General features: G+C 38.4%; 2 protein-coding genes and 1 long non-coding RNA gene across 4 annotated transcripts; all 3 read right to left on the reverse strand.

Moving 5' to 3' along the window:
- Window positions 1-15314: 15314 nt before the first annotated feature.
- On the reverse strand, window positions 15315-16809 carry LOC112568400 (tigger transposable element-derived protein 1-like). Its single transcript, XM_025245701.1, has 2 exons — window positions 16764-16809; window positions 15315-15964 (listed from the first exon to the last, which is right to left on the reverse strand). Exons 1-2 carry the CDS (start codon window positions 16807-16809, stop codon window positions 15315-15317), a joined length of 696 nt encoding a protein of 231 aa, XP_025101486.1.
- Window positions 16810-18581: 1772 nt separating this feature from the next.
- Window positions 18582-41727, reverse strand: LOC112567804 (deleted in malignant brain tumors 1 protein-like). Of its 2 annotated transcripts, XM_025244651.1 has the most exons (12): window positions 41579-41727; window positions 37704-37851; window positions 36830-37002; window positions 33891-34038; window positions 32348-32517; window positions 29913-30060; window positions 27975-28147; window positions 25224-25371; window positions 22364-22533; window positions 21108-21249; window positions 20602-20774; window positions 18582-19420 (listed from the first exon to the last, which is right to left on the reverse strand). In XM_025244651.1, exons 1-12 carry the CDS (start codon window positions 41634-41636, stop codon window positions 19113-19115), a joined length of 1959 nt encoding a protein of 652 aa, XP_025100436.1. In that variant the 5' UTR covers window positions 41637-41727; the 3' UTR covers window positions 18582-19112. The 2 variants fall into 2 exon arrangements, with proteins under 2 accessions (XP_025100436.1, XP_025100437.1); XM_025244652.1 differs by lacking the exons at window positions 36830-37002; window positions 37704-37851.
- Window positions 41728-55398: 13671 nt separating this feature from the next.
- Window positions 55399-57430, reverse strand: LOC112567808. The gene is made up of 3 exons (XR_003099886.1): window positions 57279-57430; window positions 56756-56994; window positions 55399-55447 (listed from the first exon to the last, which is right to left on the reverse strand). It is a non-coding gene; the product is annotated as an uncharacterized LOC112567808 (long non-coding RNA).
- Window positions 57431-58761: the final 1331 nt, after the last annotated feature.

The raw sequence follows: 58761 nt of genomic DNA on the forward strand, positions 1-58761 counted from the left end.
GGTGAAATAACAGCCAAATAAGAAACCCATGTACGCGACCCCACACAGACAGTATATTTATGTCAACATTTTGTCTACATTTACTCATGTCTGTGTTTAGCGTTGTAGCTGCATTCTCAATGGTGTTTTTATGTTAAGGTTCAAAGTCCATCAATAAAGATTTAATTAATAACCGTTTGTCCTTTTATATGTGTTCTACATTTTTTTACGTTTTGTTCAAGATGGTATTTCATTAAAGCTTTTTAACAACTAAAACAACCAGACAATATGTGAATTGTTGACGTCCTTGTTTTTACGAGGTCTTTTAAACACTGTAGCTTGATTGTGTTGTTGGAAAGGTTTGATTTAGAGATGAGATGGTTTGCCCAGAATATTCTCAGTAAACACAACATTATAGAAACTTTTAAGCACATGGCAGTGCACACTTACACACGCTAATGCTCACGCACGTGTACATACACACAATAAGAAAGTCGCCCTGAGATCGGAAGAGATTGCGGGACAAAGATAAAGCTCGAACACATTTAACATCCATGATGAAAAAGAAGAAGAAGAAGTGATTTTACCAGACACCAACCATCGCAGGTTTCTCTAAAAATTACATGGAGGGATTCTCTGTACAGAGATCTCTCTTGTTATTCACTGTCATTGTTCGTATTGCACCGAGCTGCTTGAACCATTTTAATTTAGGCTTTAAAAAATGTTTAAAGGCAAGTCCTGTGTGGTTAACGAAAAACAAAACAAACAACCACTGTCCGTTTATAAATCTGTTACATCTAATGTCAACATAAGCAGACGGGATGGTTAAGCCAATCAGTATTTTTTTATTTTTATTGATTGATTGATTGATTTTTTGTTAAAATCGAGGGGCAATAACCGGAAGATGATTTTTCTTGACTGTGATGTCTACAGAACTTCTTCGACGGCAAAGGCTAAGACAGCAGACAGACAAGAAAACTGATCAGTGAAAAAGCATTTGTACAATTAGACGATGAAATGATAAAGGTATCTCTCAACAGCAAGCAATTTTCAACCATTATGACGATAATAAGGAAGATGATGATGATGATGACGACGATGTTGGTGGTGGTGGTAATGAGAGACTTTCATCTACTCTCATGTTTGATAATTAATGTCGACACTCTTGTACAGTCGGAAGTAAGGGACACACCCATATGAGTGATGGAAGACTGATTGCTCGATTTGAAGTTTAACTTTTGTTGGACATCTTTGAGCCGGATCTCACAAACTTCAGTAACACTGAGACTTAATAATGGATTGTTTCCTCTCAGGACGCATTAGTCTTATCTCAACTGTTATTTGGCTGTTTTCTCTTTTGTGTTTCACAGAAATGCTTACTTTGTTAGTGCTTTTTTTAAATTGTATTTCATGTACGAACCCCAGGATGCTGTTTTACACCAGCTTGTGGAGTCATCAGCATCCATCTATCCATCCACACTCGAACTCAATTCAAATATTTTTTTTTACTAAAGGCCATTTCAGCTGTTGTCACTTTTACAGGGTAATCATTAAAAAAACATTCTTCTCACTCATCCATTCAACTATCCAATCGCTTCTCATCTCACAATAATGACGAGCATTACTTTAATTCATTACCTTCTTGTGAAGAGATATGAGAGAGACAATCGAGGAGAGGGATGCATACTCGTAAATGTATATACGTAGAGAATGAATGGACATGATAGAATCGACCGATGTACATAAAATGATTGGGAGTGGTAGAGAAAGAAAGAATTAAATGAAGGAAGAGATGCGGAGACACAGAGCAGGATATGGTAATAGGGGATACCTAACAGAAAATGGAGGGAAATAAGATTTATCAACAGTGACGCTCCAACCCTTAAAAATATTTTAAATGAATTGCTCACTATAGATACTAACGCGATCAACAAAATTATAGAAAATATAAAGGTGGCCTTTCTATCATTTTCAGCAATAAAGGGTCGCAAGCACGCATAGAGAGAGAAAGCGCCTGTGGTATTTAAACCTTGCTCTTAGCGGTTTGGTTGTGCGATCAGTTACAACACCATATTTAATACCCTATTATACCGAGGTTAAAGCTAAGAGACAAAATACCGGCATGAAGACCACAAGGTGTGGACCACCAAGCCATTGTCTTGATTGGATTTATTGCTGCTCAGTAAAAGCAAAATGCCTCTTAAAAATTGTCTCAGAAAAGTAAATTTAAGTCTTTAAATTATCAACGGCTCTACAGTCATGATATTATTTTATAAAATACGTAAGACAGACGGCATTTAATAGCCAGAGGAAGGCAAGAATATCTGGCGGTGGCGCTGTCGTCATGTGAACGTCGTGTAGGACATGCCTATCGCCCACGTGACCAGCGAATGTAACGCGGTGGACAAGAAAATTCATTTAACATTGTACATTGTACTTCACTCAAACGGTTCTTACAATGCCCACAGTCTATCACTGATATTTATTATTAATCCGTGATTATGTCTGGGTGTGACTGAGTTTGTGAGATCCGGCACGAAGGTTTACAACAAAGTTTTACTACGAATTTCACTATCAACATCCCATCACGAGCAAGTGAGTGGCTCTTACTTCCGACTACAAGAGAGCAGGATGAGTGTCGACATCAGCCATCAAGCATGAGTGTAGTTGCAACATTTTATCATTTATCATCATCGTCGTCGTCGTCGTCGTTGTCGTCGTCGCTGTATTTATGAATACATAATATTGAAATAAACTATATATATGGGAAGTATACGGTATAAGTTTTTGTCTTCTGCATTTACATTTGAGATTGGTAATGTGGTCTTTGTCTTAGGATGTAATCAGTTAAACTAAATAACAGGGATGCATGTCGGACAGACACACACAGAAACAACCACTGAGATAAAAAAGTTGACTGAAGCCAGTGACAGCAGACTGCATGTAAAGACAGAAGTGAACAGAGCTTGTAACATGATTTAGTTAATAACTGTTTATATTGTTGACATGATAGAATTTCACGAAGTCTTTGTATTCAAGACAACCTGCGGAATGGTTTAATTTACAGATGAGATGGTTTTCCCAGACTAATTTCAGTAAACAGAACTTTACAGAAACTCCACAGGAACACGTGATTTGGTTACTCTACCGTCCCCCTTTTCTTCTCTCCTTTCTCTTTTATCCGAACACAAACAAATATTTACAAACACTAAAGTACTTATATATATATATAGATAGATATAAAGAAGGCGCCAGGCAGTGCAAGTGTACACACACACGTTTATACACAAGCACTCGTACTGCGCACGCACGTATACATACACACAGACTGACAACAGCCTCTACAGACCGGAAGAGATGGAGATGAAGCTTGAGGAGATTTAACATCCATAAAGAGGAAGTGACCTTAGCAGGCACCAGCCACCATGTTACATGGGGAATTGTTAAAGCAACTTGTATTGTTGGTATTGCACTGAGTTTATTGAACCAGCCATGTACACCACAGACTACAACTTCCGACTGTAGTCGTTCAGTTTTCACAGTCTACATCTGTGAATTTTTTTTCTTTTCAAAGATATTCTTTTAACTCAAGTCTTCTGTAATTAGCCCCCCCCCCCACAAATGAAACCCCGAAACAACAACGACAACAACAACAAAAACAAAAGCCTGTGTCCTTTTATAAATCTGTCACCTTAAATGTCAACATAAGGAGACGGGTTTCTTCTAACTGATAAGTTTTCTGTAAAAGATAAAACTCAGAAATCAACGGGTGATTACTCTCTTCTAGACTGTGGTGTCCAGAGAATTTCTTCTGCCACAGGGCCCAGGACAGCAGACTGGGAAGAAAACTGAGCACTGGGAATGAAATTTGTACAATTAGACTATGAAAAGATAAACGTATTAACAACATGCAGAAATGTACTCTGTGTGACACGTGTATATTTGTGTGTGTGTGTGGGGAGGTCACATTATTCCTTGTGCTGTTAGAGCCAACTACTCCGAACATGGACAACACACACAACTATTGACAGAGACTAATGTCTAATTTGGAAGAGTTATTATTATTTCGAAGTTTCTAAGCTGATTAGGTTCTCGCTAAATCAAGGCAGTGGACTGTCAGGGTTTGTCACATTCAGTCTGTGGTGTCCAAAGGGTCCCACGTGACTGGCTAAAAAAAAACCTTTTCATTGCAAAATATGTTTGTAAATTGTAAGAGATACTTGTAAATATCTTAAAGTTATTCGTAAAAGGTTGTGATAGAAATTTTGAATATTGTTAAAGATAATTGTAAGGATCGTGAAGGTTGTCATGTGCTAGGAGCCAACTCAGTTGTTGTATGTCCATATCATTCTTATAAATATACAAAACATATAACAGCTGGTTCATTTTGCCTATCTGTAGGTACAGTCCAGAGAGAGCTGTGGTCATCATCATGGCATGTATAGTATTGCACAACATGGCTGTGTATTACAAACTCCCAGACCCTGAGGATGATGAGCTTGATGATAATCCTGATGCAGAGCTTTATGGAGGTCAACCGGTGCTAGAGCAGAGCGAGATTCCCTTGTTCACAGATCCTTCTGTTAGAGCTTACATATTTGATGGCAAAGTAAAATATACTTTTATGCAGAATTTCAAAGTTATGATTAACACAAAGTTGTTAGAGATTAGACAGATGTGGGAAGATAATGATCCCCGAGTACTATCCCAGTAGTGTTCAAACAAAACAATATTTCTGCACTTTGAGACTCGTGGAACAAATATGAACAGATGTTGTGTGAGCACTAGCACTTAATGCAGTGAACACTTCGACAAAGCAAGAATAGGATCAGTGTTTTTTTTTAAATTACATCAACAACGATCTAGCTATGTAATTTAGCTCGGTACCAAATATTCATATAATTTCAAACTAAAAGCATTAACTGTAGGTTTGTCACAACTATTATAGTTATTTGATCAGTCATTAGCTAATAAGGGTGAAGATTATATTCATGATCATGGTAAAAATATTCATGTTTCTTTTATATCCAATCAAGCAAAGCTGTTAAAACTCATGTCCAACACAAATCCTCCTTGTGGTTTAAGATGAACACTGGAAAAAGAACAGCCTTCAACATACAGTGTTTGTCATATACCTGTTGTAGACCAGCCAGCCTTGTTAGTAGTTAAAAAAAAACTGTGCACTGTTAACAATGGAAGCTTTAAACTAAGCATGACACAGTTATTTTACCCAAGTACAGGTTCACATTTCCTTACAGGAAAATCCTATTGTGATTTAGTTGTATGGTCTCTGACTTATTACTATCAATAAAGTGTTTGCTGACCCTGAATTCAAGATGTTGCATCCCAGAAGGCCTCTTACTTCTACAAGCATTGCACTATGGACCAATGGATGGAAACCGATTCTTTGGGAAAGTGGACTGTCCCTATCAGCAGTTCCACACTGCTTGCTCTAAGATGAAGAGAGTACAAACTGGGAAACTGATGTGTGTGTGTGATGAAAATCAGCTTTGATAAAGTGATTTCGAAGTTGGATAATTCAAACATTTTTTTCTATTATTATTTTTACAGTAAAAAGAACATTTTTTTGAAGAGAGCAATAGTTTTGTCTTAGTTTAAAATAGCAGTGTTGCTCAGCAAGTATATACTGTAGTTTTAGGTGTGCACACTTATATACTGTAGGGTTACAGGGGTTGGGTAAGGGACTAACAAGTTATTCCTATAAAAAAGAAACAAAAAGCCCCAAAAATGGTGGGAAACGGATAAGTTGTCACATGTACTTGAAATATCAAAAGAACGAGAAAGTTCAAGAAATACACATTCCTTCATCGTTTATATTATCCTACGTGCACAGTGAGAACAACTGCTGGAAATTCATGACATAAAAGTATAAAATAAAAAGCAAATGAACATATATTTTGTGATCTTAAGCTAATGTGTGCAGTATTGTTGGCACCATCTGTTTTAGCCACATCATATATTGTCATCGCCTCTCGTTGCACTAACAAACATAATACAAGTTAATTTTCATGTGATACGAGCTCTCAACACTGGTGTCTTCGTCTTTTTTACTACTGCAAATATTTTGGATGCTGCCGCACTCAGAACATAATGTGAAACTGATCAGGGAAGAGTATATTTTTATATAGCAAATGATCTTTTTAATTTTCTTTCTAATTTATATACATACCATCTGTATGATTTTCTTCTCAAATTCAATAGAAATATTGATAAAGTCACATGACCGAAAGTAAAATTTGTAGTAAGTATATATATTCGTTATCACAGACTGAAGATTAGAAATATACGAAAGACTAGAAAAAGATAAATAATTAATGCAACGAATTTGTTGGTGTGTTTTATGTTTCTAGAGCGAACGATGTCATCCTCTTTGTTAGGAGGGGAACGTCTGAAGCTATAGGTTTGAACAGTAAATGGAACGAAGTGGAAAGATGGACTTTTAGCATATTCTTTGGTGTTTTTTATTTGTCTAGGTGTCGATTGGGAGATTATAATTCGTACATCGGACATACAAGACGCAGGAACAGACTCCGATATCTATTTTACTCACGCAGAAATTAGTTTAGACAATGCAGGCAACAACTTTGAGAGAAATATGATGGCCAAATTCTCTGTTACATTGGATAACATTGGTGATTTGTGCTCAGTGAAAATCAGGTCTGCCATTAATCACGCAGCTGCTGCCTAACATCTGTACTGGCCGCTGTATTGTTTCCATCCTGGCTTGAGGCTAGCTCTCAGTGGCCAAGATGGCCAGTACCTACAAGCGCTGGAACCACACTGGTCCAACATTTTGTGTTGTCTGGGATGTTTGTATCGCAACGTGTGGATCACATAATTATGAAATTAATTATCATTTATATCTTGGTGTCTTATTGACAAACGCATCGTAAATAAAAGTCACTAAGTTTAGAAAGAAAGCACTACAGTTCTATTTTACCGTATTGAGATGCCATTCGGGTTGATAACCCTGACCGTCAGACCTGATGTTAACTAAGCACACTTCACCAATGTCGTCCGTTGTAACATTGAAGGTATCAAAACTATTTCTCTCAAAGTTGTTGGCATCATTGTCTATTTTCATTTCTGCGGAAGATCCGTAACTTCCATGGAGAGTAATAAAGATACCGGAGTCAGTTCTCTCGTTATCCATGTCCGATGTATAAGTTGTAATCGTCCAATGGACCCCTAGAGAAATAAAACACACAACGAATATGTTAAAATTCGATTCTTCCACATCGTTCCATTTACTGTTCAAGTGTATAGCTTCAGACGTTCCCCTCCTAACATAGAGGATGACATAGACATTGGAGTGTGTAGCCGCATCAGGTATCTTCAATGTGTACACAATAAATTTCTACCAAAAAACAAAATCAATTAAAAATGAGTCTCACATTCATTATCTATCTTTTCTGTTTTTCCCTCACCCCTCACCCTCCCAATTGCTCTCCTGAAAGAAATATTTCTGCTTGGATTATTCTAATCTTCTGTTTTATTCTGACAAAGATATTTCTGTCTGTGTACTGTAAGTGTTTTTGTGTATTCGTAATGCACATTACAATCACTGTTACCTTGAACACCAAAACCTTGAATGAAGCAGAGCAGAAAGACGAGAGGCGACATCATGTTGCTCCCACTCGACGCCAGCGGCTCCACTTGTGGAAACTTTCTAAAGACAGTCTGTGATAACGAATATATATACTTACTACACATTTTACTTTCGGTCATGTGACTTCATCAATATTTCTATTGCATTGGAGCACAAAATCGCACAGAGGGTTTGTGTATAAAGTAAAAGAAAAATTTAAAAGATTATTTGTCATATAAAATAATACTCTTCATTTATCATTTTCACATTATTTTGTCAGTGCTGCGGCATCGAAAATAATTGCAGTAGTAAAAAAGACGATGGTATCAGTGCCCAGAGCTCGTATCACATGAAAATTAACTTGCATTATATTTGTTAGTGCAACGAGAGACGATGACTGTATGATGTGGCTAAAACAGATGGTGCCAACAATATTGCACACGTCAGCTTAAGATCTCAAAATATGTTCCTTTTCATTTTATTCTTTTTTATTCTATACCTTTATGTTTTTGAAGAATGTTTTGATGTCTTAACTTTTCAATTATTTTAAAAAAGTCTAAAATATAAGCCTTGAAGGAATATAAATCTACAATCATATACAAGAAGTACATCATATTATTTTTGAAGGATTTGCCAAAATGTTTGTTGTAACAGCTTTTATACAATACAATACAATACAATACAATACAATACAACTTTATTAATCCGCAAGGGTTACTACAGGTATGATGACACGCCAGCACACTAGTGGAAGATTATATGTAGGTGTTTAAAGGGAATAGATTCTGGCGACACACACACACATGTGCACACACACCCACTCATATAGCAACACAGCAACAGGAGGTTCAGTGTGCACCCCGCACATGGTCACCTCAGGCTGACACATCATCACAGCTAGTGGAATTGAAGAAGTGGATGGCTCGTGGTTCATGTCAGTGTTCACATCCCATTTAAGTTTATCATCAAAGATAATACCTAAATACTTATAAGTGTTGACTATCTCAATGGCATCACCATGGATAGTGCTATTAACCACAACAGGTCTGTTCAGCCTAAAGTCAAAGATCATTCCCTTTGTCTTTGAGACATTCAAGTCAAGAAAATGTTCATCACACCAGCGTACAAAAGCAGGAAGAGCGCCACTGTGAACGTGTTCATGCTCATACAAGAGAGACAACAAGGCAGTGTCATCAGCAAATTTTATAAGAAAGCTTCTATCAACAGTAGCTCTACAGCTATTAGTATATAGTATGAACAATAGTGGGGACAAGCAGCAGCCTTGAGGGGAGCCTGTACAGGTACCAGTAATGTCGGAGAGAGTACCATTAACGAAAACTCTTTGCTGCCTGTTGGTTAAGAAGTCCAGGATCGAGAGAGTTAATTGATGGGACAAATGGAAGTCTGAGACTAGGCTCTCTGCTAATAAGTGAGGTTGCACGGTGTTAAAAGCAGAGGAGAAATCAGCAAAGAGAAGCCTTGCATGAGCTCTAGGTTTCTCCAGATGTTTGTACATAGTATTCAGCAGGAATAGCTTAGCATCATCTACACCTCTCCCAGCTCTATAGGCAAACTGCAGTTGTCAAGATATTTATCAACAGCAGTCAAACTTCACGCCTGACAATTTTTTCCAGCGTTTTCATGATAAGTGACGTAAGAGCAACTGGTCTGAAATCATTGGGTTGACTGGGCCATCTGACAAGTGCCTCGAGCGCATTAACTTTGTTGCGGATGGACTGAACATTTGAGAGAAGAACAGAAGGCAGCGGTGGAGATCTTCGCCTGTCGTTAAGGTCAAATTTCCTCAATCTGCGCCGAACTCCCCCTCTCCTACCTGTCTTCCGCTTACTGTTACGGTGGGAGGCCGAGTCCCGAGGTAAGATTTCAGCAGGAAAGTTGGACGTGTCCGCGTGGAGATTAGCCGAAGACGGGATGAGCGCAAGCAGATAATAACGGTTGAACGGCATTATGGCCGCCCGCCATCTTGACAGCCAGTTACACACGAAGGCGAGAAAAAATTGTCAGAAGCAACCCAATCAAACACACCACGTGACAATTGTAGATCCACCGTCCTAGTAGATTCCCTTGCGCGTAAGACACACTGGACTAACTGAGTAATGATGTGAAAAAAGGATTTGAGAAACTAAAATGCTAGCGAGCTTCGCCAAGTCGCACGTATAAGGAGCGTCCTTGACCTCACTAATCGTAACTTGAAAACTGTTTAGTTTGGCGAGGTGTACACAGCCCGTTAGAGAAGAATAGAAAAGAAGATTGGTAGGAGGTTCCCCAGAGAAAAGAGAACGAAAGTTGGTTTACAAACTTTTGCAGACACAGTTGCACTTCTATTTGGCTAATGTATATGTTAGCAGTAAGCTTTCTCCTTTTTTCTCACACATTTTCTATGATTATAATAATTATGGTTTCATTACTGAATATTTTCCTTTTCTTAGATTGATAGCCATTGATTAGATGAATTTTTCTTTCATACACACATAAACAAAAATGCAGACAGTGAGTAAAGATGATGTAGGTGGTAGGGCGGTGGTAATTATTTATCTTTTTCTAGTCTTTTGGATAATTATATTTTCGGCCATTAGACTTTATCAATATTTCTCTTGCATTTGAGAACGAAATAGCACAGATGGTTTGTGTATAAAGTTGAGGGAAAATTAAAAAGATTATTTGCCATATCAAAACATACACTGGATCATTTTCACATTATTTTCTACGTTCGGCAGCATCGAAAATAATTGCAGGTATTAAAAAAGACGATGGCATCAGTGCCCAGAGCTCGTATCACATGAAAATTAACTTGCATTATATTTGTTAGTGCAACGACAGGCGATGACAGTATGATGTGGCTAAAACAGATGGTGCCAACAATACTGCACACGTCAGCTTAAGATCTCAAAATATATGTTCTTTTTCTTTTTATTCTATACCTTTTATACTATACTTTTATGTCATGCATTTCCAGCAATTGTTCACATCACCAACTATTGTGCAAGTTCGATAATATAAACTAGTGGTTCTCAAAGTTTTCCGGACCGCCAAGGCTTAAAAATCAGTCTGTACAATAAATTTCAAATTTAAATTGCCGCTTTTGTTTCATTTTAATTCAAAACTAAATGTCGTTTTGTAAAAGTAATATAGTAATAAGATGACATAAAACTACGTGTACCTCGTTCTTTGTAATTAAAATGTTAATGCGAGGAATGCATCACTTTCAACATCACTTTGCTGACATATGACGACTGTCAGCCGCGGACCACACTTTGAGAACCACTGATATAAACGATAAAGGAATGTGTACTTCTTGAACTTTCTCCTTCTTTTTATATGTTTTCTATAGGTGTCACGGATAGTTTAATACACGTCCATTACTTCTCAACTCTATCTGACCTTTACACGTTTCTCCGTTTCAGAGGCCCTGTCTGTTAACTACAGACTTACAACTACTAACGACAATGTCGATAACTTTCCAATTCTTTTAAAAACGACTAAAATATAAGACTGGAAGGAATGTCAATACACAATCATATACAACAAGTACATTATATTATTTTTGAAGGATTTGCCAAAATGTTTGTTTTAACAGCCGTTATTCGTAACTTGAAAAACGTTTAGTTTTGCGAGGTGTACACACAGCCCGTTAGAGAAGAACAGAAAAGAAGATTGGTAGGAGGATCCCAAGATAAAAGACAACAGAAGTTGATTTACAAACTTTTGCAGAGACACTTGCACTTCCATTTACATTTGGCTAATGTATATGTTAGCAGTAAGCTTTCTCCTTCTCACGCATTTTATATGATTATAATAATTATGGTTTCATTACTGAATATTTTCTTTTTCTTAGATTGATAGCCATTGATTAGATGAATTTTTTTTCATACACACATAAACAAAAATGCAGACAGTGAGTAAAGATGATGTAGGTGGTAGGCCGGTGGTAAGGACGCGTACGTCGAGCTTTTTCTCTACAGCCGCGCTCGACTTCACAGGCAAGTTGACACGTGATCACACCCTCCCGCTCTGTTTTCCTTCCCCTCTGTCTCTCCCCCTTCCCGCGTGTAGCTGCGACAAGTCAAGGTACAGGGTCAGAGGTACAGGGTCAGAGGTACAGGGCGCAAAGGACGCATAAACACAGAAAATTCAAGGAGAGAGTTGGAGAAACAGGTCTAAACGGAGAATCAAGGAGAAGGATACTCACTCGTAGATATGTAGGTGTAGAGAATGAACAGACACGATAAAATTGACCGGTGTACATGGAACAAACAAGGGAGTGGTAGAGAAACAAAGAATTGAAGGAAGGAAGGAAGAGATGCGTAGACACAGAGCAGAATTTGGTAATAGAGGATACCTAATAAGTTACCACGTGACACGTTCTGTTAATAAGCATGTCGAACTTTTTAAGCTTGATTCAACATTGGTTTGCTCTGACTTTTGATTGTATACATATTTGTTTCTTCTGATGTGATTTTTGCATATAAGTAGCTAAGCATTTACTTTTATTGATAGCAATGTGTGAATAATCTGACCAAGCGATTGAACTTGTCATTAAGCAGAGACCTTTTTTTAGTAGAACAGATGAACCGGTTACTAATATGTTCAGACTTTTAATCTGGTGACTGGTTGAAGAGGTGGAGACAGCGACACGGCATTCAACAAGAAAGGATCAAAGGCGAAATGAAGTCAGCAGACACTGTGGACCCGGCTGTGGGCAGCCCACCTTCCTCCTTAGCTGAGCTCATGTGGTTCCCACATCCTTTGCCTCGCTCTCTACTGTTCTTTTCCGTCTGCTTTCGTCTCCCAACTCTCCTCTTCCCCTGACCGTTCCTTGTCTGACGGCTCCACGTGCCCTCCCCCTACAGACTTGTGGGATGCAGCAAGATTTTGTCTACATGACGAGTAGTCAGGAAACTATAACCGGACAAACATCTTCACAGACACAAGCATGGGGTCACGTGACTACCGTCAACTCTAAACACTAACCACTCGTTCTCACCTATGTCGTGTGACGTGTTTGGCACCCGGATGTTAGGTTACAGTTCGCAGGACCACACACCAACTGCAGTTCAAGTGTCTCTGTATGTCTAAGTGTCGCCTACACAGACTGTGTCAAGACTCGGCTACAAAGTTCATAGTAACTCGTGTACAGGCCGGTCCTTGTCTTTTTTCGTCAGCTTCTCTACTCTGATGTTCTTGCCGATGACCGCTGTCATCATTTTAAAAACTGTTTCAGAACAGCTCCAGTGTGTTGTTAATTTAAAAGTGAAAATCAAATGTTGAAAGTTGTGAGACAGTGTGACATAAAACAGAGGGGGGAGAGTCTGTGTGACATGATGCAGTGTATGGAGGCCACTGAATGTAATAAACAACTTCAAACATTAGCATAAGGTCATGTGACTAATGTTCTCTGTTTTGTATCTGTAGTCTATAAACAGTCATCACTTAAGTCACAATATATGGTAAACTGATGTCGTTTGCTGTACAAGTCAGTTCTCGTATCTCCCAATATGTGTTTGTGTGTGTGTTTGTTTTACATAAATCCTAATTTGCCATAATACACACTTGTCATGTCTTTCGCTCAAATTAGCGATTGGGTTAGATGATCCGGGTTTGTTGGGCCACCTTTATCTCTTTCTGTATATCGCGGGTGATTTTCATGTATTCTGCCTCTACCTTCAAGCTAAAGGCCCATCAGGGTCGCAAAGGTCAAGACTTTCTGTTTCTGTTTCTTTGCATGACACACTTGCGAATTTCATCAGCCTAGGCCAAGTGTATCTCTCTGATTAGACTTGAGAGACTGTCCACATCACATTCAATTAGACAGAAAATGTCTATACACCTTGAGCCCGAAAGAACTAAGCAAGATTTTGTTCTTTATCTTTCTTCCGGTCAAAGCGAGTTGGGCGAGCGAAGTTTTCACCTTAGGTTCGTTAAGACGATGTTGTAGTCGCTATTGCGAGAGATAACACGTGACTTTAATTTGTGACTGTGAAATTTAACAGCCGTAGAGTTTGAGTTTGGTTTTTTTTTACCAAGATCCGAGTTCACACTGTTCCAGCCAATGGATTGATATGAGTCTGGGCTGACTTTAACGAGAAAGTACCCGATGATAGTGAGGACGTCCTTTCTAGGTACCACTCTCATCGCCTTCTCTAACTGCTGGTACAATAGTTCTATGAATAGAAGTGCGAGCGTACATCTGAAAGATGGTCATATTGTGGGACTAGTAGCGATGTCGATGGAGATGAACCTGTTAGAGATGAGGGGACAAACTGTAAACTGACTTTGCCACCTTTTTGTGGACAAGAAAACCTACGCCATGTTGGTGTTTGGACACCTCGCGCTGAACCACAATCCGTGGCCCTGGTCCGTCCATCAATGTTATTGCAGCGGCGAGTTTTACGACAGTTCAATCTAGTGATGTAGTCATCAAAGAGAAATAAGAAGGGGAGGGAACTATCGTGTCAAGCAAGGAAATCAGAAAAGTAAAGCATTTAACAGCAAGCAAAGGCAGTGATTTCCCTTGACACACCCATCAAAGCTAAACGTGTGTGTAGATCAATCAGCAGTCAAGGTGATTTAATTTTAGTAAGAAACTTTGTAATAATTGTTGACGGGGTTTTCTTGTTTGCTTTTTGGTTTGTTTGTTTGTTTGTTTTATTTCAGAAAATAGCGTAATGCTTCCATTCTGCGGAATTTCGTCTGCTTAGTTTTACCTGAAGATCCTTCGGTCAATGAATTATAAAATTTCTTTATTTGACTTTGATAGCAGCAATATTCTGTAAGCAACGAAAGCATTTAATTCAGTGAGTTATTGGCGCTCTCTTTCTTCATCGCTCCTAATTGTCTGTTCTTTTATGTCTTACACTATATGAAGATTTTTAGAGTACAGGTAGTCCTCGACTTACGACGGGGATGCGTTCTTACCACGGCGTCGTAAACCGAATTTCGACGTAAGTCGGATCATACGTTCACACAGTGCTGTACCATGATAACAGTACAGTACTGCAAACACTTAGCCTATCCAAACACCTATCATAACACAGTATCCTACATAATTATCAATAAACATAAGTACAGTAAAATGTTGTAGTACAGAACGTTTAATAATGAAATAATGTACTGTAAGGGCTGTAACAGTAATAAACAGTGTACAGTACTGTAATAAACAAAGATAACAATTCCAAAGAGAGAACAGGCTTGCTTATTGGGAGGAAGCTGCAGAAGGCGCTGGAGATACTGGGGCAGGTGAGTCAAGAGGTAGCTGAGGTAGAGGATACAGGTACAGGATCTGTTGCAGGCCTCTCTACCTTCTTGAAGTACTGCTGCAGTTTAGTTTGGAAGGAGACCATCTTCTTCTCCTCCAAGATCTCCTTGTAACACCTAAGGGAATCCATGACTCCTCTGGCAACCCTAGTGTACCTTTCCATGTTGTGATCCTCAGCCTCAAACCTTGACAACCCTTCCTGTATCAGGGCAAAACCTGCTGCCAAGCCCTGCCTTGTAAATCTCTTAGGTTCTGGGGTTGGTATGTCTTCCTCTTCCTCTATCATCTGATTCTCCAGTTGAATAAGGTCCTCAGCAGATAACTCCTCTCCATGAGATGCCAGTAGCTCTGTGACATCATCCTCCTCCACCTCCAAATTCATTGTCTTACTCATATCAACAACGTTCTTTATGACGCTAGTCACTGTCTCTTGGACCTCTTTGACATCATTCACAAACTGAGGACACAGTTTTTCCACACACCATTCATACTGGTCTGCTTAACCTCATCCCAGGAATCACCAATGTTATTCACAGCATCAAGGATGTTGTATGTTTTCCAAAAGTCCTTTAGAGTCAAGTCCTTATTCTTTTCAGTTGCTGCTAAAGCATTACCAATGACCCTTCGGAGGTAGTAGGCCTTGAATGTAGCAATGACTCCTTGGTCCATAGGCTGTATTAGGGCAGTGGTATTAGGTGGAAGGTAAACCACCTTGACATTAGGGTTAAAGTCATCCAGATGGGCAGGGTGTCCAGGGGCATTGTCCAGAATTAGCAACACCTTAAAGGGGATATCCTTAGAGGTACAATACCGCTTCACGTCTGGCACAAAATGGTTGGTGAACCAGTCATCAAACACTGCAAGTGTCACCCATGCCTTCCTACAAGACTTCCAGATAACTGGTAGTTGACCCTTTGAAATACCCTTGAGTGCCCTTGGATTCTCAGCCTGATACACCAGCATGGGCTTCAGTTTGTATTCACCAGCAGCAGTGCCCCCAAAAAGCAAAGTCAGTCTCTCCTTGCCAACTTTATGACCTGGTGCTGACTTCTCCTCCTTGGCGATGTACGTACGGTTAGGCAGAAGTTTCCAAAACAAGCCTGTCTCATCCACGTTGAACACTTGTTGAGCACAGTAACCACCCTCCTCAATTATCTTAGCCAATGCATTAGGAAACTCAGTTGCTGCTTTCTCATCAGCACTAGCAGCTTCACCTTGCACTTTAATGTTATGGAAATTGGCACGATCCTTAAACCTCATAAACCAACCCCTACTCGCCACAAATTCTTCACTTTCCCTTCCTTCCCACTTTTTTCTTTTCAACGCCTCAAACAGTCGCCTAGCCTTCTCCTGAATAACCATAAAACTCACAGGGATACGGCGTTGATTTTGGTCTTCCAACCAAAGCGCCAATAATCTTTCCATCTCAATAATAATAAGCCCACTACGTACGCTTTGTTATCACTGTCGCTTTCATAGAAGCAGATCCTTTCACATGTTCAAGGATGCGATCTTTATCCTTGATAATCGTAGCGACAGTCGAACGACTTAGTCCTAATGACCTGCCAATTTCTGTTGCTGTTTCCCCCTTCTCAGATTGCCTTATGATATCCACTTTCACCTCCATGGTGATGGCCTTCCTTTTCTTTGATGCACTGTTATCAGATGAGTCTAACTTTCGTTTGGGAGCCATAATGAAGGGTGTTATGGCGTGCAGGAGACTCGTTTTCTTCGTGTAACCGGATACAGTGTACAGTACAGTACTGGACTCTATGACTTCCGCCGCACGTGGAATAAGGCGCACGTACAGTTTGACTTACGACCCTAACCTCGTAAGTGGGAATGAGTGTCGTAACCACGAAACGACGTAAGTCGAGACCGTCGTAACCCGAGGACTACCTGTAAATGACAATATTTTGTTGCCCAAATTTCCATTTGCTTCCATTTCATGTTATTATTGTCTATTGGAAAGGGAGCGGTATCTTGATTATTGTTGACATCCAGCGAATATTTTGTGACAAGATATGAAGTAATGTCACTCATGATAACGACACTAGGCTTTTAACTATTTTTTCTCCTTCTGTTGTTTTTCAATCTCATGTCTAACTTTCTACTCCACCAAAGAAAGTACAACAGACAACAACACTCGCACACACACACACGCACACACAGAAACAGAAAAGGTAATCAAAACACAAACAACAAATTCGAATGTTCCATTTTGATGTTTACTATAATACTCATTTCTAAAAGTCTAATTTATTTCATTTTATCAATTTTCAGAGAAATGAAGGCAGCACACCAGTGGATGTTTAGTCCTGTCACACTGTTGAGTCCAAAGCACCTCTTCCATCTCCTGCTGACCAAAAGAAAACTGGCGAGAAAAGAGTCTGGCAAGAACATTGAATATTGCTAATACCTTAGAGATGACGACACATGAGACAAAATAATAAAAAATACAGCCTTTTATGTTAGCCTTGTGAAAGGAAAGTATAAAAGTAGAAGAGCGCAAGAAATAGTGGAAACAAATAAGAATGTTGTTGTAATTAAGGACAATTCTATTTGATTAACATAATTTTGTTGCATTTGATCACGATGAATATGTATTATAATGTCATAGACTGCACAGTAGTGCACATTGCACTCTATTTAACCAATAGCATTTTTTACTTTGAGAATTTCTTTCCTTCTGTTTTATTTTTAAAAAAGCCATAGTTTACAGATGAAAAACCTAAAAAAATTAAAAGACTAATGCTAGCTTTAGGAAAAAAAAGTTACTTGTTATTCCAAATACTCATCCTGTTAGCTGATAACAGCACTGCTACAGGTTTGTTTTTTTATCAGTTACACTCTCTTAACTGCCTCTGACATATACACATTGTCTTCCCTTGACTGTCGCGTGACCGCGACGAAGCCAGCCGAACTTCAACTGAGCGCAGACCATACACAGAAATGACAAAGACAAAATTCACGTAACAAACAAAACTAATTTATTAGCCACAAAAATAATACTGATAGGAATCAAAAATCAAACACTCCACACTCTCACATGAACAAATATAGATCAGCGCGAACAATCCAACAAACAAAAAATAGATAAATTAAAAATAAGACAAATCAGCTGCCCTGTGCACAGGCTAATCTCAGTCACCGTATATACAATACATCACCCGCATGCACTGCAGGGTGACAGTTTAGAAGTCCGTTGAAGGTGTCCACAGACGGCAGCCCGGCCTCTGACCTTGCTTGCCGCTCTAAAGACGTACCCCCACCCCTCTGTCTTCTCGTCCAGATGCGATGATGTGGGCCGGTCACTGGCCACGAAAGCTCCTGCTCGAAGATTCATACAAGGAGTGAATTATGTTTGGTCAGATTTATCAAAAGTTACTGATCCTAATATTTGTGCCCATGGTCTTTGTTCGATGGACAGGAAGGCAAAGAAATGTTGCCTAGCAACGACTGGACCAAAAAAGTTGGAATGACGTCAGCGACCTTTGACCCTTTTCCAACTGCATCTTTAAAGAGCACTAAGTTTGATAAAACAGTAAGAAAATTACAAGATACAGAATATACGAACTCAAATGGGCTTAGGAAGTACGAAACATAAATCCGAAACACCTGCAAAAGTAAATTAAAAGAAATTGGTAGAATTAAAAGAATTAAAATCTTGATCTCTATCTCTCATTTTCTCTCTCTCTCTCTCACACACACACAAATAAACAACACTATCAAATAGACGCAAACTAAATGCTGTTTAAATAATTCTTTTTTCTAGTACAATAGATTTATGTCTTATCATTGCAATTAATATAAGGAATTATGAATACTTATTACTGACTACGATACGCATTCAAATCGAGAGAGGTCAACATATGTATAAAAAAAAACACACACACACACACAACACTCGATGGTAAAGCGGTCAGAAAACATCTTGGACAAAAATGTCCGTTATACCAGATGTCTTGAAAGCTATGTTTAAATCGCTTACCTGTTACTCGCCCTTTTGTTGGTGTGTCGCAGCAGGTGTACAATAACATCGGGCACGTGACTCGAGAAATAATAACAAGCAGCAACTCGTACTGCTGGTAGTAGCACGCAAATCATGTAACACGTGTTGTGTCAATGTGTCATGGTCCCTTTAAATAGTGTCATGAATGTGGATTAAGGAAAAAATTGTAAAGTACGACTAAGAACAATGCAACAAAATATTTGCGTTTATTATTAGAAAAACAATGAAAGTAAATTTCAACCTTCAACACTGAGGGTGAGCTCGTAAGATGAGGTCAGCGGAAGTCTGTCGTCATCATCAACGGTGCCAGTGACGACGGTACAGGTGTACACACCGCTGTGTGTCACGTGGTCTGCCGCTAGGATCCGTAACTCCCCAGTCGTGCTGTTCACTCTTCCTGACCACGTGATGGACGCGGGGAGAGGGTTGCTGTCAGCTTTACACCACAGGGTCACGTTGTGTCCAGGGTTTAACTCAGAAAGACTTGACAAGGACTGTTGTTCCCCGGTGTTGTTAGTCCATGTTATTGTAATCAACGGCTTATCTGGAAATTGCAAAAGATTTTAAGTCGTTGTTCACGCTTTATCTGAATTGTGAATCGTTAAAAAACCAAGTATGAGTTTTTCACACGATTTTAACGGTTTTTACAGTATGGTTTATTCTGACAAAGAACTATTTTGTTCTTGTGTTTTCTGGAGTTAAGTTAAGATCATAAAAATACTAAAATTTATCTTAATTATTTTTTTAAAGTAATGCAGTTTTATTGAAGTATTAAGACTTTTATAACAAGATGTTGAATTATTTTAGTTACTTAAAATACTTTTAATTGCTTGCATGATGTCATTCTTTTTAAAAGTTAATTACAAGTAGAGACTGCCATAGTAATAATTACTAACAGTAAACCTTTAGCACATGAACGTCACTGTACATCGTATCATCAGAACTAAAATCCTTCACACGATAGCTGGTGTAGCAGGACACTTGCCGTCCATTGTACTCTTTAGTCAGATTGTCAAACATCAGAAACTCGCGATTAGGACGACCACCAGCTGTGTCTCCCCATGTGTACTCAGATACCCGTTGATACTTTCGTGGTGTCACGCACATTAGAGCTTTGTTTGCTCCTTCTATAAACGGGTACCTTTCGTCCCGAGAAACTATTAAAAGACGATTGTCTGCAAAAAATGGTCATGGAACCTATTGATATATATTATCAACATTTTACTAAGCGAATGAATGTATCAAAGAAAAGATTGTTCTTGAAAACTTAAAAACACTTTTATTCAAAATCTTACACGTATTACACCCCTCTGTCTTTCACACTGACACATGCACGCACGCACGCGAAAATACAGGACTTATAGGGCATGACATATGGACAGAAGAGTACAACAATAATTCTTTGTTATACGAATCAAACTTGTTACACAATGAGTTCTGCAGTCTCTGCTTGCAACGAAGCTCAAGTCAGCAACTTTCTGCTATAAAGACAAGTGCACTATAATGTACACACCGCTAAAGATAGCAGTAACTGGTGTTAAAATAAGTATTTATTAAAAGTGTGTTTTATGTTTAAACTAAGCACAAAAAATGTGTAGGTTGGAAGGTCTGATATACTTATGAGACAAGGAATTAATAAAATATTATAATAATGTTCTTTACCATAAAGATGAGAAACAAAAGTGCCAAAGATGTTTACACAAAACAGAAATAAGAAAATCTCACAAAAACTTTTGCTGCAAGAGATGCCAACATCATTGGAATAACATTTCTTCGCAATGTTATTTCGCACACAGTCATCCAGGCTGCTCTCTGTTCCCTCACAAACAAATGTAGCTTGAAGTAAAGGGCGACTGTCTTGTCCAAAAAACCAACCGTCTATCAGTGCAGCTCTATCTCTGTTTGAAAAATGTCAAACAGTGTTTGATTAATTTTTCTAGTGGTCTTCCTTTCTAAGGAACATAATTATAAATAAATCGGATATTTCATTGATAAGTATTGGATATCTTACATTTCACATCGCAATTACACAAGTTAATGTCTCCTGTATAGAGATAATACCATGAAGTAGCTGTTATACTGTTTCATACTCAACTCTCTGCAATTTTATAACTGCCTCCCTTCATTGAAAATTTTTTTTTAAGAAAAAACTAAATCAGCAGTTTAATCTTTGTGTCTAAAATTTTCTTCCCATTGTTTATTTTTGACGAAAGAAAGATAAACTATCTCACGGGGTTAATTTGAGTTGTCTGCAGATGACTGCGGCAGTTTTCTCGTTGTTTACACACACTGTACTAAATTGTTTACTTCCAATCTCCACTTCTACACGCCCCATGTTACTGTCTGTACGGCGAGGTCCTGTCAGTCGCAGACCTGTAACAATGAGGTGAAAGGGCATGCTGACTGCTGCGTAGTTGTTTACAGGTCACAAATTCAAACAACAAGCGTTTGAATATTTTCAGTTTTTTTCCCCATCACTTCTCGTAAAGGACATATTTTAATATTAGGCACACGATCATATCACAAGATTTTAAAACATAATTTAATTCAGTTTAAAGCAATGTTTTCACTCTTATGTTTACATTAGTTTTCTTAGAATGTAATTAGTTTTAGTTTTAGTATATTAAGACATTTTTCTTCCTAAATAAAGAATATTAGTCTTTATGCATGTGCAATCGGCGGACTTATATAATATAACATTTGCAATTATCGTGCAAATGAATTTCTGTGACAGATTGTAACAAAAGGTTGTGTTATGAGAATGTAATTCTCTTCTTAAAAACTAATATTTCGAGGCATTTCTTTTAGTAAGCGCTGAATAATTGTCCTAAATGATGACATCTATATTCACTTTTTATGTGTGCAGCTGGAGCATTGGCAGACCTACTTGACGTAGAAAAGAATCAAAGAAATATTTTACATTTGCTTGATCCCTGGGCAGTCTTTTAAGAAAAAAAATGTTTTAAAGTTCTTAAGATCGAGTACAAAAATCACCCTTACATTAATAGGTTGTGAGAAACATTAATAAATATAAAGGGCTGTTCATTATTAACAATACTAGTGTTGTAACCATCTCTTGCAATTTATTTGTATCTTGAAGTTCATCTTTTCAGTCATATTTTACCACCCTTAAGGTTAACTAGAACCACAAAGTGTTCCTTACAAACTGCCAAAGGCTCATGCTTCATGAACTTAATTAACTTCATGAAATAAATTACATCAGCTTCAAAGTGAAAAAGAATTTTTTCCCTTTTTCCCTCTAAAAGATTCCCCTCCTTTTATACCCTTTCCCCTTTACCATTTGTTTAAAAGTCTGTTATATTATCTGGGTATTCGCATGTTTAGGACTTAGTCATCCGCATTCATTACAAGGTAAATCGTATGTATTTTAGCTCTGTTTACTGTAAATATATGCATTACTTAAAAGAAAAGATACCCTAATGAAGACATTAAACTCCTTGAAAAAAAAAACATTTTTTTTACTTACTAAAGTTTTCGAAGTCAGAAATGATACCGACATCCAGGCAGCTGCTTTTGTTAAGTTGTCCTAGATAGCATTGTTGAAGATTTGTTTCCATTCCTTGACACCCCATGTACCCAAATTGAAATCGTAATCCATCGTTTAATAGGAGATACTTCACAGCTGCTTGCCCAGTGCTGTTAACAGACAGATAGTACACAGACACATTTATTTACAACCTTACCACCTGAAGGGTTAAGGTGCACTACGGACCTACTGTCCTTGCTGTATCAGCTGTTTTAATGGTCCTTTAGTGTTTGATTGTTGTCAGTTCTAGGTAGTCAGCCATGTCATTCTAATTCAGACACATGCATGCCACTCATACACACTTTCATTGTCATTTGTTCCTTTTGCCATTAGCAAGAACCCGTAAATAAATAAACAACAATTAATGAATCACTCTAATACTTAGATATAAATTCTATCTTTATGTTATTAATATTGACCTCTTTCATGTACTGTTAGCACTAACAAGTTCTCTTAGGACTTAGGTGCTAAAGTTTGTGTACAAAGGGTCAGTGAAATTCAGGGTATTGTGTAAGTATCACCAGGACAAGACTACTTTGTCGGAAAATCAATTTAAACGGTTATAGTTGGGGTTTTTTTTTTCTAGATACCGGTAGATATCAGCGACAGTGTCCAGGTCATCCCTTAATTAATTATCGGCTACTTTTTGCACCAGCGATCAGCGAGCGCCGCTAACAGTGTACTATGTGACACTAACAGTGCACTACGTCACACTAACAGTGCACTACGTCACACTAATAGTGTTCTACTTAACACTAACAGTGTATTACGTAGCGTTAGTACATCATTCACAACATTGTCAGCCGTCAACACCAACCCCAGCAACAGGTCTGTGGGTTGAAAGTCTGCATTTCTCGTGCTAATGTAACAGTTTTTCAGTTGTTCAGAACCAGGAGAAATAGAGACTGTCAGCGAACGAATAATCCTGTTTCTCTCTCTGTCTATTATTGATGTTGATTGCAGGCAATGTTGTGAATGGTGACCAAAGTGACGTATTACACTCCTAGCGTGACGTAGTAAACTGTTACGGCGCTTGTTGATCGCACGTGCAAATTGAGTAGTTTGCTAGCGAATGATTAATAGACGGATAGGTTTTGGAAACTTAAATTACAGGTTAGGTTTATTTCGCCTATATCTACCGATAACTGCAAAAAGCAAACCATTCAGGTTGATCTTTAAAATCGACAAACAAAGTGACGCCCTCCTCTTTGTTTCGTGTTTGAGTATCATGGGTAATTGTGGTGCCCCATGCAGATATCTATGGTAGTGGTTGAAAACCCCCATAGAAATTTAATACAATGATTGGTCGAGGACCAAAATAGTCACACGCGAACAACTTTAAATGCCGAGATCACACTGTACGCCATTAATTAAGTCATTTAGTGTAAAGACCTTATCACCACATCAAGACCGCTGAAATACAGCCGTCGTCTTCCATTCTGTTTTCCTTTAAAATTATAATATAGGATGTTTTGCTGGAAACAAGCCTAGAACACATTTACTATAACTGTGAAGTTATTTAGACTGTAGAAAAGTATGTTTTGTCAAAAACATCGCGTATCATAAAGAAAGAACTAACAAAGAATAATAGACAAATAAACAAATAGAAGCACCACGTTTTAAATCCATAGCCATTACATTGCCTCTTGTCTCTGACCGGCCCGCCCGCTGGCCCGCCCGCCTGTATATATACTATATATACAGTATTTGGTAAAACTGAGTTAACTATATTAGTCCGGCCATCTAGAACCATCCCAGTTTTTCATACGGCCCCTTGGGGAAATTAATTGCCCACCCCTTGGTTAGACAGACAAATTGCTGAACGATTCGAAGCATATGGTTAATAAAGAGAATGCTACACAATAATAGAGGGTTTCGATGTTGTTTTTTCATGTACCCAACCAAAGATCTTGAAAGAAGTACTTGGTCCAGTTTTTTTTTCAAAATTAAAAGGAGGGCATTGAAAACAAAATAAACCTCCTGAGATCAGATATATTGTACTTGTAGTAGACGTTGTACATATGTTAGAGCGCGCGCACACACACACACACACAGAAAGTACCTAGCCTTTTCACAGTTGAAAACATTCAATACAACATCATGAGTGTAAACTGTTTTTACACAGATTGCAGCTTCCCTTGCTTCTATCAGCTGTCGCTAAAAATCCATCTTGTAACGGCCAATTGGTATTTTTCTTGTGCATTGATTTTTTTTCTTCTTTGCATAAAAGTAGCGAAAAACAGCTTTCACTTATCGCCTCAAATCCGTTTTTCAGAGTGTAAGTGGTTATTGTGAAATTCGAAACTCAGTCTCTATGATTTTCTCACAGTTTATTTTCTTAACTTTAAATCTGTCGTCTACTTCTATACAAATACCAAATGTATAATTTATTGTAAAACGTATTTAAATAGTTTGATATCATCATTTTATATTTTACTTTAAATCTAATGAGATGATAAAACATGCATTGGGCCTGATTGAAAACGTTTTTTAAGGCTTAAAGAACAACAATAACAAAATGTATCACGTAATTTTTATGCCTGTTCCTTTAAGAAAATCATGTCACTAAGGTAAAAGTAACATAATAAATACATTCCTATTATAACTATAAAAAAAACCAGCAGCATCGTACGCAAAACCAATCAAAAGTTAAAATAGAAAGACACATTAGATACAGTATTACCATTTTTTTAAAATTTATGAAGGCTAAGAGACACACGTGATGTTTTCTAAATACTAGAATAATACACTTGACATCTTGCTGTTGGATGGTGCGGTGTTAAAACAATGGTTAACTGACCTGTTGAGTCCCAGCATCCTGCAGGCCACCTCTACTTCGTTCTGTCCAAATCCTTCCTCACACACTGTAGTCCATTCTCCGTTGACCGATATTTCTAGACGTCCTGCATTAGACGTGCCGCCATACAACCGGGCTGTCATTGGTGTGGCTGTCACAACACAGACGTGGTTATCTTGTTAAATCGTGTTTTTTTTTTTTTTGTGTTGTCTTTGCGATTGACTGCATAACACGTAACGTGCAAATGTTATTCTACTCCTAGTTTTGTTTGAATGAAGGGTGTGGAAGTTGTCGCGTGTCGCATGCTGGCTCAGCCCGAGTTTTAGTCCTAGAGGGGAGGAGGTGGCTGCTGCGTCACTAAAGTCTGACGAAATTTTGTTTTGTGACGTATTTCGGCGGGGGGGGGGGAAGGAAAAAAAAGGATAGAGAAAGGGAGCGGCCACCATGGACAAAGGTTTGGCGGGAAGAAAAATTCCGTTGCAAGAACTGTGAACCTCTTGAACTGTGAGTACGTTTATGTAACATCCATCTGTGAGGCTTCTGTTTGGGAATATTTGAATGACGATTATCTGTGTGACTGTGTGAGAATCCGTTGATAGAACGAAGCGACGTTTAGCTGTGAGGCATCTGTTTGAGAACATTCGAGTGATATTTCAGGGAACGAATGTAGAAGGGAGGGAGTAGTGCTTGGTAGGTGTAGGTGTCCCCAACCCCTTGCTTTCTTTTGTGTTTCCTCCCGTATTCCTTTTATTTCATCTTTGTTTGGTTTTTTTTTTTTGTTTTTATTAAACTTGTATTTGTAGCGTTCTGGCGTGTGCGTGTCGTTTGTTCTGCACTGGAGAGCGACTGGATTCGTTGCTACACGCGACAGAAGTGTTTATTATGTGAGTGTACTGCAACTGTCAATCGCGTAATGGCTTAGTAAGAGTACAGGGTAGTTAGTTGTGTAAAGCAAGCAACGACTAGAAAGACCACTCGAGCAGTAAGGACTGCGTTGGTCATGGATGTCGGGCCTGATTACTTTTTCAATCTTGTTACCGCCTAAAGTTCTAAGGTTTAACCGTGTCCATCAAATACTCTTTGTCACCTTTCTCATTCTCATTCATTTTCCAATACATGTACATGGTTTTTACATTGCAGTCCTTGGCAACAACCCACCGGGCACGAAAAGACACCTCGACAGGCAAGGAGTCAAAAGCCTAGAGGAAGTCAACAACGAGCACCGGTAGCAGAGAGACACCAGTGACACCACCCATACTACAAGGCAGTTAAGAAGAGTGGTATGCAGCATCAGACTCAATGAGTGAGGAGGATAAAGAAGATCCGGGAATCCCTAACAAACACGAGTGGGAACGGTCCGGATTTTGCTAACTGTGTAAAAAGCAAGGACGCCTTGCGAAGCACTGTAGAAAAGTAAGTGGGAGGTCACGGGAACAATCGCACCATACAAGAGGTCTTGTCATCCGGCCGATGTCAACCACTACAGGTGGTTGTGCCGACGTCGATGCACCTTAAAGGGATTCTAAAGGCAAAATAAAACTGCTTAGAATAGCGTAAAGAGTATGCAGACTACATTTCTGTAATGAAACAAGGATAATTTGAGAAAAATCGTCTAGAGTAGATACTACCAGAAATTCGTAAATGGAAAATCACAGTATTGGAAACTTGGGGCAAGGTTCCGTTGATTTGGTAGGTGGTATGATTTCTGTCACTCGGTCTAACACACCGTCGATATCACGTCGACATCTCCTTTGCATGCGCTTATACTAAATTGGGATTAAAAGTCTAGGGGGTTAATTAATTGTCGGGGATTAAGTGTCGGGGATGAAGTGTCTGAGGATTAAGTGACTGGGAACCATGACAAATCAATGGGAGAGATGAGCGCACCACGCCGCCATCATTGTGGTCAAAACTGGACAACAGTGCGCTTGAGGAATTCAAGGCGCAGATGGCAGCACTCACTGAGTGGCTCATGTTGTGGATACGATTCCTACAGCTGTATGGCCCACCAATACGGCGATTCAACCCTGAAAATCAGTGCGAAGCATGGACCGAGACAAATCCTTATAAACCATCCCCGTAAATTACAGTCCAGCCTCAGGCGGGGGGATGGGAAAGGTTAGTCTCTAGATTGAAGACAACCTATATATACAGTAAAGTGTATTTCAATCTTTTATCAGGATGCCCTTCATGTAGGCAGTAATAATAAGTGTATTAATTGATGTTATGTGTAACGTTTAAATAATTATAATGTTTCTCTAACAATTTGCTGAGTAATTAAAACAAAATGAAAATTTGTGCGGGATAAGGGTGACTGTGTAAAGTTTATTAATTGTTGGTGCTTCTAACGAAGAAAAAACTATATTTCTGTCGTGAACAGCAATAGAGACTATATATTATTGTATTGTATACTGTTAACAACATTCTCCTTTACCAAATTTTGTAAAAGTAAGATATAACAACCTTTTGTGTCATATTTAAATTCTCTTCTTTAGATGAAACTAAAACAGAAACGTGAATCTGCTTTGCTTACCTTTTATTGACTGTTTTTTTCTTTGAATAATAATAATAATAGTAAAACAACGCGTATTACACACCGTAGAACTCACTTGATTTCTAAACTTATTCGTACAAACAATAATTAGAAAGTAATAAAACAATTATTAACAACACAGTGATTTAATTTTTAACAACAACAACAACAACAAAATACTGTAGTAACTATAAACGTTTAAGTTTTACTGGTCTACATACTGATATTGCACATGACGCCGACATCCTGCCAGTGTTCACAGTAGAGCCTGTAGAGCCCCGAGTGTTCACACTGCGCCAGGCTGGTTTCGTCCCCCACACACCGCAGGTGACTGAACAGAATAGGACCAGAGCCTGATCCGTACTTGGCTGACCCTATGGCTACTGCTGTTGTGCTGTCCGACATCAGAAACAAGAACAAGACAATAAACATTGAAATTACACAGACTTTAAAACCCTAATAAAAATTAACGTGTGTAAATAACATGCACACACACACTCATGCCCGCACATGCAAACAGGCAATTCACGAAGGAGCTGATCTTCATGGAAGCCCAGTTTGTTTATTTAAAGAAAAAAATGTTCAAAACATACTAGTCAGCTAAAACAGTAGTGCATAAAATAAAAAATATAGGACTACAGTGGTACAATGCTTGTTTTTAGAACACACGATACTGATTAAAAGTGACAGACATGCGATGCAACTATGCCAACAAATAATATCCATCTGTGTCTTCTATAACTCTTTGGATAGCTTGTGGAACACCAAAGTTTTCAGGTTCCAAGGGAAGTAAAGTTCCAAAGTTTTAAACTCAAAGGGACCGACAAAATGTCACCAGCAGGAGCAGAGCCTGCAACTTAATTTGACTAAATAAGGACAACCCTGTGTCCAAAAGAATTGACAGTTTATAAGCTTAATTCGATTGGGTGGGTCGTGCTGCATGGTTGTTCTTATTTGGTGAAGTGATTTGCATTGGTATTTGCAAAAAAATTGATTCAGAAAAAATCAGAAATTTGTTGAGAGTGTATTATGAAGTCTTGTGTAAATGGTTTAGTGAGACCTTAATTCTTAAGCAATAATTAACATTTTCTGACTGAAGGTTACATACGTAATTTAAGCACCAAAAATGCCTGTAATTAAAAGTAACACACGAATTACAGGTTTTATCCAGGAGAGTGTTTTGCAATCTTCCTTTAACCCCTTTTTGCCTAGGTTGCATGAGTTAATACTGATTCCATGCGTCCCGTTCACCAAACTTATTGTAATTGCAAGGCCTGCCACACTTATTAACCCTTTTTTTCTGGCTCTGACACCGCTCGTGTCCATTTACAAACTACATTTGGAGTACATCACATGTAAAAACCCTGTTAAGAAATCTACTACACTACGGAGGAATCTCTCCTTTGTAATTCGAAGCCAATGGCTATAGTAATGTAACAGCGGTGTAGGAACCAAAGGAACAGCCACCCATCATAAATGATTTTTAATAAAAAATTTATTGATCATAATAAATGTGTCCACTTTGTTGCATGCACCGAGTTAATTACGCAGCCATTTAGTTTTGCTATGCTGTGTAACAGATACAAAAAGGTATGAAATTTAAAAACGGAGTCAAGATATAAATATAATATTAATCATTTAACCTCGGAATTGTTTCCCCTAAATTAAAAACAAACTTGATTGAGTGCGTCTAGTTGGCATTAAGCTGCGGTGGAATCCTAAATGAAAGATTACACTTATAGAAGCAATCGCACTAAAGTTAAAACTAGAACACTAACTAATGCAGGTCGCTGTAGGTTTAGAAAGTTTTCTTAGCAGCTGTCATTAAAGAGATAAACAATAGTGTGTTGCCATAACATGTTGTTATATAGATGATATCGAGCTAGACCTGGAGACTTCTTTAAGTGCACTTCTCTTCTACCCCCTGGTCTACAGTCTAGTCACGTTCTACTGTCACCGTTACTTTTCAAAGAAATAAAAAAACAACTTACTGCTTCTTGAGCAAGGATATTTTTCTCGAAGGCATAAATTATCTTTAAAAAAATTGTACTCTCATTTAGTCGCAAATTCATCAAAAGGATACTTCTCTTATTAAACAAACGTTCTTTGGAGAGAAATGAGACAATAGCTTTAAAATCGTAATCGGTAGCACGACCTACCTGTTAAATCCCAGCATCCTGCAGGCTACCAAGGCCTCTTCCAGTCCAAATCCATCGTTACACACTGTGCCCCAAGTTCCATCGTACAATATCTCTAGACGTCCTGCGTCTGCTGTGCCACCAACTACACGAGCTGACATCTGCTGAGCTGAAATTGAATGAGTTAATAACACAGTGAATTAATACATTCAGCTATGGTATTTATTATTATAAAGAGGAGATTTGAATTGAAATAAGAGTTTCTGATTTCACGCAGTGGCGAACATTTAATTCACTGCGTTTATGCGAGCATGGGTAATAGTAAACTATGTTATCAAGTGGCTGACTGTTTAGTACTAGTATAATTCCTACCTTACTAGCTTATTGTTTATTACTAGTATAGTTTTATATATATATAAATGAGAGTGATGTCCCTTCGCCTAACGGACTGGAGGGGACCAGCTCTCTGTCGTTTTGTCTCCTCTGTGGATCTGCATCGATGTTTGGTTTCTCTACTCATCTGTGATGTTTATTGCGTCGTTCGTTTCTGCTGTGGATTTTTCTTCAGAGCTTGTGCTGCATGTTGTTACACATTGTGCTACATTGTGGCGTGGGTCGTCGTTGTTTCATGACTGACCTTTCCTAATCCCACAATGTCCTATCGGTATATTAATGGTTATGTATTCGTTAACAAACAGCCTCATCAGATGCCGCGACAAGTGTCTAATAGTAATTAACAGACTCTCAGAATGCTCGCATGCCTTTTTAATTTTGAAGACAATTTGCACGTGCATTATAAGCGCAGCTCAATGTAACTTGCAACTTTTCATGTCAGCGAAAAACATAGTGGCCTCAGAGCAGGAGACTGTAAAGTTTGCCCCACATGACAATTTAACATGCTCATCAATGCTAGGCTTTCAAACGCTCAGTCTGTATCACCACATCAGTCAACGAAGCGTGTAGAGTTTTATATTCGTGACAAGTGATATTGGAAAATAATGAATACTTTCATCAGGTTTGGTACCAACAACAGGTACATCAGGTAGTGACGACCCTGTACCTCATAATGCTCGTTGACTCTGGTGATGAAGACTTACAATGATGGTGTGTCTGTGACTGACAAGACACTGGACGTCGACCGCAGCGCCGCAACTTTACATACAGCGACGTGGATGAAAACCACAGCGATGTAAACAACTTTATTTGCCATAAAGTGTAATAGCTAAATTGTTAAAGTATCTGTGGTTTTTCGATGTGACAACTAGTTCACCAACTATCTGTGCTTCCTAAGGATACCCGTGTTACTGGAATAAATTATTCAAGGTATCAGCGCCCAGTAAAAGATGAATGCCAATAAAGGTCAATGACAAACACATTTCTCTTGAAAATCTCAGCAATCTATACTGACCTCCTCTTTACATTAAGATGCGTCTGATAAAGAATTTTGTGAAGACTTTGAAACACGTTTGCAACATCTATTTCAGAATGTTTTAAATTAGTCAATGCAATAAAAAGAAAAGAGATTTTATAGGTCAACAATCAAAAATTTCCTAAAGATAACTTGTTTTAAAATGAAGGTAACTCAAAGCTGGGAGCATGGATTTTTTTTTCAGAGCATTAGTCACCAAGGTTCTTGAATAAAAAAAAAAATCTGATAATTAAAAGGATTTAATGGCAAAAATGCTGAGTACGAAAGGTAGGAGCTCTAAATTTACTGAAAATTTAATTTCTTCAATCACATCTAGATTGGTTGTCCCCTAACAAAAGTGATGTCAGTAATGAACAAGCAAAACGCTTCTATCAAGACATTAGTCATTGAATATAATAACAATGGGAAGGGCAGTCCGAATACGATGATCGACTTTTGTTGGTTCTTACAAAGGGGAAGTAATAAGTCTTACACGAGAAAGTTAAGATCCCAAGGTCATTACCACCAACAACAGTCGAAAAGTAATGTAATGGCATGTCCAAACCGTTAATAGTCTAAAGAAAAAGAAATAGTCCGTAGCGTAAAAGTGAAACCAGCAAACTATTATTTGTTATCATCAAAAAACATCAGAATGTTATAATTATGTAGAAACATAACAATAACTTAATATACTTTTTCTAATATACTTTTTGTATGTTGTTCCACAGAATAATAATAATACTAATATTGTTATTACTACTAATGATAATAAAAATAAAATAATAATAATGGTAAATATACTTATAATGATAATGACGAAGATAATGATGATAATACTGACGACAATAATGACGACAATAATAATGTGACAATCATAATGATAATAATAATATGTTATTTGTCTTAAACTCCCTGGAACGAACTTGATTTGTAAACTTTTTTATCAAAGAACAGTTCTTGTAAGCTAATAGAGCAGTTCTTAGCAACACCATACTCAACAAGTTAAATCAAATGATGGAGTAGCTGTAAATATCACTGGTCTGCTTACTAATGCACGCGACGCCGACATCCTGCCTGTGTTCACAGTTGTGTCTGTACAGCCCCGAGTATTGACACTGCGCCAGGCTGGTTTCGTTCCCCACACACTGCAGGCCACTGAACAGAATAGGACCAGAGCCTGCTCCGTACTTGGCTGTCCCCACGGCTGCTGCTGTTGTGCTGTCCGACATCAGAAACGAACAGGAGAAGATATAAACATTGAAAATATACATACTGTTTACACGGAATACAGACTACAGTTTGTATAAACATATATACAAGCTCGCGCGGACACACACGGAGCACTTGCCATAGAGCAACTCTCAGTTTATATCATGTGAATGCTGCTGGCAATGTTGGTGTAGTTGCAGCCTTAGACTTTTCTCCTCTTGTTAAACATAGTTTTCATTCTCAATTCCATCGCGGTCTGCACTTCCTTTCGTCTATATCTCTCCAACCTCCCCATACTGTTCTTCTAGATTGGCAGGTTGGATGTGGTTTTAGCACCGCGTCTGTAGCATCCTTCATATATATCAGCTATTCTCGATTTGTTTCTACTGGTTATTCAATACACAACTTCGTTATCTTATTTACTGGGGACATTTTGAAAACTTTTTGTGTGAAAGCCTTTTACTTTTTTTTTAAGACTTAGCGTCGCAGTTTCTTTAACTTGCAAGTCTTCACTACCTTAATTTTTGTAAATCTTGATCTTCCACGTCAGCGACATGAATTATGCGATAAGTAGGCAATAAATCAAAACAATATTTATTACATTAGAACATAGAGTTTGGAAAATGACTGCATACTTTCAGAAATGAAGTACAGGACTTCAAGACATGCAGTTAAACATACCCGGACATTAACCTGAACTTTGCTGGGTAAGTACATACAAAACCTTTAACTTGCAGGTAAGTGTGATGCATTTTACTAACCATCTAACTGCTGTTCACGACAAATATTAGAAACATTACAAAGCCATTCTCTGTAACACAGTCTTTTCTTTCCTCTGTCAAATCGTCGAGAATAATTTACACTGTAAACTATCTAGGTAATACAGCGAATTAAGACTTCTTCTCTTCTTTCATGATTGTTAAACCTCACCCGATGTTTCAGTGAACCATAAAACACTTCACCTATATAACAGTATGTCCATTAGTAACAAGAATGCAGACGAACCCCAACTAAGAGCCATTTCACGTGTCCCAAAGAGTGATCTTCAAAAATTTGATTGTCCAGAAAAGCAGAAGCAAATTTGACTTCCATTTACAACCAAAGTATCGCAATTGTCGTGAAAATGTTCAGAACCGACAAAAAAGACTGTGTAAATGGTTTGTTTTACTTATAAACGAGGCACGAACTGCCACTGATTGAAAAAGTCTGTTCCCATTACATGCAATAGTGAACCTTAAATACTTTTACACCTAACACGCTCTAAATTATCAGGCTGAGTTTTTTTTATTTCATGTTTGATGATGAGCCATTTGATTAAACGTGTAAATGAAGCAAAAATCACTGTTATTTAAATTGAGTTAATTACGTTATACTACACATACCTGTTTAATCCTAACATTCTGCAGGCTACCAAAGCTTCTTCCTGTCCAAAACTGTCATCACATACTGTGTTCCAAGTTCCATCGTGAAAGATTTCCAGACGTCCCGCCTCCGCTGTGCCATTGACCACACGAGCTGTGAACTCTTGAGCTAAAATTGAAAATACAAATATGTTACATTAATAAATTAACTATATCTTTGTCGTAAATAAAGAGTGAGAACGCTTTGAAAAAGTGTTATGTTGTATGATTATCAGATGGTTACATATCTCTTTCTCTTTTCGTAAGCTGGTCTAGTAACATTGTGCTCTCCTCCTGTGTGTACAGATGTTTTATTGTTATCAAAGGTATAAAAAACATGTCTACTTGATACAGCTTTGCACTTGTCTTTTCGTGACAACGAGCATCATGAACATTGTCGTTGTCACGGATAACTCAAAAACTCATTATTAAGTTGGATTTAGTATTTATTACTGTAAAACAGCTCATTACCTATTTGAAGCTACCCGCACTAAGAAGCATGCTATGAAACTATAAGTATTTATCTACTCATTACTTTTTGTGAAAAAATGAAGAGGAATGAAAGTCGAGGAAAGAAAAATAAACGAATACCACTGTATGAAATATAAAGTCGAAAAAGAAAGAATAAGAAATCTCAATGTTCCAGAAAAAAACATAACCTTAATTTAAATATCTGCAGCGAAGTAAGGATGGAAAAAACCTCATAGAATAGAAACTATCGGTACCATGCAAAAAGAAATAACTATTTAATTCTCATCAGTGGGAGAGAAAGATCGTGTAAGTACTACTTGTTTACAGGTCGTGCAGGTAAAGACTTCTGACAATAAAGGGATCATTTGGCCACAAAAGCAATAGTAACATGTTATACTAATTTATAGCTCTGAAAATCGTAATGTATTTTGCTGATAAGGATACACACAGATGTTTTGTCTGAGAAGACAAGATCGTAGACGGCAGTGTGCAGTTTCTTTTGTCGGTCAGTCAGACAGTCAGTCGTCCATTGGCCAGCAACTGTCGGAAGGGGGAGTCCATGGATAGAGTCTGCAGTGACATACTCAACCAGAGTCCGCCACCGATGTCGATCGGCTGAAACCCGCTCTAGGTGACCCCATGTCCAGCCCTTTCCTTTCATCTCCCTTTCCACTGTTCTTCTCCAAGTTTCCTTTGGGCGGCCTCGTTTTCATCGGCCGTCTGGAGTCCATCATAGGGCGACTGTGGAGAGGTCTGCTGTCTGCTGGCGGAGCACATGTCCAATCCATCGCCAACGCCTTCGTTGAACCTGCGTGGTGATGGACTCGGTTTCAGTTCTTTGGTGCAGTTCTTCGTTGGTGATGGTATTTGGCCAAAAGATGTTAAGTATGCGCCTGAGGCATCTGTTTTGGAAGACGTCAAGCTTGTTACTGATGGTTTAGGTCATCTTCCATGATTCTGATACGTAAAGGAGGGTGCTGATCACAGTTGACTGGAAGATTCTCAGCTTGATCTTCTGGCTGATGTTTTTTGCCTCCCATGTGCTCCTGAGTGAGGCGAAGGCCTGGCTGGCTTTCGCCAGTCGGGCTCGAATCTCCACCTCCGTATTCCCGGTGTTTGACATTTTCGATCCAAGGTAGGAAAAACTGTCAACTTCCTCAATCTCTTCTCCATTTAGTTTGATATTGTCTTGGACTCTGGCGTTCACTCTCATACTGTTAGTTTTTGTGTGTGTGTGTGCTGACCTTCAAGCCAAGGTTTCCAGCTGATTCTGAGAAGGCATTGGTTTTTTTCTGGCGTTTTTTTTTTTGATGGCGTAAGGACATTAGGGCAATGTCATCAGCAAAGTCCAAGTCTTCCAGCGTTGTTGTTGCTGTCATAATCATGGTCCATCTGGTCCCTCTCTTTACACTGTCGGTGGAAGTCTTCATTCTCCGGTCACAGACAACCTGGGATTTGAAATCGCTGTACAACATTGCAATGACCTGAACAAGTTTTGCAGGGACTCCGTAATGCCTTATGATCTTCCATAAGGACTCTCGGTGAATGCTGTCAAAAGCCTTCTCCAGGTCGATGAAATTGATGTACAGCGGTGTGTTCCAATTGTTGCTCTGCTCCAAAATCTGTTGCAGAAAGAAGATGTCCTCGGAGCAGGATCGCCCAGGACGAAATCCTGCTTCTTGTGGTCGGAGGTCTTTCTCAAGAGTTGTCGTCAGTTTTGACAAAACAATCTTGCTGAAAACCTTGCTGGTGAGGGAAAGAAGTGTTATGCCTCTGCAATTATTGCAGTCTCCAAGATCTCCTTTCTCGGGTAATTTGAAGATGACCCCTGTGAGGTAGGGTAGGCTTGCCTAGCGAGCACTGTAAGAATAGGGTCCCTGTCATCCAACCAGGCATGTTTTAAGAGAGACTAAGGTGGACACCTCACCTAGAGGTTAATTAGGTTGTGGTAGGGCTAACAACTCTACCATGAAAACAATAGATATTACAGAAACCAATACCACCACCAATAGTCGAATAGTAAGGTAATGGCATGTCCAAACTGTTAATAGTCTTAAAGAAACAACTAGTTCGTAAAGTAAAAGTAAAAACAGCAAGCTATTATTTAGATTCAGTAAGGGAAATATATGACTGTTTGAATTAGAATTTTGAATTTATAAACATACTAATGACTTTCTGATATAATTTTGTTCTTAAACAGTATAATGATGATGATAATGATAACAATAATAATAATGATGATGATGATGATGATGATGAAAGATAAAGGATAATGGATAATGGATTAAATGTTCCTTGTCTTAAACACGCTCTAACGTACTTTTTTAGTCGTATTAATCAAAGAACAGTAATTGAAAGCTAATAGAACAAATCTAAGCAACACAGTACTGACATTTTTAACAAGATAAATTAAATGCCGAAATGGCTGCAAATATTTCTGATCTGCTTACTAAAGTTGCACATGACGCTGACATCCTCTGAGTGGTCACAGTAGTGTCTGTAGAGCCCCGGGTGTTGACACTGCGCCAGGCTGGTTTCGTGCCCCACACACTGCAGGTCACTGAACAGAATAGGACCAGAGCCTGATCCGTACTTGCCTGACCCCACAGCTACTGCTGTTGTCCTGTGAGAATTCAGAAACAAATAGCAGACGATATTAAGATTAAAAATAAACATTTTTTTACACTGAATACAGACTAAAGGTTGTAAACACATGTATACAATTTTGCGCGCGGACACACATGGGGCATTAGTCACAGAGCAATCCTCAGTTTATTTCATGTGACCCTTGCTGTTTCTGATGTTGTAGCTGCTGCTTTCGACTTTTCTCCTCTTGTTCAACAATGTCTGTTTTCTTTCTCAATTCTATCGCGGCCTTCATTTCTATTTCGTCTACTTCTCTACAACCTCAGCATACATGGCAGAGTTTTTGCTCCGCACATGTAGCTTGTCTGTATCTGTTTCCACTGGTCACATGCGACATCTTTGTTATTTTATTCGTTGAGGACGCTTTAAAAACTTTTTGTGTGAAAGCTTTTAACTTTTTTAAAGAGTCTGCGTCGAAGTCTCTTTCTAATTTGCAAACCTTGACTTCCTGAAATTTTGTGTTACTTAGAAACGAGGCACAAACTCCCACTGGTTGAAAAAGACTGTTTTTTTCAAAGGCAATAGTGAGCCTTAAATACTTTTAAACTTAACACACTGTAGATTATCAGGCTAAGCTTTTTCGTTTCATGTTTAATGAGCCATTAAAACAAACTTGTAAAAGATACAAAAATAACTGTTAATTAAATTGTGTGATTTTTTTTGTAAGACTAGACCTACCTGTTGAATCCTAACATTCTGCAGGCTACCAAAGCTTCTTTCTGTCCAAAACCGTCATCACACACTGTGTTCCAAGCTCCATTGTAAAAGATTTCCAGACGTCCTGCGTCTGCTGTGCCACCGACCACACGAGCTCTTAACTCTTGAGCTAAAATAGAAAATAAAATATGTTAATTAATAAATTAACTATCAATTAACAGTCGGCCTTCTATTGGCCAAAAGCTGTCGAAAAGGGGAGCACATGGATAGAATCAGCAGATTACATGGTTACACCTTATTGTCTATATTGTAGCGGGTGGTTTACAAGACGAGCTCAGTCTTGACGTTTGTAAACTATTTCTGTGGCCATCGAGGCGTTTACGGTTTCCAAGATGCTTTAAGAGATTTTCAGCAGGAATTCTGCCAGGTCACATGAAGAAAGAAGACCAGCTTATACTGTTTCTTGACTGTTCAAAGTGGAGGTTCCTGGTGTCCTACGATAGTGACAGTCGTCCGTCGTATAAAGTAGCTGGTTCTATGTTCTATGTTCTCGGTATGAGATCCGGAGAGGCTTCCCTATGTAATAGCTGTCCAATGCTTCGATTCTTAAAGAAGAGACAGATTATTACAACTTGCTTGTGATATTCAATCTTATCAAACCAAACCATTGCCAAACCAAACATAGCATACCCATTACTACAATTCTGCCTAACTCTTATTCATATATATTAACTATTTGTCAGTTTGTTGGTGCGACCTTACAGTTGTTTGTTAGTGCCTGCTAACAGATTTTGTCGTCTGCAGAGCGTAGGCTGAAAATCAGCTTTCAACAAATGGAAATAAAAGTGTGATTGTCGTCTAGACCTTTAATCACCAGTGATAAGGGGCGTTGTTTACGTGCACCTACTGTGGTGCAAAGGTAAACTTCGTTATTCTGCTAGCAGCTCATCTCTGGTAGTACTGATAGTGTTTGTGTTACATTTAGCATGACTTTGCTTTGGTGGCTGATAAGGCTGATGGTTCTGTAATTCTGGCACTGTTTGCTGTTTCCTGCTTTTATGTGGGAGACAATTTCTTGCTTTTCCAGACAAGAACAATGCAAACCTTTTTAGTTTTTTTCCCGTCTGGCTTCAGAAGCTTAGCTGACTCATTATAAACGTTTGTTGGCTTTCTTTCCATCAGACTTCGTAGAGATCTTTTGACCCCTTGCAAAACGACTAGTAGCTCTGTAGGTTAACTGTTTCTAGTCTACTTGTTTTGAAGGGTGTTAGTGGAAATTAAGTATAAATAGTACAAGAATAGATGTAATTACTAATTATACCTCTACTTGAAAAACGAAATAGAAAATAAACCAAGAACTACAGAGCCATAATAATTATCAGCTACTTTTTCAACGACTTGCTAAGGGTCATACGGAATGGCATGAGCACCGCAGAAAAAAAAGCTACATGACTATAACAGGCTATAGGGCTATAGCAGGCAATATGGCTTTAGACTACCTAAGAGCACAGTTAAGCAAATCTTCAGATGTCACATTCTCATAGGAAAGCGTCTCAAGGTGGACCTCTATCAAAACTTCAATGACTTTAAATAAGCATTTGAGAGACTAGCACGTGGGGCTACGCCAAGTCATGTATGAATTCAGCATCAAAGACAGCCTCGTTCTAGTCATTAAAACGCTGAATAATATCTCATCGAGTACATTGCTGCTAAACAACCAAATAGGAACTTACTTTCGCACCACAAGAAGCGTACTTCAAGTATGTCCTTTATCGCTGATGCTGCTTAATATCTGATTTGGAGAACATCGTGCTCGAAACTCTTAAATATCATCATACTTTCATCTCAATAAATGGAAGACCGATCTGCATCAGTCCACTTTTTGCACAAGTCAGTGATCTGTTAGCAGGCTCTAACAAAGAATTACAAGACCTAAGCAACAGACTAACAAACATTTCAAACACAAAACGGCAAGTTTTCTGATGTTTAAATGCTTTCGTTAATGTTTTTATGTTTATTTAACTCCATTTATATTGCATTAGAACTGTTCTCATTAAAACAAATACCTATATAACTGTAACTTTCAAATATTAGCGAGTCAACAGGGGCTGGGAACCAATTAAATCTATTTCCTTTATTTCTTATGGAAAAAATTGTTTCGGATAACAAACAATTCTCCAGAACGGATTAAGTTCGTTAACCAAGGTTCCACTGTATAGGAACGCGGTACAGCTCAAATAAATAAGCAGCTTCAAGTACTTGGGAGAAACCCTCTTCAAGGACAGCAGCTCCAACCCAGATATCTAATCAGGATGGTAAACAAGCTACAACACTTATAATTAAGCTAGACAGAATTGAGCATAGCCATGAGATAAGGTTTCCTACAAAGTACAAGCTGTACAAATCCCTGGTAGGGATAATTTTGCTGTACAGATGTGACACATGGACACTGCACGCCGAAACGGAAAAGAGACTTCAGTCATTGGCGAACAGGTACACGACGAGACTGCTCCTGATCTCATGCAAAAAACATAGAAACAATTACTTTGTACGAAAAAAGATTGCCACACTCACAGGACACCAGGAAACTAAACTTCAACACAAAAGCGACCTAAGCTGGTCTTCTTTGGTCATGTGACCCGACACGACACGCTGTCGAAGACTTTCCCTCAAGACAGGGTAGCTGATGCCGCGGTGGCCAGAGGAAAAACTGGCTTACAAAGGTCAAAGACTAGACTGGTCGTCCTGTACAGGACCTGCTGATTTTTGTCGACAATAGCAAAGAGAGGGGCCCTGTCAGCTGCCTCGTCTGTCGATGTGCTCCTCCCAACCCTGACCGACCATCGCCCACCCTAAAGACGGCCCATGGGTCACAGAGGTCATTACCACCTCCACTCGGCAGCTTGTCACGCTTGGCTCGTTCAGCCTCATCGCCCACTACCCCGCGGTGGTCTTTTATTGTCATCAAGAAATCTAGACTACCCATAATTTGTAAACTTATGTCTCACGTAAGATGTTTACATGACAATCCATGACTTTTACCTTTTTCAAGTCACAAACATGTTTTTTTCTCAAATTAGTGTTTTAAAGACGAGATATTTTTGTAGTGTCCTGCAATAGAAGTATAATTGTAACATCGAGATATAAACCTAATCAAACATAAATGCATACAAAATGGCCACAATCACTACTTTAGGTTATCAAAGCTACACTGGTAATGATAGGCATTTATTTTAGCAAACCTCGTGGACTTCCATGAGGCTATGAGCGGGGAATAGAGTCCTCGATAAAATAAATCCACATCACCAATATTTCAGGAAACAATCTTTGTGTATGGTTTTAACCTGTCATTGAAGCTTCTATAATATAAATCATACCGATAATGATAATGATAATAATAATGATATTGATAAATGTACAATTTTTAAAGCTCATATTGCCACTCCTTAGGAGCGTGCTCTTCGGCCTAAGAACAAGAACTAAACATAAATGTAATCAAAGGAAATGAACACAGATGGCACATGAATTATAAAAAGTAAACAACATAACTAATGTTAATAAAAACAATTACAGAAAACACAGAGGAACCGAATAACAAGAACAAAAGCTGAAAGAAACAAGATATCGCAAATTATGGGTGTGAACAAGGTTTAGCAATATTGTTAGGAGTAATGTCTACAGAATAGTGGGTAGGTGGCGGATATCGAAAGGCAGACAGCTCTATTGTTTTGCTGCACAATAACTCATAGTCCTGTGGCCATATGTTGTTGTTTTTGTGACGGGAAGAGTAAGGAGACGATTATTAGACGACTAGAGGAGTTTTGTAGCTGAGATGTACACCAGTAGAGAGTTTCATATCCGTGACAAGTTAATAAAGTAGTATGATGACTACTCACCCAGGCTTGGCACAAACAGCAGGTACATGAGGTAAGTAGTGACCACCCTGTACCTCATGATGCTCGTTGACTCTGGTGATGAAGACTTACAATGATGGTGTGTCTGTGACTGACAAGACACTGGACGTCGACCGCAGCGTAGACATACAGCGACCAGGATGTGAAGGTCCGCGAGCAGCGATTGGCTGACATGTCTCGTGTCAGGCTGTGATTGGTCGGCTCTGTTTTATCTTTTTTTTATGTCTCTCTCTCTCTCCGCCAGAGGATGTGCGTTTGTCTCTGTAGTGCAGTAAGAGTCGTGCGGTGACTGAGCCCTAGACAAGAAAGATTCCTACTAAATTTTGTGAGAATCAGACAAGCATACTCTTAAGAAATAGTTCTTGACAAGAAAAAAAGACTTTTAAAAATCTTTTTTTTGTGTCGTAGGAATTATTTACTTCATACATATGACTGCTTTTTTTTTTGCTCAGAGGTATGCTATATGGAGTGTCATAGGGGATGTTAGATTTGTCATGACCATTTGTCCTGTTTTCGAGAAACAGCGTTGGAGCACGGACTTTGGTTGCAGGTGATAAGACAAGCGAGAGGAAAGTAGATGATAGTTGCGCAGAGAAGCTCAAGCTCACCTCTGATGATCGCCACACTCCGACACAGCGTCTCCTCGATGTCCTGTCGGTCGCGCGCCTTCTGTCGGGTAGGTCATGCCCAGCATCCCGGGTACACCCACTACGTCATGTCAGCCACGTCCTACGCTCCCACTACGCGTCAGCTTACTCGAGATCATTTGATGCCTAATGGTTTATGTTTCTCGAATCCACTAGAAATTATTTCTTTTTTTAATTTGACAAACCACTATAATGTATTTTGTAATCAGCTTCACAAATGGCCATCTGACAATCAGATGCAATAAAGTGGACGAATTTTTCATTTTACGACTACGTTTAGTTATCTCCTACATCAGCAGGAAACAAACGATCTTTTTTGTTGTAATAATTCTAGCTAAAATTACTAAACTTGTTTTGTTCTGTGTTCTTTCTTATTTACATTTTAAAAATGAATATATAAAGGACTGATATCTTTATTTGCCATGTTGCTCAGAGTTGAGTGGTCTTGGGTTTAGGCATGGCTTCCAGATGGTCTTGTCTACAATCGTTCAGGTTTTTGTTGTCTGAGGATGTGACGAATGTCACGACAATAATATGTTAGTGCGTCGTACATTTTTTTTCTTTCACTTCAATTTATTTTGTGTTCTAAATTACAAATCTTCCAGGACCTTTACGACTTTACCGTGCAAAAATCAAATAATAACGAAATTGTTCTACAGTTTTTGATCGTTTTTGATCGTTCTCGCCAAAAACTAACCCCGTGTCTTCACAAGTTGTCTCACCACATTTATAGCCGAGACATTGCGAGAAGACTAGATAGAATGAAGTCCCTTCGCCCAACTGGCTGGAGGGGACCAGCTCTGACGTTTTTTGTATCTTCTGTGGATCTACGATGAGTTTTGGTTTCTCCCATTCATCTGTAATGTTTGTTGCACCGTTCGCATCTGTTGTGGATTGTTATTCTGTGCTTGTGCTGCTTCATTACTTACAATAGACATCTTCGTCCACTAACGGCTTCCGTCTCATGTTCTTTCATCTTGCTTTGGATTTTTGACTGTAGTGGATTTTGTGCCTTTTTTAATTGACACTTTTAGTTGTTCTAGCAATATGGACCAGTGTGGACCATGCCGTTTTCCATTTTTGATTTACGAACCACGTACGTTGCTGCATGATGGGTCGATTCGATTCTGGATATCTGCGCTTCCGCGATGTCGTCTGGAGATGAGATGCGTATGTATGTGTGTATGTATGTATGTATGTATGTATGTATGTATGTATGTATGTATGTATGTATGTATGTATGTATGTATGTATGTATGTATGTATGTATGTATGTATGTATGTATGTATGTATCTTCTTCCCGGCATGTCACTGACTACTGTCTCCGTTTCTTCAACGCCAGGACTGTGCTCTGCTCTAAACTGTGTTGCCTTGAAACTTATTAACATCTTATCTGAACTTCAGGCCGTTGAGAGCCGGCATAGGCCCTGGGGCAGAGGACTTGGTAAAACAAGTAGTTGGTCTATTTCATAGATTACAGAGTGATAAGAAGTTAAAGACAAACACAAGTTATGTCAGACAAATCAGTAATAAAGCATTGTGTTTGTTCCGAATATCAAATGTCTGATTCTCCACCAGCGAGTCAGCCTTCAGACATCCCTTCGCCACCACTGGCATAAAACAAGGCGAAGGTCACTATCAACATGAATGAGTTATCGTCATCAGAAGTGGTCATCTTGAAGTTTGGTAGTGTGGCCTGTGTCGATCAGCTATGTACAGGTCACAAAGATACAACCACAGTGCAAGTAGCTCAGCACTCGCCAACAGGACTGAAGTCTGACAAATCAGCGTTCTTTGTGAAATTTGGAGATGCTGGTCAAACGGAAGCTGCTGTACTTGTCATGACACGACTAATGTTGGTGGTGCTGGCACAGCAGGGCCAAGCACCCGATGATCTTACCCTTCATTTTTCTTACAATGCCCCTGAGAACACCCCGAATGGCACGATCCTTTTTAACTTCACGGCCAGATATACTGACCATCGTCGATATGTTACTATGACATCTGCTTCCCAGCAATACGTTACAGTCGAGCTAGTCACAAGGTCCGACGGTGTGTGGAATATCAGACTAGACACCAAACTGGACAGAGAGAAACAGGATCATATATGGCTGAATTTCGACATTCAAGGTGGTGTTGTTCTTCAAGTCAGCACCACGTTGTATGTCAATGATGTCAATGACAGCCCTTCCAAGTTTGAGAAACTTTTCTATGCTGCTGATGTTAACGAGAGAACGCGTGTGGGAACAACTGTCTTCGCTAACATCAAAACAACAGACCCGGACGAGGGCATAGGCCACACAGTTTCATACAACATGACTTGTTTGACATTATTTTTTTTTTTACTGCGCAAAGAGCATTCGTATGAATGGACACCAGCGCGTTATAAATGATCATGATCATCATCATCATCAAGACAAGCAGCAAGACTAATGGCAGTCATCGCAGTTTGTGAATTGTCTTATTTGCTCAGACTTCTCCCTCTCAAGTGTAACATTGCTTCGAGTCCTGTCGCGCTAAAATAATTGTCGACAGCAACAGCAAGAGCAATAACAACAAAGCTATGAATAATAACATCTCTTTTAAGATAATTGATTGAGTCAGTTCATTTTTTAAGCTTAACAGGGTCAACCAATTACAAACTGTTCATCTTTAGGTAAGTAAATACTACGTTATATTGCAGACCTCCTACAGATACAGGCAGACAGAAATACACTGATTTAAAGAAAACACTAACCTGCGGAAGGCATCTTCTTTTTATCCACAGAAGTTTCGTTTGTGTAGCTTTAAACAATATGAAACAAAACTAAGATTTGTTTGATAATCTGAAATTACAATGTTAATTAAAAAAACATGGATGATAAAGAGTAGTGTCTCACAAGTTTCTTCGATTCATATCACATAAATTACACTTGTTTTCAATAAATTTCTTGTTGTTGAAGTTCCCTTCTATGATCTTAGGACAGAATAAGTTAATAAATAATAAGTTTTTATTCCTGATTTTTTTACAATATGCTCAAACAAATATCACCCTGTCTCATCATCTCTCTCTCTCTTTTCATTCACACCCACACACAGACGCATACACATGATATACTTTCTCTGTACCAGCTATATGATACTTGTGTAAAAACACTGAGCAAGTCCTCAAGAAGATAGAGAGAGTGGGGGGGGGAATGAGAGAGATAGGCCTGTTCCACATTAGATGCCTACATTTGAAAAGCAGAAAAAAGTATGGGGAAAATATGTGAAAACAAACAGTTTGATAAATAACAAAGGTAAGCTTCAAACTGGAAACAATTTATGAAATATCCCATACGGTGCAATATCACTCTGATCATTTTGTCATTAATATCATATTAATCCTTATCACAATTAAACATTATACACCCAGTTAAATAGTAAAGTTGTTCTTAAAGTATTGGATTCATTGGAACGGTAGAGCCTACACTTTCCTTAAGATACGTATTCTCCATTGTATGGTTTTGAGATCAGATCACAATTCATCTGCCATACAGTCCCACACACTAACTGCAGAGTTGATTGTCAGCATAACATAAGTACTACTCTATGTTTTCTCTGGCAGTACTATCTATGATACAGATGAACAAAACTTGAACACTACCCGCTTCAACTCTGAGACTATAGAACTGTGCATCACTCCAGTCTCTATGTCACATGACTTATTTCATCTAACCCTATACAGAATAAATAAACAACGTACTGCCATCAACCAAGATTTAGTTTTAACTTCAATTTCTGCTTGTAACTTTATCGTTGGCTATTCCTACTTATTCATGTTAAAGAAAAGTTTATTTTTTGGGGATTTTTTAAAAATAAAGTTCATGGACTTCTTTCGTTCAATAAAGGAATAGTTTGTCTCATTACAACACAAAATAAGTCAAGCTCTCTGCATTTGTAGTATAAAGATATTTTTATGTCTCTCTCTATATAAATATATACTAACAGGTTATGATTTGTTTTAGTCTTTCGGTTTGAATAAACATATTCTAAAGACAATGACAGTTTCAAACGATGATAGAAATGGCGAAGTTTCAGTCCTCCTTATCGTGTTTGCCAGATGGCGAGACAGGTGGAAGTGGACGTCGATGGACCAGAAATAAAGTAAAGGGTGTGTACCAGTGTCTGCCCATACATGGCATGAAATGGCTCTTGAGTTCTGAGAAGACTGCGCAAATGGATGGAGATGTCTGTGATCTTGATAAAAGCCTCACACTCAGGGCTGAAGGCAACTTCCATCGACACTTGCAAAAGAAAGTCAAGCCGGATGCGTCTGTAATGATGTTGATATCTTCGCTTCCTAAAACAAGGGAACTTGGATGTAGCATAGAAAGTCTGATTTCTTCAACTCCAAAGTCAAGTGGAGCCATGGTATGCTCTTTTTCTTTAGTTTATATGCTTAGAAGAGACTGTCCGGCCGTCCAAATCATAAAAAAAGTAAAATCACTTCAAATTAGGCTTCTCAGGTCCTGTCCATGACAACTCTACAGCACTGTGTTGTTGTAGGAAAATTAACAACAACAACAACAACAACAACAACAACAAATGTGATTTACATATACAGAATCACGCTCTCAAAAGCAGATGTACTATGCGTTTGAGAAAATCGGAGACATTGTGAGAATATCTCCCTACAGCCATTTAGGACTAAGAAGTCATGTTAAAAGACAGTTTTTTTTTTATTATTTAAAAAAAAATTAGTTCATTTTATTATTTTTTTTAGTCAAATCAACTGCTGATTTTTGCTAACGTCCACAATGCAAAGCATGTGAGATTTATATTTAATTATTGTTTGTCAAGCATCAAGAGCGTGTATATTTATTTACGTGTGCATGTATATATATATCTACATGAATGCAAGTGTTTGTGAGAGAGAGAGTGGAGAGGGTTGTGCTTATGTCTTTGTATTTTACAAGAATGATTTGAGAAAGATTGTTGGGTTTTGTTGGATAACTATGTTCTGATGTGTTGTTAAGTCGGCAATTACCGCCCTAGCAACAGTTTTAAACTGTACTATAAATAGTAAGAGGGACTAAGTACTGAAAGTTCTGACTTCGTAATTGTATTTTTTTCCTGTTTTTCTTGGCTCCGTACAAGTGAGCGGATGTAGATAAGCTGAGGATGTAATGAAAATCATGTGTCAGAACTCAGGCCTTATACGGCGCACGATACTGAGAATTGCTATGTGGCTCTTTTACCAGTAAAGTCAGGTTAGTGCTTAACTGACCATAAAGTCTTCAGATATCATCATCAACTACACCACCACCACTGCCCTCATCACTGTCACTACCACCCCCACCATCACCAGTCTACTTTCACTGTACCAGTCTGTGGCTCTGGATGTTGAGCTGTGCCTTCCCAGCAAAATTCGGTGACTGTTCTAGTCATCTTGACAAATGTGTTGAAAGTAGTGTCATTAAAAAAATTAAATTCAACCAAAAGCAAGATTAGTCTTTTTTTTTGTGTTAGGATCCTTGTTGAGTGGCTGTAACAGAGTCAAGGAGAACACAACCTGTAGAAGCCTGTGTCGGGACGACGAGTCCAAAGCAGTTGCCTCACAGTTTCCTTTGTGTCAGCAGCAGCTGTCTGTGATGTAGCTTGTAGTACCTTTATGATCCATTAGCAGCTGTGGCTACTTCGTGAATACACGTTCACAGTGTTTTTCTCCACTTCATGCTCTTTACTCCGAGAATGTGAAGCGGAGAGAATCATTGCAAGCGTTTCATTAACCTCGTACAAGCTAATTTTGTTGAGATTTTAACTCCATTGAAGTAATTTATTGTTGTTTTGTTTTTTTGCATAGTCAGAGGTGTGCGTGAATTAAATTTGTATTTTTCAGTTAACTTTGTGGAGGCAGGAGTTGAAAGTTCATTTTAATTTGATTTGGAATCTTGTAAGTGAGTACAAGTCCTGCTGTAGAGGTTGTATTAAGCTTTCACTGCATCAACTCGATGGCGGCGTAATTGGTTTCCTCTTGAGAGGTCGTTGTGTTTCGGGGCGACACTGAGTGAACTCCAGCTCCGTGTACAACAGACCTTCCTCCGGAACTGTCACAGTCTGTGTCGTACTGGCCCCGGCCTCCTGGTGACAACATGCAATGACTTCATGACAATAGTGAAAAAAAAATGCAAAAGCTTTACACTCTAGATGTTAGAAAGCAACAGTGAAATACATTCGTTTTTTATGGATGATAATGTAAATATATTTTGCACTGTTATTATATGTCGATTGAGTAATGGTTTTTGTAATATAATTTTAATCTTGTCTCTCTTACCCGATCGAGCCTAGCGAATTATCATATGTTCACTCACGTCAACATACATTTGGTTGAACATCAGATAATGAATCCTTTATGCATTTTCAAATTGCTTAGTAATTTAAGACAGAATTAGAGACTGCAAATAACTAATTTAACTTAAAATACACATTTCCTTAGCTGTATAAATCATCATCATCTTCATCTTCATCATTATCATCTATGTTTTCTTTTTTTCATAACACAATAGGAGGCCATATTTTGACCCTTTTAGCTTGTAAACAATCGTTACATTCATTACATACAAGAGCAATGCAGTAACTAAACACGTACACAGCAAATGTCCTGTTTCTTTTTTTTTAAAAGCCTTGTTAGTTGTTAGATTGTAAAAACTCAAGTGATTGCATAGGCCGACGACCACGCATCCTCTGGCCCATGGAGTAGGATGTCCAATACCTGAATTTGAACTCTGAAGTTTCCAACTGATGTCATGTTCTTCACAATTCGGCCTCATCTGTCTGGTTCACAGTGTCTAAGCTGGAGGAAATGAGTGTGCTGAAACAAGATACTTTTATCAATGACCCACCCTATCAAAGTTAAAAGTAGCAATAAGCGAAATAAACGGCTGCTAATTTTAGAGGGATCGTGAAGAAAGACATGGTCCACGCTGTTATCCTAAATCTGCAACGCATTGAAAAAATCACTGTATTTTAACGGATAAAATGACACAAATACATACATATATATGATAAAGGTGCACGAAAAAGTGCAAACTCCCAGTATATATCTTCCTGCATTCTCATAGTTAGAAATATTGGCTACAGGCAAACAGTGAATACTGACAATAAAAAGTAATATAGAGGGTGGCATGCTGTGCCCCTGTACGACGCAATGGTTTGAAATCCACTTGTGTATTCTTCCTTTTCTAAAGTCGAGAAATAAAGATGTTTGCTTTCGCTATTTTATAGTCATCAGATATCTGAAAATAATAAAAAAGATTACTTTTAGTATGTAGTTTAATATAAAGTAAACATACAGGTCTATTCAATACAGTTTTTGCGGATCATATATCTTGAAAAAGAAGGTATTCGCACATGGCGTTTACAATAGTTGTATGTAGTCAAATGTTATCTTATGTAACCGGTCTTACATTAAACTGCACTGTTTCGATTCACATCACAAAAGTCTGACATCGAGACATAACATCTGTGGATGCTTCTGTACTGTTTCTGCTCCCGTTGTTAAAAATATTCCAATGTCGATGTTGAGATTTCTTTCGTAAGACTTCATCATTAATTTAAACTTAGTCATAAAAACAAGAAGTTATATGTTTTAGGAATTAATAAGTAAGAGATTGTTTTAATCACAAGCAGTAAATCATGATTTCCAGGAGTTATTATTAGTATGTTTGTTTCCATCTTCTTGGCAGAGGGACATGAGAAGAAAGCTTCCACCTAAAAGCGACTTAAAATAGAAACAAAATGTTGTGAATGATCTGTGACGTGTCGCTTGCTCCTTGGAAGGTTTGTCGTCACTGGTGCTGACGTAAGATTAGCTATTACGTAAGAAGAGCGGGAAATCCAGAGAGACAGGGACGAGATATTGAACGAACTCCCTTAGTTTTTTTATATCTTTTGAGGTCACGCTCTGTTATATATGTTATATATACACACATATGTTGTCACTACATTCCTGTTCATCTGTTTGTGTGTTGTAATAAGACAAACGCACAGGCCGATATGTTCACACCTGGAGGAAGTGAGTGGTATCGCCCGTGTGAAGGAAGGTAGGAGTACACGCGGTGCGGACTGCCATCGGCCAGTCGTCTTCAATTACTACCCGGACAAAAGGCGGGGTGGACATCACAGGCACTGCCGACTAGCATGGCAATGAATCGTCTCCCTCACCCCACCTGTACTTGGTGTAGGGTCTGAGCGCTGATGTGAAACGACTTCTCTCTGAACATACTGTCAGGGTTAAGACTGAGTGTATTCTCCACCAACAAACAAAACTAGAATATATTATCTCGCAGCCCACTGCCTCGTGGCGCTGGGTGCACAAGTCATCTTTGGTGATGTGCTGAAGGTTTACAACCTTGTGAGTCGACAGTCCTAGAGTAGCATCATCAGTGGGATATGAATTTTTTCGGCATGCATGCCTTGCATCTGTCATCACACTGATGTTTGATCTTGGATCTGTCATCACACCATCACACCTAGCGGGGGTGACGAGCTCCAGACGACAGTATGTCTGTTGGCACAGCACAAAGTGATGATCAGCACATGCCCATCCATTGTTGAATTATTCACTTCGAGCGAAGAGTTGCACGATACTGAATGTGCATGAACTTGATCAATAACATCCTTCACCTTGTCGTGTTTACCAACAAACAAACATGGAATTGCTGCTGATGTTTGTTCTTGCCTGTGTACATTACATATTCCACTATCTTGACTGCAGGGAAACTGAGGACTTTCACCGCTCAAGAAATTATCCAGTAGACAGGACACAAAAGCAGACGTAGACTTATATGTTTTAGCCCAAGTTCAAACTTATCATTAAATACTATTCTTGCTTCTTCATCATCAAAAAAAACAAGCGTGTATCTTTTGTTACAGCATTATGCTCGTAGGTTTTAACAGTGCCGTCCGTCAAAGTTTTCTTGCTGCGTTTCTTCAGTGGCTGTGGGTTTTTCTCCATTGTAGACCTGTCACACTGGGAGAATCAGCCTCTTGTTTGCACCACACTCTCTCCTCTCTACGGTCTACGTGTGCATTCCACCCAAGTTTTGAGTGCGACGTGCATGTAGGCTAGTGTTCACACTGTAGTATTATTTTATTTTCAGTTGTGACGTATACTGTTCTTTAAAATTCAGTTGTCTTTGTGTTTGTGTCATTTCCGCTGTTATCTTTTTCTCCCTTATTTATTTATTTATTTTTTCTTTATTTTATGGAGAATACATTCAATTGTCGGTCCTAACCCTGACAGTATGTTCAGTTGCAAACTGTTTCACTTCAGCTTTCTAACCGCCAACGCGTGGAAGGGAAGAATATTAACGTGCATCGGTGAATTATAAAGTAGTCTTGTACACGTAGGTAGGCCGCTGGTCACGTGACCCCCTGCTCGCCGGTCCCAACCCTGGCTGCTCCACACAAGGCTGCCGCACGCTCGCGCAGCGGGGTCACGTGTTCACACGTCGACGAGGTGAAGAGGGTGCAGGGTGACAGTTGACACAATGGCGGACAGTAGCTCGAAAAGAGATGAAGCGACAAGGACGAAGAACAAAAAACGTGAAGAATGATAAGTCGATTCCAATTTGTATTTTCTATGTTTGTCTTTCTTTTCGCAGTCAATCTTGTTGTTTAACTTTATGTTTCTTTGTATGTTGGCAAGCTGTCATATGCCATCCTCCTTAAAAAGTGTGAAAATGCACTACATAAATTTGGATTATTATTATTTGTATAGCGGTGGAAAATATATGAGAAACAGTCTAAATTTAAAAGAAGAAGAAATAATATTTTGAGGCCAAGTGCTGATGTGTTCAGTATGTTTAGCATTATCTACTCTAACCACGTCATGTCCTTTACTTAATTGCGATCCTCTCGTGTTGCACTACTCAACAATAGATATGAAATTGAAATTGATCATTTTGACCCACCCCGTGCCTTGACCTACAGATATGTACATGTACAACCTTGTGGTACAATATAACGATGTGCGTATAACCATGAATACATAAAGGAGACAAGCACTGGACCCTTAGGACCTGTTCCTTACGAATAACTTCCTTTGACAACTGAAAAATAAAAACTCAACAAATGAGGTATTTCGTTATGTTTAAAAGTAGGCAAACATTCTGTGACTGCGATGATAATGTCGATTAACGATTACTCAAATCAAATCAAATCAAATCAGACTTTATTGTCTGTCGAGGAGACCCAGGACAGAAATTTTTCTTCGCTCACTAGGGCAGGCATACATACTCATACAGATATTTAACACACAGGAGAAAAGATACAAGTTAGGAGTAAAGATACAAGGTAGGAGTACTCAAAATGGATTTGAACTCAAACCACAGACAATAAGAAGAAAAAGATAAATAATATTTCTATTCTAATGTATATTCTAAAAACATTTCTTTGGTACTTTATGTCTTTTTCATGTCGTGTAAATAATTTTATTTTGTAAATTTCTAACAATTGACTTTCTTTCCGATTGGTGAATTTTCGGTGGCATACAGTTACAATCATTCATTTGTTTTTACTGCCAGTAAATAAAACTTGTATTTTTAAAAATTTACACCACGTAAATGTTTTGAACATTCTTTAATATGAAGTATAACAGATAATTGTGTATGTTGTAAGTTAATAGACATAAACTTTAAAATACCGGTAGAAATTTTGTTCGCGGGCATTCAGGACTTCGTCTACTAGTAGCTGTAATGGACGGTTACGTGGTTCCTGTGCGCAATGGCTTACTATTGCATTCAGTCATCTAGCATTCACCCACACACCTAATTACAATACTAATGACAAGAATATAATTAACAAAAAGTGCATATATATATTTATAAGAAAATAGCTTACAAGAATTTCATATGTAATCTCAAAACTTAGCTTTCTGGCGCTTCTCGCTACTGTGCAGGGCGCTGATAACTCCACTATTCACACGTTAAGGTTCACACTTTCCTAATGATTCCATTCTTCACAATTTCCTCAGTTAAAGTTCACACCTCCGTAATGAATCAAAGTCCCGTGGATCTTTTTAACGTCCTTTTCACGACGGACTTTCTCTCCGCCGCTCTCTTTCCACTGCCCCTACTTTGTTCATTTCTTCCTGTGGGTCTTTCCCCACCAAGGAGGGTGGCCCAAAAACCACTACCAAAAGGCGTGCAACAATTATCTCCCCTGGCCGTACGTCAAGCGCGGCCGTCCACGTTAGATGTTCGGACGAAGTTGACACCGACACTGGACACCGGCAGCGAGATGGTTGTCGCGCCAGCCAGAGGACATGTGCCACCTTGGCCCGCACACGATGTTTTGCCCCTGCTTAACCACTCTAATGAAGCATTTGCCCTAACACACTAGCTAAACATACTACACACACTAAACACCTCAAAAAAAGATAATAAGTAGAAATACATTTTCTACAGTAGCAACCGCACTTCTCCCTATGAACTGACTGTGCTTTAGGAAACGGGTAAAAAAGGGCTTTAAGATTTCTTTAAATTGTTTCTGCGGTGTCTCATCCAGCTGTGTGTGTGCGTATGCATGTGTGTTTGTGTTTGTGAAAGAAATAGAGATAATACGTGCATATGCAACTCAAGTGTGCGTTTGTCTTATTACAACACACAAACAGATGAACAGGAATGTAGTGACAACATATGTGTGTATGTGTTCGGAGAGAAGTTGTTGTCTACAGCAGCCACCAAGAAAACATTTTTTCAAATCCCAAAAGACAAATGATTGCGCTTCAACTATTTTATTTTCACCTTGCATTTTCAATGCCATTTACAACGATAAATTTCAAAATCTTACAACACGTTTTTAAAAACAAATTAGACATTATTTTCCACTTTTTTTCTTTTTGTAGAATTAATTGCTTTAGAATTGCTTGTGAGGTAAAAGACCTTGGGTTATAAGGTATACTTTTGCAAAAGTGTTAACAGTTGACTACTCTTTATAGTTGGCTAGTGTATATGTTACCAGTATATTTCCTACCTTTTCATATCATCTTGTGACTGAATAATCAAACAGAAAATAACTATTTGCGAAATGTTTTATTCAAAGGCTTTAAATGATAATTCTGACTGTAATCGATTATTCTTAGAAAATGTACTTTTTTCAAAATAACATTCAGACAGTATCAAAATTGCAGATCATGGAATATAGTGTCATTCTACAGTACAAATTTTGCTCTCAATTTTGAAGAATGTTTATTTTTATATCTTTGAATGTTTTGGAGATATCTCTTGTCAAAGTGCTACCCCTCGAAGTTCACCAGAACAAAGAAAACGTATTTTTAGTAAGACAATGACAGCTACATTATTACTTGGTAGGTGTGAAAATAAATCTTTTGAAGCTAAAAACAATGTCTTTACACAAATGTGAATCTCAACCAAATGTATTATATCATTGCTTTTATTACCACATTGCAGTGCCTTTTGGGATGTCCGACACACTGTTATACTTTTGGTTACTTGGGTTGTAATATTCTAGAGATTTTCAACTGTAAACAAAAACATTAGCAGGGTTGTGTGCCATGACACTGTTGAAGACATTGACAGATATTTCTGAGAATTCCAGTTAGCCGATGAGCAAGGTGTTCCATCAGGTGAATAAACTCTGCACACACAATGTAAGTTCCATGAAAACAAAAAAGGAAGAACATCAAATAAAAGGATAAACATAACAAATAAATACCTTTAAGTACATTGTAAATAACCAAAAAATCTGCAAGTTCTAAAATATTTTTGCAATGAATCCCTTAAAGTAAAAATGTAGTCGTCCTTATTAAGTTTTACACAAAAATAGGTGTAAAGTACAATTGCTAAGTTTCTAGAGTGTTTACATTACTTTAAAATGTTATGGACGTAAACACGAAGGCGAACAATATCAGATTCATGTCAATATGTCTGCCCAATGAAATTATTAGTCTGTATGTTGCATATTTTGATATATTGTAGACTATATTATATATTAAGAGTATATTATGTATCATTTTATGCATAAATATATTTTACGCATATAGTTTTAGCTTAAGGTTTTGCAATGCACAAAATGTAAGTACACATAATTAAATTTTCAGCATGAATTAGAGAACTGGTGATTTCTAAATGAATATAGATACCTGCCTAAATGATGCTTTAATACCTTTATGCTGGTTGGTCAGTGCCGGACTCAAAGTCTGCACCCAGGTTGGTCTACCTGATAACATTAATTGTCAGACGGTAGATAAATGTAAATGTAGACTGATGTTAATTAAAAAAATGTATGTTAAAAACCTAAACAAATTACTTTCATCCAACAAAGTCAGTGTTAGTCAAGTTGTGAATTTTTAACAGGAGAGTTTAATGTTTCAGAAACATCTACACACTTCTACAAGATGTTAAATATATCAGGTTTGAAACACACATAGCAACAAATTTTCTTTTTAACAAAGAGTGTTAACATTATATGTTTCTGATATATTGGGATAGGTAACTAGGATATACTTATTTCTTCTGCCTGGAGCATGGGACTATAGGTTCTTTGTGATATTGAGTATTCGCTGATAACCAGCAGTCGCACAAAAAAGAGTGCCGTGTAGGTCCCTCAACCACCATCTTAGAGCAGCAGAAAAGCATAAAAACCTGGTATATGTATGGGAGATACGACCTTAGCGACAAATGTCAAATCAAAACAGTAAACAATGTTGTCCGTGGTAATCAGTTGTGATATCTACTGCAGTTACCGTAAATGCTGTGATGTGATTAAAGAAATGTGTCCACTTAAAAGAAATAAATCTTGGAGAAATATTGTTGTAAAGTCGAACCATGCCGGCTACAACTGTGACTTCTGTCATGGTACAATCATGTCAAAATATTTTGGCCCAGTATGGAAAAATACAGGACTGACAGAGTGGCTACCATTAAAGCTCTAGGGCGCAGTCTTAGACATATATATTTATATGTCTATATTACCATCCTACTGGAAGCTCAGATTGGTCGTGTACCGTGCCAACATATATACATATGGCAGTCACGCATGGCAACTGCGAGCCATCATTGGCTACCTGCAGACGGCGTGTTGCCATGGTGACAGCCATGTAGCGGGAGTTTCTTACTGGCCGCTGTATCGTTTCCATCCTGGCTTGAGGCTAGCTCTCAGTGGCTAAGATGGCCAGTACCTACAAGCTCTGGAACCACATTGGTCCAACATTTTGTGCTGTCTGGGATGTTTGTATCGGCACAGATGGATCACATAATTACCAAATTAAATATCATTTATATTTTGCGGTCTTATTGAAAAAAGCATCTTCAATAGAAGCCACTCAGTGGAGAAAGAATACACTACAACAATAACTTCATATTATTCCTGTAACTTTTGTCTTTTTCAGGTTAAAAGAAAACAAGCTTATCGCATTTAAAAACGTGAACGTGGCACAGTGAACAGATGCTATGGTGCTATTGACAGCTACATTAGTTGAGTATTTGACCCAAGCACAACAATTCAGATTTTAAAGTTATATTTTACCAAATTGATATTCCAGTCAGGAGCAGCGTGACTACCATTAGACCTGATGGACACTGAGCACACTTCACCAATGTCGTCCGTTGTAACAAAGAATGTATTAAGCCTATCTCTCTCAAAGTTGTTGTCTAATTTCATGTCTGCGGAAGATACGCGAGTTCCATGAAGAGTAATATAGATATCGGAGTCTGTTTCCACCTGTACAATGACCGATGTATATGTTATAATCTTCCATTGGACCCCTAGAGAAATAAAAACACAAACAAATGTGTTAAAAGTCCATCTTTCCATATCATTCGATTTACTGTTCAAGCCTATAGCTTCAGACGTTCCCCTTTTAACACAGAGGATAACATCGTTCGCTCTGGAAATATAAAAACACACAAAATTTTCGTTGCATTAATTATTTATCTTTTTCTAGTCTTGTATTTTCTAATCTTCTGTTTTCAATCTTAACAAAGATATTTCTGCTTGTGCACTGTAAATGTTTTTGTGTATTTTCAATGTACATTACAAACACTGTTACCTTGAACACCAAAACCTTGAATGAAGCAGAGCAGAAAGACGAGAGGCCACATCCTGTTGCTCCCACTCGACAACAGCGGCTCCACTTGTGGAAACTTTCTAAAGACAGTCTGTGATAACGAATATATATACTTACTACAAATTATATTTTCGGCCATTTGACTTTATCAATATTTCTATTCCATTTGAGAACAAAATCACACAGATGGTTTGTGTATAAAGTAGAAGGGAAAGTAAAAAGATTTTTTGCCATATAAAAACATACTCATCCCGGATCGTTTTCACATTTTCTGCGTGCGACTGCATCGACAATAATTGCAGTAGTAAAACAGACGATGGCATCAGTGCCCAAAGCTCGTATCACATGAAAATTAACTTGCATTATATTTGTCGGTGCTACGAGAAGCGAAGACAGTATGATGTGGCTAAAACAGATGGTGCCAACAATACTGCACACGTCAGCTTCAGCTCTGAAAATATATGTTCCTTTGCTTTTTATTCTATACTTTTATGTCATGCATTTCCAGCAGTTGTTCTCATCATCAACCATTGTGCACGTACGATAATATAAACGATGAAGGAATATGTACTTCTTGAACTTTCTCCCTCCTTTTATATGTTTTATATTGGTGTCACGGATAGTTTAATACATGTCCATTACTTCTCAACTCTATCTGACCTTTACGAGTTTCTCCGTTTCAGAAGCCCTGTCTGTTAACTACAGACTTACAGACACAAAAAGGAGTGTTCTCGCTCATATAAATTCAATTAGACTCGAGTTTTAGTCATTAAAAATAATGATGTTCCACGTCACAAAAAGTTATCAATACAATCACCTTGCACTTCTAAATATATGAGTGGAAATTTTCTCTCTTCGAATCTGAAGGACAATATTTTTACACTCACTAATTTTGAGGAATATTTTGGTGTCATTCTGCTAAGGAAACACGAATGTTAATGGCAGATCGGTGGGTATGCAATGGTGCTTTCGTGGCAAGTCGTGGCAAATCCCAAAAGTGTCTCCTAAGGGACCATCTTCCAAAACCCACGAGGGCCCCAACTTACTTCCGACCAGTAAGGTGACCAGACGTCCCGCTTTTGACCTCGTGTCCCGCCCTCTCATCGGGCAGGACGCCCAATGTCCCGCTTTCTGGCCTTCTGGCAAGTCCATCACATGTCCCGGTTGTCTTTAAAAATCACTTTTTTTGGCGTTCTTTGACGGTGATGACACCATCATCGGCACGTATCCCGCTTTCGCTTTCGTTTGATATCCCTGCGCGAGTGGGTTGTTTGATCGTCTGCTAAAGAGTACATACACGTCAAATTTAAATAAAAATAAGACGTAAAAGCTAAACACATACAACTCACGCTTTATTATTGGTTTTGATTTAGAAAAATACCACGAAAATGTCTGCTAATTCATTCAACAACACTAGAAGATCCATAGTTTCTACGCATGAGCATGCCTCGCTTCAACGAGTCAT

This window comes from Pomacea canaliculata, linkage group LG7, assembly GCF_003073045.1.
Source record: "Pomacea canaliculata isolate SZHN2017 linkage group LG7, ASM307304v1, whole genome shotgun sequence".
Classification (NCBI taxonomy): Eukaryota; Metazoa; Mollusca; class Gastropoda; order Architaenioglossa; family Ampullariidae; genus Pomacea; species Pomacea canaliculata.

Coding starts and splice junctions, on each gene's coding strand:
- LOC112568400 (XM_025245701.1), bottom strand. CDS start 16,809: ATGGAAGCAAATGGAAATTTGGGCAACAAAATATTGTCATTTACAG. Junction 15,965..16,763: donor CAAAATATTGTCATTTACAG/GTAGTCCTCGGG, acceptor TGGATGAGACAG/GCTTGTTTTGGAAACTTCTG.
- LOC112567804 (XM_025244651.1), bottom strand. CDS start 41,636: ATGAGGTACAGGGTGGTCACTACTTACCTCATGTACCTGCTGTTTGTG. Junction 30,061..32,347: donor TGTCGGCGTCGCGTGCATTA/GTAAGCAGACCA, acceptor ATTCAATTTCAG/CTCAGCAGATGTCAGCTCGT. Junction 21,250..22,363: donor TTCTGACTTCGAAAACTTTA/GTAAGTAAAAAA, acceptor TCATTGTTACAG/GTCTGCGACTGACAGGACCT.